Raw genomic sequence first — 72,089 nt, 5'->3', positions numbered from 1 at the left:
GTTTGGGAACACTTTTCTCGTTATTGAAGCCCGATGGGCTTCTAATTGTCTTCGTCGCGTACTTTCGAAAGTTGTGCGGGACGGCGTTCTCACACGATAACTGCGGTGCGCGAAAAGAGAAGGTAACAAGAATAAGGAGTCGAAGAACAGTATACCGGAGAAAAGAAGCGCAGATGAGGGTGAGGCGATTGACGGGCACCTGATTGGTGGTCACGGGTCGTAGCGGCAAGAGCTCATTGAGATCAGGTGTGTAAGGAACCTCATCGGTATATAGCGCACGGTGCGAGTCGCCAGAGAAATAAGTGCGTTGAAGCGGGATTTCACCATATCGTCGCAGTGACGCGCCTACTGTGTTGAAACTTTTTTTTTTTTCAATGTTGTCGCCGATTCTGTACAGAATAAAGGCTCGCCTAATCACATTGCACACAAAAGGTTTGCCGCGAATGACGGGTCGGCATGAAGATGACAGTGTGGTGGGCATAAGAAAGCTATCGCTGACTTTGACAATTATGTACGATGTGGCATTTCTTTTTCTTTTTGTGACAATTATGTTCTTCTCCGAACCACCGTTCTTCCCGGGACGAACAGAATGACCTAGGTGGCAACCCAGAAAGCCGCACGCTGTCTCAGCGGTGGACCTCCTTCTTGAAGATTCGTCTCCGCTGCGCGGACGAGTCCGCGCTCCAACAAACGAAGAAAGGAGATTTCACTTACGATGAGATACGTGAGTAGTGAACAAGCTAGAATTCCTAGGAACGACATCCTAGGAGACCATGGAAGTGCGTGCTGAATAAGCCATTTTTACTAGAGGTGGGCGAATATCAATTTTCTTTTTGGAATACGAACAATAGGTATGGATTATTGAATGGAGTCTCGAACAGCCATACGGAGATGGATATATTTTCAGCAAGAATATTTATTTCGCTAACATAAGCCCCACACACGTACTGACTCGTGCAAAAAGGCAATTTTCTCTGAAAATGAATATCGTGGGAAAGAATAACGGTTTTAAACAGAGCATAATCAACTATCGATTAGTAAACTGCACAAATAGGCTTTTAATATCTTTAGAGCCTGGTCGTAAACAAACTTTCCCAGAATGAATGGCTGCTTACGATTATCTTTCAAAAAAATAATAATAATAAAAGAACGCTAAATAAATGGTTACGGAAAACAAAGTTCTTTAAAAAAGAATCCTATAGGACTTGTGCGCCTTAAGCAGATGTAAAAGGACCTGTTGCAAGGAAAGCATCTCCAGTTGTAACGTAAAAGATAAAAGTGCTACATGACTATAGTGCCAGACACTAAATGAGAGGCCACAAGAAACGCGTACAGGTTGTCATGTAGGCTTCCACTACTAACTTGCATTTCCAATTTTGGTTCTGGATTGCTTCGAAAGCTTTTGTCGTTGTGTCACTTCTGCTAATTTGCGATACTTGCTTAGCAGACGGATAACAGCAAGGAGACTTTACTCGTCGGTGGTTGCGAAGTATCTGGTTAGCCAAGTCAAGTTTATTGCAACAGTCATGTTGGAGTTACATGGTAATGGTATTACAGCAGGACGTCCCAGAGTTTTGAAAAAAAACTGCCAGGGGGACCTCCTATGATTGCATAAATAAGGTTATTATACAAAACCAGCAAAGTACGGTCATGTGAACAATAAGAACAATAATAAGGGAAGTTTATTATGTATAACAGGAAATTGGATACATAAGTCAATGGTAATGCTAATTATTGAAAAAACAACATAAAGAATACTCGAAAGGGTGAAGAAGGAGAATAACAACGATTATTAACACGAATAACCAACCGGGCATGAGATACCAAACTCGTTTAATCATCAATAACATTAATTAAATAAGCAAGAACAAATGGTATACAGCAAGACGGCATGCGTTTTGATAGTTAATTAAGAAATTAAGATGAGTCGGTTAATTATTTAATGAAATGTTTCTTGGTGCACGCGGAAAATCTATGAACGGTGTGTGATGATCTTATTTTGAAAGGTAATGAAGTCCATATTGCTATACCAGAGAAGAAAGATGTCTACTTGCAGTAATTCGCCCTTACGTCAGGTAAAATAGGATTATTGCGCAGGCAAAATCGGGTACTGTTGTCGTTAGTAATGTGTTCAGGATCAATACATTCAATGAACCTGTCGCGTGTGATGAGCCTATATGCAATTATGGCTATAATTTCTGACGGAATAACGAGATAATATTAAGTTTAGGAATCAGTGTCCCGCAGGACAAATCAAATGGGCAGAAAGTCATTAGTCTCATAGCTTGGTTTTGAAGTCACTGCAGACCTTCACAATATGCGTAGAATACGTATCGGCCCATGACGATACACAATACGAAAGATGGCTATGAATATAAGCGAAATAGAAAGATCGTACGATGTCAGGTGGAAAATAAGTTCTTGTCTTGACAATAATGTGGATGCCAAATGCAATCTTTTCCACAAGTGATCGGGCGTGTCCATGAAATTTTAGTTCAGTATCTAAGATGGACACCGAGGAACCGCGCTTCGCTCGAAACCTGTATGACGTAGTCACCAATGTGAACAGAAAGTGGAACGTCGATTGAATTTCGTTGGGAATGGAACACCACAAATGTGGTTTTAGTTGCATTAATGTACAGATGATTATTTTGGCACCATAAAGTAATTTTGTTTAGGGCCGGTGTTGAGGTTAGATTGGAGTGTGGCAATTAATTTACTGGATGTAATGATGGTCGGGTCATCAGCGTAAAGTATGCACTTGGTCATAGCAATAACAGTGGGTAGGTCATTAGTGAACATCAATACTAAAAGTGGGCCTAGAATTGATTCCTGTGGGACTCCTATGTGAATTAGCTTAGAAGATAAGAGTTGGCCATTAACCTGTACGATATGAGGCCGGTTACTCAAGTAGTCTCTAATAAAGTTTAGTGACGAATGCCTTCGTCAGATCGGGAAATACAGAACCCACAATTAGACCTTTGACAATAGCTTTCTTGATTTCTTCAGTTAAAGTTAACATTAACGTTAAAGTGCCAGTTCGGTTGAATACCCTTGGCGAAATCCGAATTCCTGATGACACAGAAGGTTAAATTTCTTTAAATAGCGCATTAGTCGAGTGTAGAAAAGCTTTTCAATGACTTTACCGAAAAAAATGAAGGATACAAATTGGCCTGTAATTAATTCCCCACCGAAGTCCGATCGCCTTTCTTGAAAACAGGAACTATTCAACCAGCTTTAAGACAGCTCGCAAATACCCCTGCACAAAACAGTTTGTTATTGATTAGTGCCAAAACTGACGATATTTCATGCGAAATTAGTTTTACTTTACAGGTATCATTGTGGTCTAAGGCATTGTTTGTAGTCTTCAATGATGTGACGACCTGGTGGACATCATCTGCAGTCGTCGAATGCACGAATTAACTGCACAAAATTGACGGAGTCAAATCGTCGCTTTGGCAATGTATTATTACTCTGTATATCTTTAAAGCCTAAGGTGTAAAAAATGGGATTATGGTCTTTAATGCAATTAGCTGTCCCTCCTGCAATGTGACCAGATGAAATGTTGGAAATAATAGGATCTATTAGTGTACTGGAGCCCAGTAAATCATTCGTAGTTGGAGCTGAAATATGCGAAGAAAAGCCAAAGCTGTATAAACAGTACATATACTCTAAACATGATGCTCTGTCAGGATTGATGATGCTAATATTAATATCACCAGATATAACAACGTTCTTATTTTCTATTACCTGTCATCGCCATAATCTTATTATACCGAATCTACTTCACTTTAGAGCGACTATTTTTAAGGCCCCTTTACAGCCACGAGCCACCGACTTCATAGAGCTCATAACTACACTGCGAACTCATTGGCATGGCGCTCTTTGGCCATACTTGGCCCTTGCGCCATTAAATATCAAACGTTCATTCATTATTTTTTTATTGCCAAGTAATTAAGAATGTTGCTTAACTGACTGCAGAATTCTGGATACGAAGATGAAGGTGACCGATAAATGGAAGCTACGATGATGTTACGACTGTTATTGGTATAACACTACGATTAAATTCAAGCCAACCAGATTCACAGGGTATATTTTTAAATCTAATATCAAGGCTACGCGCGTATGTTGAGGACGAGTTTACAATTACGGCACTGCCATCTACACGGCACAATTCGCGATTACAATATTCAGAATGATAACCTGGTAATCCATACAAGTTGTCTTCGCTGCCAAATAACCACGTTTCAGACAAACATATGATAGAGAATAAACGATCGAGTTTCCCAAGACTGCGTATGTTTAGTTGCAGAAGCGATAAGGCTGATGACTTCTCGTGTGACAAATCTATCGTTTGTTGGCACGTGTAGATCGCCAACGGTGATTTAAGGTCGACTTAAAATGAGAAACGGCAGCTTATCTAGCGGAAGATACAAATGTCTTCTGCACATGCAATTCGAAACGCGCCGCTGTCATCGGTCATCCGGGCTTTGATTGCGCAATCATCGGTCCAGAGGCTCTTCCACTGGCGTGCTCAAGTGCCTGCGCAAATAGACGTTTTCGCTCTGGCGTGAGGTGATTACTCGCATACACAAGTTTGGGGGCCTGTGCTCTGGGCAAACCGTATTTCCTCGGTAGAGAGCCGCGCCTTTCTTGCCTTTTTAGTGAATTCGGCCTTCTTGTTTCACGAACAGAATCGCGCAATAATGCGGCTTCCATTTTTCGGGGGCACCTGTTGTGCAGTGTCTATATCTACATTTGCGATTGGGCCACCAATCTTCTCACCAATAGTTTGGACGACTGCCAGGCAGACTTCGCCCTTTGACTCGGGGATGCCTTTCAGGTCAAAATTATTGAGTTGCGAATATTGTTCGAGATCACACATTTGTTTTCTAAGTTTCTTATTTTCATCTCTCAAGACCTTGTTTTCTTTGGTCAGTGCCTCATTTTCATTTTTCACACATTCACTGATGTCATTGAACATCACTAAGCTAGCTTTCAGTTCTGCAACCTCCTCACGAACAGCCTGCAATTCCTTTGCTAGTTCAGGTCGGCATGCTCGAGTTTAGCACTGAAAAAAGTAAACACAATATAGAGGTAGCATTGGATGCGGGCAAAGACGCAATAAAGAATCGAGTGCACAAAAAAACAAAAAAAGCAACGAACATGGACGGAGCAACACAGGGATCCGTACTTGCACACAGCCGCAACCACTGCTGCCCAAATGACGAGCAACGGCAAGCGATGGCCTTTTGGTAGAGCTTGTTGTCCAATAGATGGCGAACGCTGTAGCTGAAGTTCCGTGACGTAGCTCGAAGGCGTGCACGTGCCGTGGATACAGCAACAGCCTAACAAGGTTTGCCCAGTGGACCGTGCAGATTAGGTTCGCCAACTGGACGGAGCAACACAAGGCTCAGGACGTGCCCACTGTCGCAGCCACTGCGGCCCAAAAGTTTCGGATATTCACAAATACCGAATAGGTTCCTTTTCGAATACCGATACGAATAGTTAGTGCGTGATATCCTGTTCATATTCGAAACTTAGAATATTCGCCCACGCTTAATTATGGCATATTCAAAAGTAGGGTATTTTATTATTGTGTTAGGGCGGTTGGGGGGGGGGGAGAGAGGAAAGGGGCTGTATGTTGTTCGTGAGTTATCCAGCTTCTTTCATATTGGCAGTTGCGAGCAATGTTTTGTTTTTATTTTTATTTTTTAAGGTTTTTTTCTCGACGACCACACGACGACTACCGCGCGAGATTACGTGCTATCAGTATAAACTGACACGCAAACAAGAAATAAGTAATCGGAACGCCTTTTACGCGCAGTTACACGGGCTTGCGATGAGCGATATCTCCATGGCTAGTTTCTAGGGGCGTGCGAATAGTGATTTTTGAGATCGAATCGAATACGAATCGAATAGTGCCAGAAGCGAATCGAATATCGAATACTTTTAGAATAATGAATAGCCGTTATCACAATTAACATAAAACGATGTCCACATGCCAGTACCTTTAAAGTGTGCAAGTCTCATAGATTACGTAGTACGTTATGAAGCGTCGCTTATTGAAAGGACAAATGAAGCATTAGGAGCAAACAAGTTGCAGTTTCTTCGCATGCACAGGATTCTTCAGAGAGGGCGAATGATCACTGTACAAACTATAAAGTACTGCTACTTAAGCGACATGTAGACTGCTACACTACGCAAGTTGTCATGTTTTATGTCTATGCTATGCCCGCGGGGGTAAAAAGTTACCGTAGTTTATCTCCAATTTTGCGTTTATTTGGGCGCACTTGATGCTTTAAAATATTTCAAATGTATTCGAAAAATATTTGCAATTACGAATACTTACTACTATTACTATTCGATTTGTTATTCGAAAATTTCGAATATCCGTACCACTCTACTAGTTTCTAAGCAGTGCGTAGGCCCAAATACACGTTCCTTAGTGTGTTACAAATGCAGGCTAGCGTATTAACAAAGTAATGCGTTTCTGTGGATTCCAACTTGTCGCGTGTCAATGTGTGTTGACAGTATAGATGTGCAGCCCCAGGAAAATGATCACGTTGGTCGCATTTTTTTTTTTTTACCAAAGTTAGACTGCACAATGCGGATGGATAAAAAGAATGAAATTTGAAATCGACTTACCGAACGTTGAAAGACGCATGCCGCGACAGCGTTTGAGATGTTTTCCAGCTTAGATGGATTTTGAAAACTGCAAAACAATCTCTGAGCTGTTTCCGGCGACTCTAAACCCGGCGACCATTCGCCATGTCTGTTTATACGGCTGTCGGTATACAAGCGGTTGTGGCAAAAAGTCAGTTTATAAGCCGGGATCATGCTTTTTGGAAATACTTTAATGTTTCGAAGTTAGAGCAATGAGCCAATTTTTATTGCCTTTTCTGTTTTGTAGTTGAGGAAAAAGGCTGTCAAAAAAAGGACATCCTTTTATTATTTTTTTGCTCTATTATTGTATTGAACCGTTATATACCTACATTTTTCTTTATAGTGACTTGTATGATCGATAAATTGTAAGCGAGCAGCGTATTTTAATATCACGGTTATAGGTTTACGACATGAATCTCTCATTTTTCTATCACAAGAATATCAGCAAATCTGTCATGTATTCTGGCCCTTAAAATCTCGCTCGGGGAGCGTTGCTATTTGTTTGTATTTCCTTTTTCGGCGCTCTAAAGTCTGCAGGGCAAAAATAAAATAAATATAAAGCGCAGTGGTGAGTGCTTTTCAGCGTAGATAAGTTACGATGTGCGCGCACATTCCACCGTTGTCTTTCTTTTATTATTGTGTAATTGTGGAATTTTACTTGCTTAGCCTTAAGAACACCATTTAAACAACTATCTACTGTGATCATCACTTTACGGTGCGAGAACACTCTAAAAAAACGTCATGGCTTATGTATTCTTTCGTTTTCGCGGCTTTTCGCAGTTGATTCCTTCTGGGTTCCAAACTTGGAAGGAGGTGTGCTGTTTGGCGTCTTCGTCACACTGACGTGAGTATATCTAACTTAACAAAGCAGTAACATGCGCGTCGACCTGCGCGCTGCCATTTGTAAAATGCACGAAAGTGGTCAAAATTCGTCGTGCTACTGAACCTGCATCTTGTTCCATCGAACGTTAAGCGCCAACAAACGGGTTATGTTGCCCCTCACAAGTCGTTTGCACAACTGCCGAAGATGCGAGGTGTACACAGGCAGTATTCGTGCGCGGCGGAATGTAGTTCAGGGCGCAACTGCCTTATTAATGGCGGTATCAGAGAGTTTTGTTTTTGCTTGGTACATGATATGCTACAGCGATACGTGGAGTGTTGGGGCCTTTGCGCATGCAGGTCGTATACCGCGAAATCAGCAGCCGCTGAGCCAACGACGCGGCGCGTATGAACAAATCTTGAGCGGGCGTTTGGCCTTCCTATTGGCTAAGGAGTCTTGCAGCTTCCACGGTGCTGCAAACGGCTTATGAGGTGGAGTATAAGTGGGTTCTGGGGCACCTGACTAGGAACGTTTGCTTCAAGTACACTAAAGGGAAAAACGAACTGATTTGTACATATAAATTATCGATCTACAACCCAAACATACACAAATAAGCGCGCACACACACGCATGCACACATGCGCACATACACACGCACATACGCATACAAAAAAAAAGCAACACACTCTCACTGTAGGAGGTGATTCGAGAAGCCATAAAATCCGCAGAAAAGAAAAACAGCTGGCTTCGCCGCCTTAGGTTCTCGCACCAGCTCTCTATGACGTCATAGATTTTAACAGAGTTCGCTCGTGCCTAATCGACTGTTTATTGCTAAAGATGTAATAGACTGTAACCTAAAAGACCCAAGGACTGGAGATTGCAAGTTTTCAGAATATTTCATGCGCCACATAACGGCCTAAATGCGAGAAGGTACTTTGAAATCCATAAGGTCGCACCGATGTATGGGCGCTGAACTTTCGGTGCGAAATTAAGAAAGCAATGAAGTACGGCCATCATTTTCTGCTCTAATAGTTTTGAAAGAATACATCATCATTACATACTGACTCGGCGTTTCCCTATATAGTGCCCGTTCAACTGCAGCGACACGGAGGGTGACACGTATACAGCACGTTTTGCGAAGGTCAGCAGTTAAACCCAATGGTTGCCGTCTCTCCGTCTCGCTAGTCGCGGCTACCCGGAATCCGCCGTGTGCGCTTTCCGCATGCGAGACATCGAGAAGTCCTTCGAAGGCACCACTTTCTTCGAGCTGAAGGTGCCCGACAAGTATTCGGTGAGCAAGCCCATAACTCCGCCCGTTGCCACGTACCCGGGAACAGCCGACGCGGGCGGCTGCCCGTCCGACTCTCGGAAGCTGTCCGACGACACCGTTCGATTCGTGGCCGAGCACCCGCTCCTTACCGACACGCCGAGGCAGCGCCACGGGCGACCGTTCTTTGAGCGCGCCGGACTCGAGTTCCGCTCCTTGGCCGCCTTCGTACTGGTTGCCTCATGGGGCTCCTGGGTCATCTGCTATGTGGCCACGGGTAAGGCCACGGGTAACTTCTTGCTTTTTCACAGTGCCATCAACGTATGGTGTGAATCGAAATTGTCTAGCGTGTTCGAGCAGCCGGCTGTGGACTGCGCGAGCAGCAGCAGCTATACTTAGGTGTAGCTGCTGGATTCCAGTGATTGTTTTCAACGTGCCCACCGCGGTAGTCCAGTGGCTACATGGCGGTTGCACTTCTGAGCACTCAAGGTCGCGGATTTGATCCCGGCAGTTAAACAACCCCAAGTATAGCCATAGCTAATGCTATGTCCCCTGCTACGGCGGACCTCATAATTAAATCGTGGTTCTGGCAGTAGGGCGGCCTCAAATAAGGCTTCGCCATGCCGCGCGATAAAGTGATCTCCCCCCACGTGTTGCTGAAAAAAAAATTAAATTATGGGGTTTAACGTGCCAAAACCACTTTCTTATTATGAGGCACGCCGTAGTGGAGGACTCCGGAAATTTCGACCACCTGGGGATCTTTAACGTGCACCTAAATCTAAGTACACGGGTGTTTTCGCATTTCGCCTCCATCGAAATGCGGCCGCCATGGCCGGGATTCGATCCCGCGACCTCGTGCACAGCAGCCTAACACCATAGCCACTGAGCAACCACGGCGGGTACGTGTTGCTGAGGTGCGTATATGCGTCCAATCGAGAGTTGCGCAACGCGACTGTCGGAACCAGCTCGTAGTGGAGGGAAGTGCGGTAACATATTCATTCTACGTCACACTTCTATGTCACGCAAGGGTTGTACACGAAGAGCAGAGCTTCGCGGCGCGTGATCACATAAATTAAACGAATAATTTGACGCCAGCTGTTTCCGGCTATATGGCCATGTTGAAATCTAAAAACTCCTAACTAAACTTTCATGGAAATTCCCTTCAACTTCCCGATATAAACATATATGCTGTAAAGTTTTTACTAAATAAGGTAATTGGCTTAATGAGGGAATAAATTGATTTCTTTGTTTTACCAAATAATGTCCGCGTCTGCAATTCATTCATCTGTAGTAACGTTGTAGCTGGCCTTGGGCGCGATATGCCTGGGTCAGCTCGCTGAGCGAGTGCATGCGCTCCCGGGAAGAGCTCGACTCCGATTCCGCAGCCGCCCGGTTGATGAGACCTCGGGCGTGGTTATTGGCGGCTTCGTTGCCGGGGTTCCCAGAGTGCGCAAGCACTCAGATCAGTTCCACATGGCGGGGCGGGTTTGTGGAGGGCGAGCTGAGAACGCGGTTTCATGGACTCGTCCTCGTGCAAAATTTAGGAGCGCGGTTTTTGAGTCGGTGAGGACGTAACGGGCATCAGTGTGTGCGAGGGCAAGCGCGATCGCCGCTTCTTCCGAGGATTCCGGGGTGAATTATCTTCGGGAGACTCGTTCGTGCAATTTTCACTTTGTTTTTCTTACTGTTAATGGGGGTCGCTTTGTGTACGCTTTGCAAGCGCACACATGTTGCCAAGGGGGAACTAACAAATAAGAAACAAGAGAGTGATGAGTGCGCCGTGTATAGAATAACATTACTAGTATTCCCGGTTTACAGCTGACGGCTTACTGCTGAAGATTGCCGGAGAAAATGCACCCGAGGGCCAGACCCCTGCCCCTGCCCAACTTGTGGACACCTTTAACGTGACCACGAGAAGGCAGCCAATACGGAAAGTGCTGGTTTCCTTGAAGGTACGTGATCACACTTAGCCCCGAAAATACATCGTCTCACCCAGCTAGCTAGCGTACTTCAAAAATGAAAACGCTGAAATCTGTTTTTATTGCTCGTCAGCTATAGGCCTCACTGTCGTTATGGCCATCGCACACGGAGAAATCAAGAAAGCAACAGTGTGGTTTAAATTATGCGACCACTGCAACATCAGCAACATAATTGCCCATCTAACACCCTACCACGAAGTGATGTTTCTGTTAGTTTATAAACCGAATATTTTTAACGTAGCTCATTGAGAAGGCTTTCACCAAAGTATGTAGTTACATGTCGCCGATGTTATGATTTAAATAGCCTTTCTTTTCTAGCTTCAGAGCATAAATTTACGTAGAGCGTTCGATCACATAAAACTTCTTCTTGCGTGCGCGTGGGCACCCTTAGTGCATTAACCAAAAGTGTTTTGCTTAATGCAGAGTAGCGGGGCTATTTTCATTCGAAGAAAAGTGAAACTGGTGTATGCTGCAGGGGAGTCGTACATTACTCCACGGAAGGTGAACATGGTGATTACCGAAGCGTTGGCGCTGCCCCGATAAATGACCAATGCTTTACGAGCACAGCAAGCTTGTTTCATTATTTTCTTGCTACTGCGCTTTCAGATACAGGTCAGTGGCCTCGCACTGCCATTTAATTTCTAGACGCCTTCTTAGCTTAGTTGTTAGAACGATCACACACTTCACGCAGGTCTATGTTCATTCGACGATATGAATTGTTTTGTCAATTACGAAGTGAGCTTCTGAAGGAGGTCACCTGAATTTTGCAGCAAAGCTGTTAGCGCGACGAGGAGCGCTCAAAAACGTTACACACCTGTTTTCATAATTTTCGGTAAAAATTTGATCATTCACGAAGTTTATATTTTGAAGAAAGGTGGAAAATGGTACGGGTGATATGCATGCAACTTTTGAAGGGTGTGTGTTCGGGGCTAAATAAAAATTACTAAACCTTTGTTTTCGGCTCCTTTAGAGGCGTTATATGAAACGTTTACGAAGTTTCCTCGCTTCTCTCCACGGGGGATCATAAACGGCAGAGATCTTATATTTAGAGAAAATAGGGGCACTCTCTATGGATTACGCTGAGCGAAAGTTTGAAATGTTAAGGTTAATTGTGTATTTTGAAAGTAATTACTGAACACTCGTCTTCTACCAATTTTAATGTGTCATGTGTGAAGCGTGTAGCTCTTTTCCTCAATCTTCTCGGTGAACCACGCGAGGCACGTCGTTTATATTACGTCGAAGTAGGAAGTGCACTATGAGTGACAAACGATAAATATTTAATCTCTGCTTGGTACTTACCACGTGTGTAGAAAACTACTAATTCAAGCGTTCCAGAGTGTCATACTGCCGTTAACCGCAGTGCTTTCCAGAGTCATCAAAAATTGCACGAGACACCCAAATCAAATTCAGCGCAAATAGATAAAATGTTAAGATGTGCTGCGAAACTTTCACATTTGTGGCTTTTTTTACAAGTGTTTTAAATAATTACTGCATCGTCGTGTTTCTTTTTCTTCTCATCTTGTCATGCACGGTATGATGTTCGTAGTTAGTTTCACCAGTGCTCTTTATGAACAAAATGATGGCACCTTTTTTTAGATTTGGTAAAAATAAGAGACACGTTATGAACAACGTGTAGGCAAAGTTGAAAGCGTGTGCATTAATCGGGGCTCTTTGCAATAATTTATGCATGCATGTGTTCCGAAGCATTATGAGCATCTTTTACGAGCGGTGGAATATTTAGCACGCGTTGCCCGGCCTAACTAGACCAACATCAAATTTAGTCAAAATGGGGAAGCCCTATGGAAATCTGTCTGCGAAGTTAATTTAGTGCCGATTAAATACAGCCTTTACGAAAAGTTCCCTTAGATAGCGAATGCCCAAAGCCCTATATGCCCATTTTACGCTGTGTTTCCTAGTATCCTGAGGAAAGCTTACTTACACCAAGTTATTATTTGATGACAATGAGGGCCACGTTGTGGGTTACGCGTACGCAATGCTATTACATAAATTTAGTTACTAGGCAGTGCGTAAAAGTTAGTACAAAAGTGTTTGTACTATTTGTAAGCTTTGCAATAAATTACGTGTTCAAGCGTTCCGCCTTTTCTTTTTTCTTTTTCGAAGTTTTGATCGAACAGTCCGGTAGAGATATGCTTTCCTCTTGCCCGTTTGTACGTGCAAGATGTATCGGCTGTATGTACAACTTTTGTTGTTGTTGTTGTTGCTGTCGTCGTCATTGTTGTCATTGTTATTGTAGTTGTTGTCGTCGTCTTGTATTATAAACAGTCTACGAGTATGGTAGTCTACGGTACGAGCGGTGGCGTAGAGGTAGAACACCCGCCTCGCGTGCAAGAGGTCCGTGGTTCGAATCCCGGTGCCGCGCAATTTTCCACCGGATTAAAAAAAAAACCGCGTGTTGATAAAATTGCATAAACAGGCTTGGAGTGTGGCCTGATCTCGGTGACCAGAACCGGTAACACACTCCCTCACCAGAGCAAAATTGGCCACCCTGGTGCAGTACTTGGCCACAACCTCCTATATGAACGCAACAATCAAACCCCGGCCCTCAGTCCCCAGCAGCTGCGAAGCAACTGACCACGGCGGCGGTCAGACCTGCGACGCTGCAGAGGGTGCTAAGAATCCCTGGCTCCGGACAGGCCGCCATTGGAATATGAACCTGGCAACGTTTAACGCTAGAACGTTATCTAGTGAGGCGAGTCTAGCAGTGCTATTGGAGGAATTAGAGGGCAGTAAATGGGATATAATAGGGCTCAGTGAAGTTAGGAGGCCAAAAGAAGCATATACAGTGCTAAAAAGCGGGCACGTCCTGTGCTACCGGGGCTTAGTGGAGAGACGAGAACTAGGAGTCGGACTCCTGATTAATAAGAACATAGCTGGTAACATACAGGAACTCTATAGCATTAACGAGAGGGTGGCAGGTCTTGTTGTGAAACTTAATAAGAGGTACAAAATGAAGGTTATACAGGTCTACGCCCCTACATCTAGTCATGATGACCAGGAAGTCGAAAGCTTCTATGAAGACGTGGAATCGGCGATGGGTAAAGTCAAAACAAAATACACTGTACTGATGGGTGACCTCAATGCCAAGGTAGGCAAGAAGCAGGCTGGAGTCAAGGCAGTGGGGAAATATGGCATAGGCACTAGGAATAGCAGGGGAGAGTTATCAGTAGAGTCTGCGGAACAGAATAATATGCGGATAATGAATACCTTTTTCCGCAAGCGGGTTAGTCGAAAGTGGACGTGGAGGAGCCCGAATGGTGAGACTAGAAATGAAATCGACTTCATACTCTGCGCGAACCCTGGCATCATTCAAGATGTAGACGTGCTCGGCAAGGTACGCTGCAGTGACCACAGGATGGTAAGAACTCGAATTAGCCTAGACTTGAGGAGGGAACGAAAGAAACTGATACACAAGAAGCCAATCAATGAGTTAGCGGTAAGAGGGAAACTAGAGGAATTCCGGATCAAACTACAGAACAGGTATTCGGCTTTAACTCAGGAAGAGGACCTTAGCGTTGAAGCAATGAACGACAATCTCATGGGCATCATTAAGGAGGGCGCAATAGAAGTCGGTGGTAACGCCGTTAGACAGGAAACCAGTAAGCTATCGCAGGAGACGAAAGATCTGATCAAGAAACGCCAATGTATGAAAGCCTCTAATCCTACAGCTAGAATAGAACTGGCAGAACTTTCTAAGTTAATCAACAAGCGTAAGACAGCGGACATCAGGAACTATAATATGGATAGAATTGAACAGGCTCTGAGGAACGGAGGAAGCCTAAAAACAGTGAAGAAGAAACTAGGAATAGGCAAGAATCAGATGTGTGCGTTAAGAGACAAAGCCGGCAATATCGTTACTAATATGGATGAGATAGTTCAAGTGGCTGAGGAGTTCTATAGAGATTTATACAGTACCAGTGGCACCCACGACGATAGTGGAAGAGAGAATAGCCTAGAGGAATTCGAAATCCCACAGGTAACGCCAGAAGAAGTAAAGAAAGCCTTAGGAGCTATGCAAAGGGGGAAGGCAGCTGGGGAGGATCAGGTAACAGCAGATTTGTTGAAGGACGGTGGGCAGATTGTTCTAGAAAAACTGGCCACCCTGTATACACAATGCCTCATGACCTCGAGCGTACCGGAATCTTGGAAGAACGCTAACATAATCCTAATCCATAAGAAAGGGGACGCCAAAGACTTGAAAAATTATAGACCGATCAGCTTACTGTCCGTTGCCTACAAAGTATTTACTAAGGTAATTGCAAATAGAATCAGGAACACCTTAGACTTCCGTGAACCAAAGGACCAGGCAGGATTCCGTAAAGGCTACTCAACAATAGACCATATTCACACTATCAATCAGGTGATAGAAAAATGTGCGGAATATAACCAACCTTTATATATAGCTTTCATTGATTACGAGAAAGCGTTTGATTCAGTCGAAACCTCAGCAGTCATGGAGGCATTGCGGAATCAGGGTGTAGACGAGCCGTATGTAAAAATACTGAAAGATATCTATAGCGGCTCCACAGCCACCGTAGTCCTCCATAAAGAAAGCAACAAAATCCCAATAAAGAAAGGCGTCAGGCAGGGAGATACGATCTCTCCGATGCTATTCACAGCGTGTTTACAGGAGGTATTCAGAGACCTGGATTAGGAAGAATTGGGGACAAGAGTTAATGGAGAATACCTTAGTAACTTGCGATTCGCTGATGATATTGCCTTGCTTAGTAACTCAGGGGGCCAACTGCAATGCATGCTCACTGACCTGGAGAGGCAAAGCTGAAGGGTGGGTCTAAAAATTAATCTGCAGAAAACTAAAGTAATGTTTAACAGTCTCGGAAGGGAACAGCAGTTTACAATAGGTAGTGAGGCACTGGAAGTGGTAAGGGAATACATCTACTTAGGACAGGTAGTGACTGCGGATCCGGATCATGAGACTGAAATAATCAGACGAATAAGAATTGGCTGGGGTGCATTTGGCAGGCATTCTCAGATCATGAACAGCAGGTTGCCATTATCCCTCAAGAGAAAAGTTTATAACAGCTGTGTCTTACCAGTACTCACGTACGGGGCAGAAACCTGGAGGCTTACGAAAAGGGTTCTACTTAAATTGAGGACGACGCAACGAGCTATGGAAGGAAGAATGATAGGTGTAACGTTAAGGGATAAGAAAAGAGCAGATTGGGTGAGGGAACAAACGCGAGTTAATGATATCTTAGTTGAAATCAAGAAAAAGAAATGGGCATGGGCAGGACACGTAATGAGGAGGGAAGATAACCGATGGTCATTAAGAGTTTCGGAATGGATTCCAAGGGAAGGAAAGCGTAGCAGAGGGCGGGAGAAAGTTAGGTGGGCGGATGAGATTAAGAAGTTTACAGGGACAACATGGCCACAATTAGTACATGACCGGGGTAGTTGGAGAAGTATGGGAGAGGCCTTTGCCCTGCAGTGGGCATAGCCAGGATGATGATGATGATGATGATGATGATGATGACGACGACGAGTAGGGAGAACGTGGCTTTTTCGCCAAGGAGTTCCTAGCTGGGACGGACACACTTTGCTGCTAATAACGCACACTTTGCGGCTAATAATAATGGGTCACATAGTGCATTAGCATTAATAATTATTTCCGATTCTACGCCTTTATTTTTCGGCATTAGCCTTCCGTGATTAGTCAAAACTTTTCGAGCGGCGCCCACTTAACCGATCTGTCACGCGACCTCACAAAACTGCGAAAATTCACTACGTCAAAGTGACGTGTACGCACTAATGATGTATTAATATGCCTTATTAGAGGGGTAGCCTGAGGCTGCTCCATTCCGAAAATAATAAAACATGTCTGCCTACCAATCACTCGAACACTCGCTTCTCTGAGCTGCCAGGAACGTAGATTCATTTGCGTATAATAAAGATTTTTTGCGTGTAAGCTAGCGTCACTAGCTAGCTACGTCACTAGCTAGCTAGTGACGTAGTGATAACTGTAGAAAATGTATCATCATACAAATATCTTGGTATCTACATTACACACAATCTTACATGGAACATTCATATAAATTACATTTACGGTAACGCTAATCGCATGCTTGGGTTTTTACGGCGTAATTTTTCATCGGCCACTGCAGCTATTTCTGTACAAATCAAGTTATTTCTGTACAAATCCTTAGTGAGGCCTAAACTTGAATATGCATGCTCCATTTTCGACCCTTCTACTCTACAGCTAAAGAACACCATCGAATCCATTCAAAACCGAGCTGCTCGTTTTATTCTTTCAAATTATTCTCGTCATGCAAGTGTCTCATCAACGAAACTAACCCTTGACTTGCCTAACCTAGAGTTACGTCGTAAATACTTTCGCCTATGCCTTTTTCACAAGATTTATTACTCTAACGAAACACTTAAGGATGAACTAATCTCCCCGCCATCATACATATCGTCACGCACGGATCATCGTTTTAAGGTTGAAGTTCCAACTTGTCGCACCAACGCTTATTTTGATTCTTTTTTACCAAGAACGACGAATGACTGGAACCGCCTCCCTGCCTCCATCACTGCCATTTCTGATGCCACAAACTTCAAGAACATTGTTAACGAATTTGTTTGCAATAATCACCACTCGCCTCTGTAATGCCCCCGGGCCTTGAGAGTATGACAATAAATAAATAAATAAATAAGGTTATCGAGTGCATCCGGCACGTGTACGACATCGCTCTTCCAGCTCTTAATTCTTCACTGAGCATTTGTCTTAGCGGCATTTTAAACTTCCGTCGCATGCGCTCCTCAATTTCAACCACCCACCGCAAGCTAAGCAAGGGGAAGCGGATTAATCGCACTAGCCGGCGCCACCTTCCTCATCGGATTATCTACTTTCACTGCGCTAGCTTGGCTCCAACAACACTTTCTCCGCTTCAACGACCTCCTCGCCTCTTGTTAGCCAATTTGAAAGAAAAAAACGAAAATGATCAAGATAAACAGTGCTATTCATTTTGAATGCAAAGTGGTCTCCTACAAACGAGGAGAGCATTCGATCGGTCGGTTCAACAAACGCTGCGGTTCACCGCCCGATGCTTGCGTTGGTGGTTACCTAAGTTTTGAGTCAGGAGATTGGAGTAAAAAACAGATTGTAATAGTTTTATGTTGTAGGACCCATGTATAGCTACCGTACAGGCTCCCTTTAAGGAGCCATGCAGTTACTTTAGGCCCATAGAGAAAGAAATTCTAGGCCCATGAAACCGAGTGTGCCCTGCTGCGACGTCAGACGAAAACGTCCCGTGGCGATGTGTGCGGCGTAACTTGAATGACGGCATGTCGGCGGCAGATACTTGCCAGGCAAAACGGGCCGTATCACTATTTGCCTCAACTGGCCGCGACGTTCAGATTCAGTCTTCGTCGCGTTGTCGCCGCGGTGCTTTTCCTTCTGCTTAGTATGGACAGCTGGGCTAGTTGGTTGTGATTGGCATTATGAAACATCGTTCCAGCGCACAATTCTCTTCCTTCTCTTCTCGTCCATGTTCAATTGTGCGCTGGAACGATGTTTCATAATGTCATTTCCTTCTGATATGATAGCGGGGCAGCCTTTTCTGCTCTCCCGGCACGCTCGGTTTTGACAGCGTCTCGCATAAACTTTGTAAGTTGATTATGAATATGTAGAATTAGGTGCGATATTCAAGACCTTTAGAATAGAGCGTTCCAATAAAGTGTGACTGCCTCCAAATTTGTCATATAAACAACTGCTCTCTAAGTTCTAATAATAAGCAACTAACTTTTTTTAATTAGCCTCGTGATACGTTATTAACAAGAAAGTATGTTCACTTCGCCTAGGAACTTCTCTGCAAGAACGCCACGTTCGCTACTATCATAGCCTTTTAATAAAAATAATATGTGTAGTCTAAAAAAAGACCCTGTATATCGTTCTTCTGGCACCCATGGATAGGTCGTGCAATCGGCTACACAAATGTTAAGGTTATTCGACTCTACGAGAACATGTAGCTTGGAAACGGGCTGTGCAACTGCTTAGGGTTATGCGGCGAATACGAACGAGTGTTACGTGTCCGCGCAATGACGACTTTACTGCACTCACGGCAACTGAACCACTTGCAGCACAAGAGCGTGTACCTGCTCAAGGACGTAGCAGTTCTCCAGTACCCCCTGGAATCTTGCAGAGACAGTCACCAGAACTGCGCGTCTTGCGTGCGGGACCCCTTCTGCGGTTGGCACGGCGGCCAGTGCATCCCTCTGGCGAACGGGTGCGTATGCGCGCAACTACAAAGCGAGCCTGACTAGGCTGCTGTGCCGCGATGCGATTGTTTCTGTATCCAGCTCGCTACTTCGCTACGCACCCCCATTTCCTCGTTCTTGTCCTTGCTCTAAAGAAAGAGCTTCTTTTACGAGGGGCTGTTCCTTCATAGCCGTAATATATGTCGGACAGTGCTAATCGCAACACTTGTGGCCTGGAAGAAGCTTCAAAACAAGCTCCTGCGTGGCTGCGTATCGTACGTAGGTGAGGGCCTTACCTTTGGGACACCCTTAATGTACTTAGATGACCGGCCTTATACTGAAGAGAAGGTCGTGGGAGCGCGGCTTCTTGCATCTCCGGTGTGTAAAGGCACAAAATCGCTTCTGGGATTTTCGAGGTGTAGCAGCCTATATATATATCCACTTTTGATGAACTGAACGACTAACTAATGCTTCATTGCGTGGGTGTTTGTGCATACGGCGAATTTCACCTCTGTCATACCATCTTTCAGTCCTCTTTTCCCAATGCCGAGTAGCCGATTGGGCTCAGCGGAGTTTGCCTTTCACTTCCTCTCACTGCCCGATTCGACAAAGGCAGAGAGAGACACTTAAAAGCCCAGCTGCGACAAAAGTATGATGTGGCGAAATATGTTATGAGAAATAAGCACGCATTGTTGCAGCAATCTTGGCTATGTTGAAGGGCTAGCAGTTTTCTAAATTTCTTATTTGCTGCTTTTAAATATAACTGAAGCAGACGACGCGCGCAACTGGAGATTAGCGGATATGACGTAATTAAGTACCACCGCGTCACCTCCAAAATTTCTCGGCGTCTTGAGGGCAGCCGTGGGCGCTGCCTGATCTCATGCCTATGCATATAGTCATGCCCAAGAGCGCCTGCTGGTTATCAACATTCTCCGTCACACACTTCACTTGCGACATTTTTTTTAGTTCTGTATAAAAAGAAATTCGGCAGATACACTTAAGAAAGGTTACGTGTGGGAATGCAAAAGCATTATAGACCCTTTGGTTAAATATCTTCCACTCGATGGTAATTAATATGTGACCAAGATGCGAGCATAACGCATTGCAAATGAATAATGCTACTGGCGCGGAAGCGCCACCGAAGTCGTTGAACTAGCACTGGGGAGCGCCCTTTAATAGCACTAATTATAAGATGTAATTTTTTCTGTTCATAAGAAACTCTTTTTTTTTTTCAGGGCGGCGGCTGCTTTGCGAAGTTGTGGAGGGCTGACGTCGGCGTAGTTATACGATAGTCGGCGCTTGTTACTGTCGTTATTCTTACACTGCAATGCAGTAATAAAGAGAATCACTTATAAGCAGACAGAAAAAACGACAAAACAGAAACTATACGCTGCATTCCAAGGGTCATAATACGAGGAAAGAAACACTCCTTCTTGTTTCTTTATTCTTTCTGCCTACTTCTAAAGTGATTTTTCTTTCATCTCTAAGCCCTGGAAATGTCTGAGATGCCCAAGTTCCAACTAGCCCAGCTTTCTGCACTTCAGAAAGAAAACATCATACTTATAGTGCAGTCTTGCCATGAAGTTTCTCTTGTCATTTCCAAATGACGTGAGAGGCTTGTTTTTCCATATTTGCCCACGCAGTACTCAAAGCTGAGCGAGGTCATTAGAAGAACGCGACCACGCTGAATTCGCCATGGCATTCTAAGCGTACCTCGCAAACACTAGCGAATGAAGGCGCATTTGTCTACGGTTGACTTTTAATGCGACATTCTGACCAAGGTTGTTAATTCCTATCTATGGTTACAAATATAATTACTGGCAAATTATTTTTATGTGTACTGTACAAAAAATATGGCATTCCTGTTCTTTCGACTGACGCGAAACGAAAAAGAACAAAGGCTGACGAAGTGAACGAAGCGAACCAGTTAGGAGTAGCGACCAAGTTTTCAGTGCTCGAGCTCGAAGTGTTCGCCAAATCAAAGTGCTATATCTAAAAACTCTGCAACATCAATATTAACACCGTCTTCTGATTTCCACCATCTTGGCTTCCCATGGAATAATAATTGGTGTCCTTCAAGACAATTGGAAGTTTCTTTTACAAAATTGAGATTTCGTATACCTCCTCTAAATTTTTACTTACACAGGTCTGGTCTCGCTATGTCCCCTCTATGTTCTTTTTGCAGTACACCTGAAACTATCGAACATTATTTTCCCTCCTGCCGCCGCTTTATAAGACAAAGAAAACTAAGATCAAAGTGCTATATCTAAAAACTCTGCAACATCAATATTAACACCGTCTTCTGATTTCCACCATCTTGGCTTCCCATGGAATAATAATTGGTGTCCTTCAAGACAATTGCAGTTTCTTTTACAAAATTGAGATGTCGTATACCTCCTCTAAATTTTTACTTACACAGGTCTGGTCTCGCTATGTCCCCTCTATGTTCTTTTTGCAGTACACCTGAAACTATCGAACATTATTTTCCCTCCTGCCGCCGCTTTATAAGACAAAGAAAACTATTAGTACACTCATTCACCAAACTTGGGCTATCGCTAACCTCACCAATCATTCTTTCTTTTGGTGCGACCTCACTGGGATCCAATCACAGGGATGCTTTTGTTGCAATTTACTATTTCATTAGAGATACAAAACGAGTATCTTGCTGACTTTCTAAAATTATCAATATTTTCTATGATTTCATTTATTTACGTTAACTTATTTTATCAAAATTCTTAACAATCTTTTCATCACACGTCTAAATTACAGTTCTAGTCTCACGCTCCACAATTTAAATCTAGTTTGGCTTTACTTCTAAGTATACGAAAAACCGCCTGCTTCTTGGTTAATCCCCCATAGTGGGTATGCGCCAATGTCTGGGACACAAGACAAGACAAGACAAGTGCGGATTTTTCGTGTCGATTTTGTGCCATACCCGAAGCGGTAGCTTAGTCTCTATGGCGTTCTGCTAATTTCGAGGTTGCGGGTTCGATCCCGTCCGCACCAGCCGCGCCTTGACTGGGGCGAAATACAAAAAAGCGCTCGTTTGGTTAGATTTAGAGGCGCGTTCAAGAACCCAACGTCGTCACAATTATTCCGGAGTCTCCGACTACGGTGTGTCTCATAATGAGATTGTGGTTCTGCCATGCAAAACCCCGGACTTTTCTTTTTTAATCTTGGGTCAAACTTCTCCTTTAATTCTTTACAAAACATTTATTCAATGATGTCAGTGCATGTGACGCTTATAGACGCAGAATTACAATTTTTAAATCTGCCGGAGGCTTCATGACGACAGCTCTGGGAGAACGAAAAATAAGGTTTTGCTCTCTTTCTCTTCTACAGTGCTAACAGATACTACTTGAAACTTTAAGTGTTCATGGAAAAAAATGTTAACCAACACTGTTTTGTGAAGTATTGTAACTTGGTCAAAGTGGCCGGCAACGCCTGTTTACTTAAGCTCGCCGCAACGCTATAACCGATGAGCTGCTGCCAGATTGCGCAAAATTTCGTCAGTTTGTATACGTAATCATAGATGAGTCGCAAGTGAAACATTTGGAATTTATGTAACTGGGCGGCTATGCATCGCCATATGTTTGATGCGGCCAAACTGACTCTATTGCATGTAAATGTTGATGGTGGTGGTAATGATGATGACCTTAGAATCTGTGGCGCGTACCTTTTGGGGCTATTAATCAAGAATCGCTCAGTGTTAGCAATGTACATTTAAAACATGGTTAAGGAGCCCATAAAATATGAGGTGTGTAACTTTTAGAGAGAAAGATAGCAAAAGAATTTGGAGCAGACAGATTGGCACGAGCAGAATGAGTGAGACAGAGACGTTTCTTGGTGAACCAGGCTACGAAATCAATTTCTTTTTTTTTTTGCGTGTGTTCGTGCGTTTAACGTACAATAAGTTGATCAATGTGTCCCAATTCTCCAGAGTTGGTAAATTCCACTCTCTATAAGTAATAATAATAATAATAATAATCACCATCATCCCACCTTACTTAGACTATGGCGGCCATCATAGTTTGTCTCTGAGCTGGACAGTAGGTGCGAATGATTTATCGACTCAAATTTCGCCTCACATAAGGCAGAAGGACGAAAAGCGAAGAAGCGACGGTAACATTTGGCGGGCGTGACAATTTAGGAAGGTCAGTAAATTTAGCCCTCAATAATGCAATTTTTTTTTTCTGACAGGTCTGTTGGAGAAATATCACAGCTGTATAGCGAAGGAATGCACAACATTCATGATATGCTTTCCTCTTATCTTCAACACAAAGCTCTGCAGCACTTTGACAGTCGTCAAGTGCTGCGCACCAGCGATTGAAATCACGCCGAGTGGGATTTCTTTTCTTCTTTTTTTGTGCATTGACTGTTGATTTCGCACTGTTTTCACTCTAACCAGCATGGACTCGATATCAGTGCTCAGACATGACGCCATTAATGGGAGATCTAAGATGCGTTTACCCACCACGGTCGCGTAGTGGCTATGGCGGTGCGCTGCCAGGCTCGAGGTCGCACATTAGATCCCGGCCGTGGCAGCCGCATTTCGATGGGGGAGAAATGAAAAATTGCTCGTGTACTTGGGTTTAGGTGCACGTTAATGAGCCTCAGGGAGCAAATATAATTCGGAGTCCCTCAATGCTTCACGATCAGATTGTGGATTCAGCACTTAAAACTCCAGAGTTAATTTTTTCTAAAGACAAGCTGTGGCGTGGAACATGTCGTAAGAACATTGACAGCAACGCGGGCGAATGATGTAGCAGTTCAATAGGGACACTAAGTGATAACGAGACTACAAAACTTTTTTTATTCGTAAAATACGTGTACAACAGATTTCACTGCCCGTACTAAAATAATGAGCAGTATATATAGTAATCTGCATAACGCCCAGTCGCTGCCATTGATAGTATGGAAGCGAAGAAGGCAGTTAACAGGAACATCTAGAAAGAACACGAAAACACGCCAATAAAAACACGCCGGCAAAGGTCATTAAATATACGATTTTTCTTGGTACCTCAAAACATTAATCGGTACATAACAATAACAACCTCTCCTATCTCGCAAAAGGGCATTTTCTTTGAACAGTGTCGCAGGAAATGGCTGGTGTATTCTGAAACACCGAGTATTCTGTGTCTCTTCAAAACTTTGATGTAGTCGTACTCAAATGAAAAGAAAGCTGCGACAACAGCCTTTGTAGATTTATGTTTAAGCGTAGTGAAACGTTACCGTGAATACTTTAAGTGTGCTAAAAAAAGAAAAAAAGAAAGGACGTTACCACAAAAATAAAGGCACCGGACGTGCATAGTCCCTCCTATCGTGTTCCCGCCGTTATCCGCGCTGATTTAAAGTATGCATACATTCCAACTAGCCCAAATTGATACCTTACTACATTGGCTACAAACACTACCTCCATGCGGCATTGTTGCTCAGAAAAACAAGGCGGCGAGTAGGCAGACACTCCCGGACACCACGAGGACGCGGCGGCCACATTTCGATGGGGGTACAATCCAAAAACACCCATGCATACTTAGATTTAGGTGCACGTTAAAGAACCCCAGCTGGTCCAAATTATTCCGGAGTCCCTGACTATGGCGTGCCTCATATTCAGATCGTGCTCTTGCTACGTAAAACCACAAATATTAATTAAGTTTAATTTTAACATCCAGATACGGAGATTTGAGTCTGGTGATGTTTGCATTGGTGTAGCATAAAAACTACATACTATCGTCTGAGAAACAGGTGACTCTGGTTTACGTTTCAGGCTCTGAGCTACCGACTTTGATGTCGTTACGTGGCTTCTACTGACGCCCCTTCATCTTATTGACTTGCTACAGGCAAAATATAGCACTGAAAAATTTCCTGTGGATCTCCAAACTTACCCAGACACCCGATATTTGTGTCTTTCGAAATTATATCTCGAGATTTCCTCAGCGACGTTGTGTTCTTGTGACTTAGCTATAGAGGAATCACAGAAACAGTTCAGATATCTATGTCGTTGTGCCATTAGCATAAGCGCTAAACAATAATATATCGATAGATGTTACAGACCAAAATTTGAATGAAACGCGAAGCCGCGAATTATTTGGAACTGTAAACGAAAAATTTGCGGAACCTCATTAAAATTCGTTCACGTATTTCTTGTCGGCCAGATACATTTCTATCAAAGCTTCACCTTTGATCTTTGTGCTTGCAAATTCACAGCCATGACAATAACTAGCACGGAAATCTTGCGATAACTAACAAGACTGCGGAGTAAGGCTGAATATCTCTCACAATACCAGCTATTGCATCTCATTATGCAATCAATGTGCATGTTGGCCCGTTGGTGCGCTGAATCCCACAATAAGAGATACACTTGACGATGTATCCATGAGCAGTCAAGCTCGTAACAAGAGGCGTCATAACTGCCTGCTATGCCTGCAACTCGTCCCAAGGAATGAAATTGTATATATACTACGAACATGCAGCTAAAGGCAGTCTCCCAGCGATGCCAGCCTGGGTGTTTCTGGGTGTTTCTTCTGCGCTTCGCCACACTCGAAGTTGTCGGGAGAAGGAAACATTTTCACCGTTGGCGAGCGCCTCCTGTTCCGAGTCTGCAGAGTCGACCAGGCGGTGCGGAAAGTGGCAGTGGTTCGCCTCGAGCCCGAAGAGCACGCCAGGCGGCGCCACAGGACGCGCACGTGGGCGTCACATCCGAAGGCCGCGGCACCGCCATTGAAGGCCAGAAAGACGTACGGGTTGACGGCGCTGTTCGAGGCTGAGACGACGCCAAACACGGCGACCACATGGGGCCCGAGCGAGACGTTTTCCGCGAAGGCCAGCAACATTTCCTGCACCATGTACGGAAGGTTCGTCACGATAAATGCCACAAATATAATTATCGCCATCTTGAGAGTTCGCAGGCGCGCCTTAGGCAGAGTGGTCCTTGCGCTTTCGGCACGCTCACAGGACGACGAAACAGCGTCCCCTGGCTGCCGGGATGTGGCGGTGCTGCTCATCTTCCACATCCTATACAGGATGCACGAGTACAGTGTCACTAGGGCCACCAGTGGCAATATGAACACAAGCGTGAAGACGAACGCCATGTAGGCCTGGCGCGATACCACGGAGTCCTGGTAGATGTAGAACACTGAGGCACAGTAGCACTCGTCCCGGATCACGACGAGCCGGAACATGAACATGTTGGGTAGGGACGGAACGAGCGACAGAAGCCAGCAGGCTGCAACCAGCGAGCGAGGCCTGGGCGCCGGCGCCAGCGGCTTGCAGATGGCGCAGTGGCGGTCCACCGCGATGCCGACCAGCATGTAGGTGGAGGAGACCAGCGCAAACGTCTGCAGCACCTTGAACAGGCGGCACGCGGCGTCTCCAGCGACCCAGACGCGGCCCACGACCTCCCACACCAACTGCGAGCTCATGGTCACCAGAGTGACGAGCAGGTCGGCGAAGGCTAGGTTCAGGAAAAGCACCTGTGCCTTGAACATGCGGTGTCGGCGAGACGTCAGGAGCCTGTGACACACGATCGAGTTGCCCAGGAGCGACAGCGCGAGCATGACGCTGAGCAGCGCGATCCGCAGCGTCTTGGCGTAAAGTGGGCCGAACAGATCTTCGGCGGTGACCGGCGCTTCCGACGCCGTCTCGTTGTCGGAGCCGGAGAGAGCGTCGAGTTCGGACAACACCGTGGTAACGTCGGCGCTGTTGCCCAGCATGGGTGTCGGTCTCGCCCCATCACCATCGAGGTGGGCCACAATAATGACGAGGGGCTGCGTTGCCGAAGAGCAGATCTTGAGTTCCTTGGCGGTTATATAAATCCTCGCTGGTAGCTTCACTTTCTTGCCGCTTGGTCCTCTTGCGACACTATCAGCAACTGAGACCTTCCTTTTTAGTCGTGGCCTGCAAGTCGTACGTGAATGCGATGAAAACCAGAGAGGGAGCAATAGGAATCCACGGCAGCTTCATACGATGCTCTTGACGGAAAGCCGGCTTTCATGTCTCAGTCGCTTGATTTTCCTGAGGCCTCTGCTGGTAACCGATTTTAGGGCGTATTGAAGCTTACGCTAGCAACCCTGCAAAGAGAAAAATAAGCATTACTCAGTACAGTGAGCTCAGGCAGAGAAAAAAATTGAAGCTCTTAGAAACAATATCATAAGCAACGCCAGAAAAACTTTCTCTTTCTTTCTTTCTTTCTCTTTCTTTCTTTCTTTCTTTCTTGTTTCTTTTCACGGCACCTTCATGTCTACAGTCTAGATAAGCTTCTTAAGAGGAACCTTTAGCTAGGGGGCTTCCGTCCAAATACCTCGTAACGAAGAAGTTGTTTTTCTCGGCAACCAGAGCACAGAATTTAATGAAGCTTGTTAGATTTAAAAGAAGGTAAAAAAAATCTGGTGACTGCAGCAAGCAGTTTCTTTGTTTAGATTGTCATTCTCTTCATAAAATTTGTTGAAATATTGCAACATACAAATATACTCAAGTAGTAAGTTTTAAACTCTGTAACTCTATTCTACCAATTCTGTCAACAACACCTATTAAAACATCCAAGGCACACAAAATTGATATATTTACACCGCTCTAAAACAAAGGCACTAATTTGTGAGCAGGACTTATGTAAAACCATTGCAAACATAGTGACAGTTTCATATTTATTTATTTATTTTATTTATTAGTACCTCAAAGGCCCCATTGAAGGGGTATTACATGAGGGGGTGGAATTTCCGCAGTACATTCCTTCTATGGATGATCTGAATGACGATGAGTCGATCTGATCAACGATGGCGTTTGGCAGGTCATTCCAGTCCCTTGCTGTATGGACGAAAAATGATGACAGATGCGCAGAAGTGCGGGCAGGGGGAGGGTAGACGGCCTTCCCGTGGTTTGTGCGATCGGAAATGCGATGGGCGGGGCTGATAATGGAGTTCAGAGATGGATGATAAAAGAATTTATGAAACAGACACAGTCTGGAAATTTTTCGGCGGTTCGCTAAAGTTGTGAGATGAGCATTACGTTTTAGTTCAGTTACACTTACATGATAGGAATAGGCGGAGAAAATGAAACGAGCTGAGCGATCATGTACAGATCCAAGAGTAATGGAAAGGTTATTTTGATGAGGGTCCTAGATCGCGCATGCATATTCTAATTTGAGGCGGATAAGTGTCAAGTAAGCAAGGGATTTCACTGATGAGGGTGCTAGTCGCAGGGTTCGTCGAAAGTAACTAAGGACGCGATTTGCCTCGTTAGTAACCTGTGATATAAGAAAAGACCAATTTAGATCAGGTGTTAAATGGATGCCTAAATACTTGTAAGTTGATACTGAAGCGATTTCTGCATTCCCGATTAGATATATTGAAGATGGTGGTGAGTGACGTCGGTGGAATGATAGCAGAGATGTTTTTTTTCACATTTAAGGACATTAGCCATGAATTACACCAGGTTAATACGGGCTGAATGTCAGATTGAAGAAACAATATGTCATCGGTGTTAGTAATAGGTCGGTAGATAACGCAATCATCAGCGAGTATGCGAATGTGAGAACATATGTTAGCAGGCAAATCATTAATATATATGAGAAAAAGAAGGGGGCCCAAGACGGTGCCCTGAAGTACCCCAGATATAACAGAGGAATAAGAAGATGAGAATTTATTAGCAAAGACAAACTGCTGCCGATTAGTGAGAAAGCTGCATATCCAATTAAAAACATGTTCGTTAAGATTGAGACGAGAAAGTTTTAGGAATAGTCGCTTGTGAGGAACTTTGTCAAAAGCTTTTTCAAAATCGAGTAAGAGGGCGTCAGTAGGAATGTTGAAGTCAATGCTAGAGCTAAGGTCGTTAATGAAGAGGGCTAACTGTGCTTCGCAAGACAAACCTTTTAAAAAGCCATGCTGGTTAGGGTGGAAGAAGTTGACGGACACTAGAAATTTTATAATTTGAGAGAAAATTATATGTTCCATTAGTTTAGAAGTGATACATGTGATAGATATTGGTCGATAATTATGGCGAGAAGGTGAAGGCCCTTTTTTTGGGGACTGGGATGACTTTGCCTATTTTCCAGCCATGGGGTATAATGGCTGATGAAAGGGATTGCTAAAAAATATGAAAAAATATGGTGCTATTTGCATGTTTTGTATCTTTTAACACTTTAGTATTGATTCTGTCAACACCAGCTGAGGCGGTTAATTTCAAAGATTCGATTATTTTGACAATACTATCAGGTTCGAAGCTGAAGCCCGGCATAGGTGGAAAGTTAAAGGAAGGGAAATCAGGTAATTCGTTATCCGGTTCGTGGGTGAAAACTGAGCTGAATGATAAATTCAAAACTTCCGCAACGTCATGATATTCAATTGGATTATTATAATCGTCACACAGTGTTATATTTCTGATGGGGCTAGGATTGATGCATTTCCAGAATTGACGTGGGTTTGTACGAATCATGTCCGGTAGAGTAGAAGAAAAAAATGAGTGTTTAGTTTCGTATACTTGTAGGTTATAGGATCTTTCTGCTTCGTAATAATTTTGCCACGTGGTGGGGTTATTGGTTTTTTTGGCGGTTTGGAAAAGTATTTTGTTTTTGTTATTCAGGCGTTTTAACACGGTATTGAACCAAGGTGATTTATAGCGCTCAGTTACGGTGATGGTAGTTATAAATTTTTCAATTAGAGCATGCATTTTGTTTTTGAACAGTAGCCAATTAGTTTCGGGAGTGCGATCATGAAAATCGGTTACAAACCAGGTTCGGAACGCATTAAGTTCACTGTTGATGCTTTCATAGTCTCCTTTGTCATAAAGTGTGATTGTTTTAGTTATTTTTTTGGGGGTGCGGTTAGTGGTTGAAAAACGTGGCGTGTATTACTGAGTGGTCACTGATTCCCGGCAGATTCAAGAGTGATAACAAGTTTTCTGCACGTGATGTTAGTATTAGGTCTAATATGTTCGATGATTGAGCATTCTGCCTTGTTGGGCTGGTGACCAGTTGGGTCAGACCAAAAGTGTGACAAGTATTCAAGAAATCGCACACACAGGAATTAGTCGTGTCAGATGGGTTCTGCCAATTAATTTCGGGAAAGTTGAAGTCACCTAGGACAAAGAGACAAGCGTGTGGAAGTTCCGAAGTTATCATATAAGCTGTAGATTGATATATCAATTTTTTTTTCTATTTTCGGTGCTCTATCTTATGCAGTTTGCAGAACTGCGATATCTGTTTTTGGTACAGAGTTACGGATTTGTCAAGTTCCTGCTTAAAATATTACGAATCTTACAAGTTCTCAGAAATTTTGTAAAACATTCATAGACCATAAATCGAAATTCTTCTACCGTCACAGGAATTAAATTTTCTTTCTCAAATGGAACCAATTTCATTCAAATCGGTCCCGGGGTTGCCTTATAAAATCATTTATTGGCTTTACGTGTTTGAATGGAGAAAGGGGAGTTGGCCCGGAGCCAAACCTTTCTTTTAAGCTGCGGTATCAAAAATAGAGCTAAGCTAAAGGCTCGGCAAAAAAAAAAAAAAAAATAAAAAGGAAGAGAAACATATATGAGCGTTTTCTGTGTCACATATTGTTATCGGTTGCTCTGCTTCACTTTGTGAAACGCCTACGCGGAAGAAAATTCGCGTGAAGTGTGCTTCAGTGACGGCTGGTATTATACCTCGCAACGTGTGCATTTTAGTGTTCGCAAAATTTCCATGGGGCACAACTCGGAGGGCAGAAGGTGGGCGGGGGGGGGGGGGGGGGGGGTGGACGAGCATTGGCAAGCAACGTGACTTTGTTCATCTGACATGAATCCCACGCAAAACTGCGTCGTAACACGAGAAACGTATTTGCGAGAAACTGCTATTCGCTTTGACTCATGTTGCATTCATTTTGATTTCGCCCGAGTGTGTTACACAATGCCCCGGGTTTCGCCGGTTGACGCCCGTATGCTGAATAGGTGAGGCTGCTGCCATTGCAACAATTTTATCGAAATGCTTTTCAGTGCACAAGGTATGCGCATGGTAGTTTGTGGCACATATGTAAAGTATCTTCGCTCGGGCAGCTCTTGCAGACACACAGGAAGAGGCCATACCACTTTCACGGTCCGACACAGCCAGCAGACTTCGAGTGCTTGAACAGGAAATCACGCTCTCTCTATGGTGCACACCAAGCAGCCAGACCAACTGGAGCAATCGTCAATACCACCTGCCCTCTTTGATGCATCTCTGTATGCCAACTGGACTCCGCCGAAGAGAGGCCACTCTGCTTTATCACTTATGACTAGGGGTGGTATTCACGAAATCTTACTCATTTCGCATTGGAATGGCCGACAACGCTCTCTGCAATGCCTGTCTTTGCGAGCAGACGCTAGAACACATTCTGTGCGACTATCCTGAATATAATATTCATAGACAGTCGGTGGCATCCGTTCGAGCGCACCTTGACAATAGACCATTGTCAGTTGAAACGACTTTCACATATTGCCGACAGAAGACATTGCAGCTGAAGGCGACGAAAGGACTACTTCGGTTTTTGAAAGAGACGGGCTTGGACAAGTGGCTGTGACAGTGATCTCACGCACCACGCAAGAATGGCGGACTGTAACTGGCGATGTGTGTGCTGTGCTATGTGCTCTCTCTCTCTCTTTCCTCCCCATCTTTCACGCCCCATCCCGCTCCCATGTGTAGGATAGCAAACCGGTTGAGCTAAACTGGTTCACCTCCCTTCCTTTCCTTCTCCACTTTTTTCCTTCCTTCCTTCGCTCTGAAATTGTTATAATTATTCAAATAAGCTTGTCATGTGTTAAGTCACAAGCTGTGAAGCAGTTGAAACAAGTTAACAAAAAAGAGGAATGCGTATATGTGAAGAGGTTCGTAGACTTTTCATGTCATTCTATTTGACCATCGAAGTCCACTGGGTGCAGGAGGGTCACGGTCACAACAACAATGATAATGTTGCCGACAAGATCACTCACTCTCATTCGCCACCTGACAACACCTCTTCTTCCCTACCCTCCGACGCCGCTCTATATTCGTGGCCCAAAATCTCTTCTCCGACCGGACAAACGGGCTCTAATCACCTCGTGTGCCTGCCTTGCGCGTAATCTGACTCGAATGGAGGAAACCTCTCTCCTGAGATTTCGAGCTAAAGTCGCCCTTACCCCTTCTGTAACCCAGCCCTGGGGCCCAGCATTCGAAGACCCAGTGAAGCACGCTATCTTTGAAAAGAGGAGCTTGCGATCAGTGCATTCCACAGGTACTAACTTACGGGGCAGAAACTTGGAGGTTATAAAACACATAAACTTCAAGGAGAAGTTAGGAGCGTGCAACGAGCAATGGAAACAAGAAATGACAGGCGAGACCGCAAGACAGCGGCGTTAATTAGAAAGCAAACGGGGGTAGCCGATACACTAGTTTACATTAAGAAGAATAAATGGAGTAGGGCGGGACATGTAATGTGTAGGGCAGATAAATGGTAATCTATTTGTGTTTCATGAAGAATGGTACGTGCCAAGAGACGGGGAGTGTAGTTGGCGACATCAGAGAACTAGCAGGAGTTATAGAATTTGGAAGTTTGCATGCCTGAGATGATATCAGCTGGCACAAGACGAGGGTAATTGGAGATCACTGGGAGAGGCTTTCATCCTCTAGTAGGCCTAACAACAAGCGGACGCGGCTGCGGCTGCTACTGCTGAAGAAGAAGCAGTAGCATCACCAAAGGTACTTTGCTCCAGCATCTGCAGCAGTTGCTCGCCATCATGGAGGTGCCGGGATAGGGAGAACCAGCCCACAAACTACGGATGGTTAATCTTAATCTCCAGCAATAAGTTCCACGAGCAACTTCCTCACGAAGAAAGCCTGCACCCAGTTAACATACGGGGTGATCATTTTTAAATTTTCGGGATTTTTTAATATATCGCCTGTTGCGGATAGCGTGATTCTAGTCCTTGAGTAGGATTATTCCCCGCAACATCTATTCCAAATGAGTTGGATTATTCAAATCGCAACATCTATTCAATTAATTAAAAATTACAAATTAACTTCTACATGAATTACCTTGCTGCGCACATTACAATTTTTTAATTGTAGTCGGTGAGATTGTAAGGCGTAAAAAATTATGGGGTTTTACGTGCCAAAACCACTTTCTAATCAGTAGTGGAGGACTCCGGAAATTTTGACCACCTGGGGTTCTTTAACGTGCGCCTAAATCTAAGTACACGGGTGTTTTCGCATTTCGCCTCCTACGAAATGCTGCCGCCGTGACCGGGATTCGATCCCGCGACCTCGTGCTCAGCAACCTAACACCATAGCCACTGAGCAACCACGGCGGGTGTTTTTTGTAAGGCGTATCCACTCGGAATTAATTTCCAGGATGACAACAGTTCGGAGATACGCGCCATCAAGCTCGCCGTAAAAGGTGCACCTTTGTTCCACTTACTTTTTTTTTACACAGCGTTCTTTTACGCATTTTAAGCACGAAAGTAACCTTATTGCCCATGTATTTTGTCCCACAAATTGGGAAATAGTATGTCAATAATAAAAGCCTGTCATCGTTAGCGCTCATGAGAGATTAAGCTTACTCTACCCGCTCAATATATTACATCTACATCTACTCTACACTGGACCATGAATGCTGCACCAAATATCCCGTTGTGAGCGAGCGAGAGAAGTTCGAAGATACGAAGGGCTCAATTTTTCGTTAGTCACAACCACGCGAAGTAACAGACAGCTAGCAAAGACAGAGAAACCAAGGGGAAGCCAGTGGTTACATTTAATTGCAAATGTTGAAACAGTAAGGTAAAGGGGATACGAAAGTGGACGAAAAGATAACTTGCCGCAGGCGGGACTCAAGCCTACAGATTCCGCATTACACATACGGTTTTTTCCCAATTCAGTTACCGCGACGGCTACGCCGCCCCTCTCCCCACCGTCAACTTTATTGCCTGTCTGTGTACGAACTCGATCTGGCTTGATTATCAGTTATTTCGTACGGTTATGTTGTACAGGGTCCTGAATATGTAGCTGCGCCCATTCAAAAAAAAGATTTTGCATTTACCGCTGCACTGCTCTTGCTCAAATTTTGCAAAACGATCGAATTTTGTGGTCGGTTTCGTTTAGTATGACACTTGGGACGATTAGTCGCCTTTTTTTAAAGACAAAAATGAGAAACTGTTTTCGCCTATGGCAAAACTGGCGTCTGAAAAGCCGGCCCTGGCCGAGAGTTGTGTCGCCGCCTGCAGGCAGCAGCAAGAAGGAGCTGCTTCGCAGACGAAAAGGCACATTGAAATCGGCCGCTTGCGTGGCAGCAGCTCCTTCCTGCTGCTGTCGGCAGGCGGTGACACAAGTCTGTGCCAGGGCTGGCTTTAGCAGAAGCCATTTTTCCCATAGGAGATAACAGTTTCTCATTTTTGTCTTAAAAAACGGGCGACTAATCGTGCCAAGTGTTATACTAAACGAAGTCGACATTAAAATGCGCTCGTTATGCAAAATTTCAGCAAGAACAGTGCAGCGGTGAGTACAAAATCTTTTTTTGAACACGCGCAACCAAATATTCAGGACCCCGTACACATCTTGTATACCCAGGAATATGTCATCGGTACGTCATTATGTAATACATATTTCTGTTAGTATATCTTTTCCGATCTACTAAGAATCACTGGCAAAACAAAATGTCCCGGAAGTATTTAACATCACCGTGCTAAAGCCAAGAGAAAGCACAGCACCGTCAGCACGCGCGATTTAGGAAGAGTACTAGAAGCTACGGAGCTTCGATCAATTAATAGGGCTTCCGAAGCGCTGAGATGCCCGTTCGCGGAGTAAATTGAGTTAGCTGCTGTTCGCGAACAGCCCAGAAGTGTTGTTGTCGAACACGTGCCCGTTTCTTCCGGTCGTATTGGGCACACGCACTCTGTAATTTCATTTATGGCGAGTCATTAGCAGCTGGTGACTCGTCCTCACGTGACGCCTACATGGAGAGCCAGGATTTTCATCCTTCAGACTTCTTCGCGCTTTAGAAAGCAGCAGGAGCGTAATTTTATAATAGAGCAGATCAATCAAGACCGACGTCACATTCAATGGAACGGCTTCTTTTTTTTTCGTCTGCAAACAAGTGCCACTTCTGGCAGGCGTACAACGCACCTCACGCGCACTCGGAAAGCAGGTTGTACTCCGTCACAACACAGTCATACACTGTGATAGAGGCTATGGAGCTGGCAATGCGTTCACTTGGGGTTGCTTATTAGGGTTCCATATTTGAAAACGGCACAAGGACACGGTGCCTGTGTCGTCTGCTCACTTGTCCGTGTTTCTAGCGCTGTTTCTGACTAAAAACTTCACTTCGGCTGAGAAGGAGGCGAATTTGCAAAGATGTTCACGTGCAGGCACTTTGGCAGGGCAACTTCATTTTTAAAACGAACGTTAAAGAGAGGTCATATTGATTAATGCAGCCGTGTACGCATTACGGCCAGTGAACATAACCACCCTTCCGCGTTACATGCCGAAACTAGGGCACTCGGGTGCACCCCCCGGCGGTACACCCCGAACACTACCGGGCGCCGAGTTCGGGTGCGCCTGTACCCACATTTTTTTCCCTTATTGCGGTGAGTGCCGGCGGTGGGTTTCGAAATGCCCACCTACCGCAGCCGTGGAGAACGCCCTGTACTAAAGAAAGGTTGAAAGTGCGTTAACATTGTCACAGCCTTCTTGGAATGGTCCATTTCGATTTCCTATGCCCAAAAGAGGTAATTTTAGTGGGGTAAATAGGGGCGAAACTTCATATTTAAATTATACGCTAAGGCCGCAAAGACGTCAGCGTGGCGTCACATTTTTCATTGTAGTTTGAGCTACCCCTGCACAGGAAAAGTTCCGGCACGTTCCCGGGCTCAGCTGTTACTCAGGGGTTGCAGCGTAGTTATCAAGTCTTACTAGCTAGCACAGAATTTGTGACGTTTCTTGAAAGAAACTGCAGCAGAAATTCGAAATGGTTTCGCCACTATAGTCTGTCACTTTTTAGTCACCCCTTGCTTCTACCAATTTTCCACTCACGGCAAAACTGACCTGTTTAGTCTTTCTAGTCTTTCAGATGCCTGATCTAAAAATGTGACCTCGCATAATGTTTTGCGTTCTTAAATATTTCATTTTCACTTAATATTTCGTACCTAACTATTGGTAGTTCAATGTTGTGAACTTTCACTCTTCACGTGCCTACAATGTAAAAGGTATACGTTGCACTTATTTCGTTCGATACGGCCGTTTTTACCGTTGGCCAAACAGAAAATACTCAAACTGGTTTATCTCAAACTCGTCCACAGATTTACTAAATATAACAAACAAACAAACAAACAAATAAATAAATAAATAAATAAAAATAAATAGAAGACTGAGTAAAAGCGCTTATATTTGCCCTCTGATTGGTCAATGCCCATGTCAATTTCAATACGCGCACATTCACGCAGAAAGTTAATCTTACGTTTTTACGCCTGGTAAGGTTGAAAAGTTCGATGCCTTTTAGCCGAGGTCAGCCTTCGCTTTCGCAAAACTGCGCCCTACTGAGCTGGGAGAAGGAAAAGTGCGCCTGAGCACGGAAGACAGCGTAGTTTGCCTAAGCGATCTCCTCCTGTCGGAATGCGGCCGGCACAGGCAAGACACGAGGCATAATTATTTTCTTTTTCAGTTCCTCAACATTTATTTCGGCTGCTAAGCACTGTCCCTTAGCAGCCGAAATAAATGTTGAACTGAAAAACAAAATAATTATGCAGATCAAACGCACACCTTGGAATCTATGTGAAGCGATCCCTTCGTGGAGCGGTTAATCAAATGCTATAAATGTGCCCATTCTTATTCCTGCGTCAATGGCGTGAAGAAAACTGGCGCGCGCACGTGTTCTCTCGCGCACCCATGATGCGACGCACGCGGTGATCATCTCGTACAAGCCAGTTGGCAACAATGGGAATACACGTGTGATAGTGGCCTCGTGCTTAGAGCGTCAGGTCGCTTTTATGGGTGACCGAGGTTCGATCCCGCCATCGGGGAAGTAATTCAATCTTTAATGCGAAAGCATTATATGGCTCACGAAGCGCGAAATCCGGCGGCGTGGCCGGAGATTCTGGAAAAGTCACGTGGTCACAGATAACCAACGGGAGGCGCGCACCGCGTACACCGCTGGGTTCCTTGAAGCACCACCAGATGGCGCACACCTCCGCGGATCCGCGGCTGCGGCGGCAGTGCCGGCCGTGCAGGGTAAGTAAAAAAAAATCACGGAGGAAGGAAACTAAGGAGAGGCCCTGACGTCACTCTTTGTGAAGCAAAAGTGAAGCCGGAATTTGGCGTTGCTCATGGCGATGCTCCGCCTTTTGGGCCACCCTCCTCGCTTGTTTACATCTTTCGCGAAACCACGCCGCGCTGCGCGTGGTGTCGCGCGCGGAGCGCGCGCGCTCGCGCAACATCTGGCAGAGCACGGTGCAGGTAACACAGCGCAACAAGACACGGTGACTAACGCAAACCCGCCCACTCAGCGCCTTTGCCACGGCCCGAAACCTACCAGAGCAACAAGTGTGAGCGCTCAAAACCATAACAACGCCGCCATTGTGGCCCAAAAGGCGTGGCCATACAAGAGAAAAAATAAAAAAGCAGCAAAAAAATGAGAACCTACTACGTCATTTCCGCCACACTTTTCTCCTAGCGCGCGGAGGGGGTAGGGCCTCTCCTTAGTTTCCTTCCTCCGTGAAAAAAATGATCCAGAAAGCTTGTCTTCGCGCATAGCATTCACCACAAGCGTTTCCAGGTAAATATTACGGTTGCATGAGCTGCAGTTGCCGGGAACCGGCAACTGTGTGGCTGGTCTATATATATATCGCCGCGCGTCGCGGCGCTGCCAGTCGTGCGCTGATTTCGGTGAGTTCTGTCGTGCGCTCTAATGAACGTACCTTCGACTTCGACATCTCAGTCAGTAGCTGCGCCAGGTTCCTTTGGACATCCACGCGAATGCGCGCACGAGACCGAGGCCTAACCGGAGAGACGTCTCAATGCTTTCAAATGCATCTACGTAGGGATACCTAAGTGTCCTTGAAATGTTTAAAGTGTGGTGTAAACTGGCAGGATCCAGCAGCCACGGTCAGAAAAGTCCGTGAGGGTTCGGAAAGAAAACTTCGCCTTGAAGAGAGCGAGAGAGAGAGAGAGAGAGAGACAGAGAGATTTCTGAGACTGCGCGGCCGGTGTAGTCGATTTCAGATAAGGTATAATCAGTGCCATGAAAGGAACATTGCCGGGGTACTTTATCATAGCAGCCATATTCAAGGGTTCTTTTTTCCTTCTGTGGAACGTTGGGGTTGGGATGTAAAAAGAAAAGGAACGAAGAAGGCAGAAGCGAGAGAGAGAAGAAGAAGCGAGAGAGAGAGAGAGAGACAGAGAGAGAGAAGTCTGCAGTTCTTTTTAATTAAAATAAGTTATTTCTCACCTCACGTGACGAAGTGGGAGCAAAGTGGCGAGCTGCACGGAGAGAACACAACTCATCACGCAGCAGGTCCAACTTTGTTAGGGTGCTTTCGAAGAATCTGTCACTTCAATGTGTACAAGGAAACAGATGCGAGGTGCTTACGCCATTGTCTCAAATCCCCTAAGTTTGCATTGACTAGTCCACTACGTCCCCCTCACTCTCTTTCTCTTTCTTCGCAAAAATAAAGAAAGAAAAAGAAAATGTAATAGACAGGAGCTGAAAGAAAAGAAAAAAATGAGAAAGCTAGCAAGAATGATTCATCTTCGCAAGACACAAAGAGAACCCCTGAGGTACGATAAACGGTGAGCATTGCGTGACGGCCGAAAGTGTAAATGAGTTATATTGGCTTCACGAGTGCCGTAAGTCTGCTTGTGACGTGGCGTACGCAAAGGCTGCATTTGCTATCTTTTCAAATTTTATGAGGCATATCTCAGAATGATGTAAAAATTTCCGCAAGAATAAGGCTGTTTGGTGCAAAGAGTGAGCCTTACGATGTTTTTCTCTTGTTTTTGTTTTTTCACGCCTCTTATACTATGCAGCTCCAACGACGCAATGAACAAACGCTATGAATGTGGTGGACTTAGCGGAGTTCTAGAAGAAATGAAGGAAGTTGATAAAAACGAGAAAAAGAAAAGAAAAAGAAAAGAAAAACGTACTAAGAAAAGAAAAACTGTGCGGACATTATCTCCTGGATACGTGAATACTCTCCGGAGAGAAATAAACCTGGTGGTAAATGACGAGGAAACCTCCGCGAGGCCGCCAAGGATGCGGCAACACTGCTGCAGTTCCCTAGCTCTTGTAGGAGGAAAACAGATCTCGAAAATATTGTTACGCATGTCTGGGCAGCAAAAGCAGCATCCGTGCAGATATGGAATACCAGCAGCCGAGAACCTATTGGATTTATCTCAAGCACGCATCGTCTACTTTGACCGTACCGCGGACAATTTATGTACATTCAGCGTCATATATGTATGTGAGACAATTTGTTTATATGGAACTGTGTTCGTGTTTTGTGTTGCTTTAGGTAGCAGTCTACAGCACACAGTGCCAACTGACTACAACTTTAAAAATTAAATTAGGGGTTTTAAGTGCCAAGACCACTATCTGATTATGAGGCACGCTGTAGTGAGGGACTCCGGAAATTTAGACTACCTGGGGTTCTTTAACGTGCGCCTAAATCTAAGTAGACGGGTGTTTTCGCATTTCGCCCCCATCGAAATGCGGCCGCAGTGGCGGGGATTTGATTCTGCAACCTCGCGCTTAGCAGCCCAACACCATAGCCACTAAGCAACCACGGCGGGTTGACAACAACATTTTGGTGAATATTTGTCGTGTGGATCGTGCGCAGTTACTAATATTGTACGGTCAGAGTGTTGCTGTCGTGATCATGTCCTAGTGTTCGCATTGTCATTTACTGGAAAAAAAATTTTCTAAACAGTCCATCCGGATAATACATTACCCACTTAGCTTCGAAAATAATGCATGGATGATGACGGAGGCATCGCCTAGCCATCCCTTCCGCATTTGTTTACACCGAATGATAGGTTACGTGCTCAATGGCCGAATGATAGTAAAGCAAATTGAGATAATAATGATATGAACACCTCCCCTGAAAAGAGGGTGGACAGATAAAAGAGGGGTCGGTCCTTTTATAACCTTTCTGATGTGTAATAGTCCGCCGATTGCCTTCTTTTGATTGTAACTTCCTGATCAGCCTGTTAGTGACGATCATTACTTAAGAGACGGGCGGGCAGAGGTAGAATGGGCAACACAACTCTATTCTACTTCCTTATTAGTAGCGCAGTCTGGCAGTGTCTCTTCTACCGGAAGCGTCCAAATCTATCGGGAACAGATCCTAGACCCTCTCCTGGTTTAACTTCAACTCTAACGTGCTAGGACGAACGTTTCACCGATTTATCCCTTGATGACAACATCGAAAATAGCGAGAAAATTACGTGGATATTACGTTCAAAACGATATCGACGGCGATGACGACGAGAGTAACAAAAACGAGGACGACGACGAATCAGCAACGACCTGTCGTCATCAGTAAAAGAAAATCAAACCAACTTCCTGCTGATTATCAGACGCACAGCATGCCATGCGTCGATGTTAAACGAACGCATGCTTGTCTGGCGTCGCTGTGGCCGTCTGTCGCCCCTGAGCAGACTGTGGGCGCGCGTATAACAGATACGACAGCGACCAATATCGCGAAACCGGCCGCCTTGCGTTGCGCCTCGGGGCGTTTCTTCCATTGTCCTGAAACGAGGAAGAGAAACAGTGAGTCGAGACGCGTTCCTCAGAGACAAGGCGTTCCAGAGGGTTCATATCACTGTCTCATCTCAGTGGCGATTTCGGGCACGTCGCTGCGGTGGTCCAGGCTCTCGTGGTCCCTCAATATTAGCGAGAAAAGTCGGGCACAGCGAGCATTCTCGCTCGTCCATATATCCAGCGTGCCCGTTATATCCGTTAGTCCGGGAGCCGGAACAATACATCTATGTGTTCATCGTAACAATGTCCGTCGCACTTTGGACACAGTGAACGGTGTGGCAGCAAGCGCAAAGGTATAAATAATCTGGATCGCATGGTGGCGGAAGTAGTAAGTTAATGTTATAGCCATGTTGCTTTTCCTCGCTCTCTCCGTACCTTCGATTCGACCGGCGTATATGACCAGCGTATGATATGTTTGCTACGCTTTACACAACACTAAACAAAAAGAAAAACTCCATTACGCTCTTTGAGGCTTATGTTGTACCCAAACAATGATCGGCCATCTGTCTTGCATGCGTTTCCTTTCTTTAACACTCCGCGCTCTCTACTCGCTCTCTACTTTCTTGTCGGGAACGCTGTCACGTTGGTAGGCGCATGTCTTTCGTGAGAGAGAGAGAGAGAACAACTTTAGTGAAAATGCCTGCAGAGTCGGTTAGGCTCCCTCCACGCAGGGAGGACAAGCTTTTACCGCCACGCGGCCACTACGTCAATCTCGTGCATTGTGCTCCTCGAGGGCTTGGTTCCTCGCTACTTCCGCGGATCCTAGAGGGCCTCCGCCCCCTTCCTCGGGGTGCTGCCCCCTTTCTCCTCGGTTTCGCGAGGTCGCTGCCTCTCTAGAGCTGCCGAGACCTGCTGGACGGCCTTGAGTTGTGTATCTTGGTCATATATCTTCGTTGCAGCCTCTAGCTGCGGCGGGATCGTTGTTTTCTCGCTGGCTTCTTGTGGATATATACGACAGTCCCAAAGGATGTGAGCCGCGGTGGCTCTCTCCTTAGCGCACAGTCTACACACGTCACTCGCGTACACGCTCGGACACACGTGTTTAGCTAGCACCGGGGTGAGCAGGGACCCCGTCTGTAATTGCCGGTATAACACTGCCTCCTTCCGGGTAAGCCCCGGGTGTCTTTCGTGAATTAAAAATAACGGCCACACATAACAGTAAAGAAAAGAAAGGCACGGAAGATAAATTATTATTCTTTGGAGACAGGATAAGCCCCAAAGGGTGTAACATTTCTTTGACTGAACCGCTGGCTCAGTGCCGATTTCTTATTCCTTTTTGGTGGAATTATAACGATTCGCTTTCACGCGGCCACTGTGGACCTCACAGGAAAGTATCTTCCACTTATCCTGTTCTTAGCTTTCGACGAGCCGCTGCTATTGTTTCCAAGCCGACAGCATGGACTCCAAGGAAGCTTTAGGAAGCGCCAAGATATCTAACGAACCCCGATGGCACCGCAATACCCGTGTGTTGCCGGGAAGCTAAGAAACTTTATTTTCTGTCCTTCTTATAACTTTTGAAAGTGAGCCTTATTGTCACTAATTTACAAAAACACGCATACTTGAATCACCCTAACGACAGGAATTACTGCGACAAAGTGCCACACTGCCTTTAAAACGTCGGTTTTTTTTTTTATCAGCCATTCGAGTGTGTTTTCCACCTTTCCATATAGACTCCCTGCTGCAAGTGGGGCCAGCGTATGCCCAGCATAAAAACATTAGCGCAGGCTAATATTTTTAATATTTTGCTGTTAAGAAATAAAAATTAATAAGAAGCTTACTTGGCAGTTGATGATCTTATAAAACCTGTGTCCACCTACGTTGCAGGTTGACTTATTTGCTTTCTGTTATTGTTATTGTTTGTTCTATTTGAGGAAGCGGTAAGCAAAGTTACCGGCATTTGTCGGGACAGAGAGAATAGATTTGTGAGATTCTACCACAGCGTTCGCACGCACAACAATACTGCGTACAATTTTCCGCAGTTTTCTTTTACGAAATCACAGCGCACAAAATCAAACTTGACGGTGTGGAGCCATGACACGAAAGAAAAGAAGTACTTCATGCCTGTTTACTAATCTCACTGACCGTTGTTTTCAGCAAGGTTGCCACGGGACTTATCGCTTGCACATAGCCCTTATTTGTATTCGCAAAGGCGTTGCTCAGACCACGCCTAAGCTGTATAAAGGACTGCAGAGAAAGAGATTCTAACATCGTTTCGGGTAGACCTCATTTTCATGGTGCTACGAAGCTACAAAGTTCGTCATTGTCATTGTTCTCCCGCAATTTAGAAAATAACATCTCAGAGTAAAAGTTTTTTCAAGAGCCCTCAAACCCCTAAGGACGCGCTTGCGCTTCATAGTGGAAAACAAAAAAGAAACTAAGCTCAATATCGCCTTACTTCGATGCTACTGCAAAAACCACATTACTCTTCCGAGCTCATCTAGACCTGCCTGACTTCCATTTGTACGAGGAGGCGTGTGCGAATGACAAGTTTCTCAATTGCCAGTCCCCCTATCTGAAGCCCTAATGGTTGATTCATTTGTGTATGTTAGGATTTTCAGCAACGCAAATGCGAGATTTCGACGGCGCGGTGAAGACGAAACGTAATCCTCCCATTTCCTTAGCGGCGATTTAGATTCGTGCGTCCCGCATAACGTGCCACTCCGCCCGCAGTCACGCGAAAATTGCATTGTGGAGGATAACTTCACCCTTCTGCTCCCGGGTTTTGAAGCAACGTACATGCGAAGATGGAAAGAAAGGAAACAAGGCGACGAGAAGGGAAAGGATATGCAGAAGGAAAAGGAAGGCCCTGTAAAAACATTCGTATGTACCATTGCTTGTGCGCGACAAGCCAAATTCTCGCTGATCTTTACCGATCTGTCAGGCCTACACTTTCCGCTTCGTGTAAGAGAATGGCCCCGAGGTTCGCATCGATGTCAACGACATTTCACAGCAAGCGTAAGATACAAGTAAAAAAAAAAGACAAGAAAGAAAATCATATTGGAGCAAGGGAAAGAGGAGCGTAGAGGATTTGATTGTGGCTTTAAGTTTCCACAAGATTGCACTAAAAGAAAGAAAGAAAGAAGCCATTCCTCTACGGGAAGGTGGATGACCAGCGAAGCTGTTTAACACACGGCGCCCGCGTGCATATATATATATATATATATATATATATATATATATATATATATATATAATATATATATATATATATCCTCTACATTACGAGAGGGATGCGCCATTACCATGTTTGCTTGCTTAGGCGGGTATGAGCCATTACTGATGCTTATGCTGATGATGATAATAGTTTTTTGTAAGCGCAGAACAAAAAATGCACAGAAGCCTAGCCATAAACAGTTTCGCTGTAGAAGAAAGCTCTCTAGGTACTTGCGTACTTTCGCACGGGAGAGAATGAGGTGCCTTTGTCACCGAGCAAAGTGCAGAAGAGTTGGGCAAGTTTTATCGCAAAGTACTTTCTATGCATGTGCCTCATGTTCACCACTTTCTTTAATGCGATACTGTTATGTAAACCTGGGACAGGCTGGCAGCGATTGCTATACCCAGCGTTGCTATACTAAAGGCGCACTAAAGGTGATCTCCGTGAGCGTTGGATCAAGAAAAAGAAAGCCGGCACTGATCCCGCTAACAGGGTCAGCAACGTTGGGGTGGAGATAGCTTCCCATCTTCAGAATTGAACATAACCAGTCGATACTGTCCAAGGAACCGGCGTTTGTCACTTTTCTTCGTCTCCAAAGAAACGCGAGCAGACTAATCACATTTTCTCACACCGCTTGCGCGCTTGCTCTAAAAGCAGGCCTTGTGTGAGCGCGTTCGTGCGCAACTGATCCGCTTCACCTTTCAACCTCTCAACGATAGAGAAATGTGGCAGAAGCGTTTGTGTAAGCTGGCTCCTGTTAATTCTTTAGAAAGCTTCCTTTCTCTCGTTTTGTACATGCTTCATTCTGCCCTTTCTCCCTTTTATTATTTTTTTTTTTGCTCTGAATTTCATTGTTTCCTTCTTTTCCCTCGTTTTCTTTCATCCTTCTTTAATTTATTTGCAGTCTGCTATCGCTAATTTTCTTTTTTTTTCAATTTGATCCCGCTTCCTTTTCTGTGCTTTCAAACAAATGCGCCAACGTTTTACGGCAAATCGAGGCTTTAGTATGTTCCACTCCAACCCCAGAGGTAAAGGGAAGGGGGGGGGGGGGGGGGCGGTGCTGAGTAGCTATGACGCTCTACTGTTGAGCACGAGGTCGCGGCTTCGATTCCTGGATTCAGTCGCCGCATGCCGATGCAGCGGGAATGCACAAACGCCATTGCTGTTATATTTAAGGGCACGCCAAGGAACCCAGAGGCAGGCGGTCGAATTTAATCTGGGTCCTCCTACCACGGCATCTCTTGTAATCTATAGGTTTTTTCTGGAACCTTAAATCAATCAATCAATCAATCAATCAATCAATCAATCAATCAATCAATCAATCAATCAATCAATCAATCAATCAATCAATCAATCAATCAATCAATCAATCAATCAATCAATCAATCAATTCTTCCTACGTGGAGGCCAAAGCGAAACATTCCTGTATACATGTTTAGCGCTTGCGAATACTGATAAATTCCTGTCTTCTCTCTCCCTGTTTCACTCCTACATCCCTTCCCACTAACTTCCCTGCATTCCTTTTCCTCCCGCTCTCTCTTTTCCTATTGTGTTCTCGAAGGGAGCGGGTCACCACCCATGCAATGCGTCGCTATAAGGTTATGCGCGGCACAAACAAATCTAGCCTGGCGTCTCATCGACCCGCGTCGTTGCGGCAGGAGGGCGAACAAAACGCACGTCGTTGCTTCACACCGCGGCATGATTTGTATGCAGGTCGTTCGCTCCCATTTCGCCCTAGCGCGTATGCGCGGACTGAAGCATAACACATAGACGCCACGTATATGCTCGCAATAGTATGCAAAGAATCGCGTCAGACAGAACTCTCGATCATGAACTGCTGATTTGAATCGTGTTGGGAATACTGGCAAAAGAATACTTTTTGCGGCATACCAGCAGCAAAGAAATGTCGTGAAAGATAAAACAAAAAGATGAGGCATATATCCGGTGGCACGGCAAATCTATGAGAAAGTGAAAGCCTCCTACGGTTATGACGGAAGTGACTGTTCGAGAAAATTAGTTAGTTGAGGAGGTTATGCGTTCGCTCACCTAGTTTTGATGCCTGCCGTTGCCTGTCGCAGGAATTCTATGATGCTTTGCGAGAAGTTTATGATGGAAAATAGAGTGAAAAAAATGCAGTTTAGCCCGTAATGCCCAGCACAGGCGTGATCAATTTCTGTGCAGTTTAGAGTAGCGTGTGTGTGCGCGCGTGGGCATAGTGTACGTGCGGGTGTGGGCGTGCGCGTCTGTGTGCGTCTTTGTGCGTGTGTCTGTGCGCGCGCGTGTGTGCATGTGTGTCTGTGCGTGTGCGCGCGCGTGTGTGTCACAACAGCTAAGTGGTGGCACACCGTGTTTCATTGAAGGATTTAAGAAATTGATATTAGACATGATGAAAGCTTGCAATTAAACAAAGCGCGAGGCGGAATAAAGTATTGATTCGGGGATGTTGTCAGTAAAAATAAAGTTTAAGTGATGGATGTGCATGAATTAAAAAGCAAGTAGAGGAGAAATAAAAACAAAAACAAAAGCAGCGGTTGATCTTACCAAGTGAGCCGTAAAATCAAGAACATTCTGTACACTGGACAGGGCAGTTCTAATTCTGAACTCAAGACTGAATATATCGAAATATAGCATAGCAGACATTATCTGATCTAAGGTCAACAATATAAAAAAGAATTACCGGAAATTACTTTCCTAAGCAGCGACAGCAAAAGGAAAAAAGTGTCGTCGATCGTTCAGTCTTCGTTACAAAAGAAGCCTAGAAAGCAGTGAACCAGACCTCGCATCCGTGGATAATTGTTTATAACGTGACGTCACTAGCGTTACCGTGACGTAGAGTTGAATGCTTCACATTCTGCAAAATTATCTGCACAAGGGTTGCGAAAATGTACCGATACTCTTGTAAACCAGCGTGACTGGTTCGCGGCAGCGTTTGTGTTAATCTCTGCGTTGCGATCGTTTGGTTGATTCCCTCTAAATATTACCTCCGTCGCCTTGTTATTCATCATCATCATCATCATCAGCCTAGTTACGCCCACTGCAGGGCAAAGGCCTCTCCCATACTTCTCCAACTACCCCGGTCATGTACTAATTGTGGCCATGTTGTCCCTGCAAACGTCTTAATGTCATCCGCCCACCTAACTTTCTGCCGCCCCCTGCTACGCTTCCCTTCCCTTGGAATCCAGTCCGTAACTCTTAGTGACCATCGGTTATCTTCCCTCCTCATTACATGTCCGGCCCATGCCCATTTCTTTTTCTTGATTTCAACGAAGATGTCGTTTACCCGCGTTTGTTGCCTCACCCAATCTGCTCTTTTCTTATCCCTTAACGTTACACCCATCATTCTTCTTTCCATAGCTCGTTGCGTCGTCCTCAGTTTCAGCAGAACCCTTTTCGTAAGCCTCCAGGTTTCTGCCCCATATGTGAGTACTGGTAACACACAGCTGTTGTACACTTTCCCTTTGAGGGATAGTGGCAACCTGCTGTTCATGATTTGAGAATGCCTGCCAAACGCACCCCAACCCATTCTTATTCTTCTGGTTATTTCAGTCTCATGATCCGGATCCGTGGTCACTACCTGCCCTAAGTAGATGTATTCCCTTACCACTTCCAGTGCTTCGCTACCTATCGTAAACTGCTGCTCTCTTCCGAGACTGTTAAACAATACTTTAGTTTTCTGCAGATTAATTTTCAGACCCACCCTTCTGCTTTGCCTCTCCAGGTCAGTGAGCATGCATTGCAATTGGTCTCCTGAGTTACTAAGCAAGGCAATATCATCAGCGAATCGCAAGTTGCTAAGGTATTCTCCATCAACTTTTATCCCCAATTCTTCCCACTCCAGGCCTCTGAATACCTCCTGTAAACATGCTGTGAACAGCATTGGAGATATCGTATCTCCCTGTCTGACGCCTTTCTTTATAGGGATTTTGTTGCTTTCTTTGTGGAGGACTACGGTGGCTGTGGAGCCGCTATAGATATCTTCCAGTATTTTTACATATGGCTCATCTACACCCTGATTCCGTAATGCCTCCATGACTGCTGAGGTTTCGACTGAATCAAACGCTTTCTCGTAATCAATGAAAGCTATATATAAGGGTTGGTTATATTCTGCACATTTCTCTATCACTTGATTGATAGTGTGAATATGGTCTATTGTTGAGTAGCCTTTACGGAATCCTGCCTGGTCCTTTGGTTGACAGAAGTCTAAGGTGTTCCTGATTCTATTTGCGATTACCTTAGTAAATACTTTGTAGGCAACGGACAGTAAGCTGATCGGTCTATAATTTTTCAAGTCTTTGGCGTCCCCTTTCTTATGGATTAGGATTATGTTAGCGTTCTTCCAAGATTCCGGTACGCTCGAGGTTATGAGGCATTGCGTATACAGGGTGGCCAGTTTTTCTAGAACAATCTGCCCACCGTCCTTCAACAAATCTGCTGTTACCTGATCCTCCCCAGCTGCCTTCCCCCTTTGCATAGCTCCTAAGGCTTTCTTTACTTCTTCTGGCGTTACCTGTGGGATTTCGAATTCCTCTAGGCTATTCTCTCTTCCACTATCGTCGTGGGTGCCACTGGTACTGTATAAATCTCTATAGAACTCCTCAGCCACTTGAACTATCTCATCCATATTAGTAACGATATTGCCGGCTTTGTCTCTTAACGCACACATCTGATTCTTGCCTATTCCTAGTTTCTTCTTCACTGTTTTTAGGCTTCCTCCGTTCCTCAGAGCCTGTTCAATTCTATCCATATTATAGTTCCTGATGTCCGCTGTCTTACGCTTGTTGATTAACTTAGAAAGTTCTGCCAGTTCTATTCTAGCTGTAGGATTAGAGGCTTTCATACATTGGCGTTTCTTGATCAGATCTTTCGTCTCCTGCGATAGCTTACTGGTTTCCTGTCTAACGGCGTTACCACCGACTTCTATTGCGCCCTCCTTAATGATGCCCATGAGATTGTCGTTCATTGCTTCAACGCTAAGGTCCTCTTCCTGAGTTAAAGCCGAATACCTGTTCTGTAGTTTGATCCGGAATTCCTCTAGTTTCCCTCTTACCGCTAACTCATTGATTGGCTTCTTGTGTATCAGTTTCTTTCGTTCCCTCCTCAAGTCTAGGCTAATTCGAGTTCTTACCATCCTGTGGTCACTGCAGCGTACCTTGCCGAGCACGTCTACATCTTGAATGATGCCAGGGTTCGCGCAGAGTATGAAGTCGATTTCATTTCTAGTCTCACCATTCGGGCTCCTCCACGTCCACTTTCGACTAACCCGCTTGCGGAAAAAGGTATTCATTATCCGCATATTATTCTGTTCTGCAAACTCTACTAATAATTCTCCTCTGCTATTCCTAGAGCCTATGCCATATTCCCCCACTGACTTGTCTCCAGCCTGCTTCTTGCCTACCCTGGCATTGAAGTCGCCCATCAGTATAGTGTATTTTGTTTTGACTTTACCCATCGCCGATTCTACGTCTTCATAAAAGCTTTCGACTTCCTGGTCATCATGACTAGATGTAGGAGCGTAGACCTGTACAACCTTCATTTTGTACCTCTTATTAAGTTTCACAACAAGACATGCCACCCTCTCGTTAATGCTATAGAATTCCTGTATGTTACCAGCTATTTCCTTATTAATCAGGAATCCGACTCCTAGTTCTCGTCTCTCCGCTAAGCCCCGGTAACACAGTACATGCCCGCTTTTTAGCACTGTATGTGCTTCTTTTGTCCTCCTAACCTCACTGAGCCCTATTATATCCCATTTACTACCCTCTAATTCCTCCAATAACACTGCTAGACTCGCCTCACTAGATAGCGTTCTAACGTTAAACGTTGCCAGGTTCAGATTCCAATGGCGGCCTGTCCGGAGCCAGGTATTCTTAGCACCCTCTGCAGCGTCACAGATCTGACCGCCGCCGTGGTCAGTTGCTTCGCGGCTGCTGGGGACTGAGGGCCGGGGTTCGATTGTTGTATTCATATAGGAGGTTGTGGCCAAGTACTGCACCAGGGTGGCCAATCCTGCTCTGGTGAGAGAGTGCGTTACCGGTTCTGGTCACCGGGATCAGGCCGCACTCCAGGCCTGTTTGTGCAATTTTCTCAACACATGGTTTTTTTTTTGTATTTTCCGGTGGAGAATTGCGCGGCACCGGGATTTGGATCACGGTCCTCTTGCACTGGAGACGGATACTCTACCGTCCCCGTAGGAGTTAAATTAAAAATTAATTTATGGGGTTTTACGTGACAAAACCACTTTCTGATTAGGCACGCCGTAGTGGAGGACTCCGAAAATTTCGACCACCTGGGGTTCTTTAACGTGCACCTAATTCTAAGTACACGGGTGTTTTCGCATTTCGCCCCCATCGAAATGCGGCCGCCGTGGTCGGGGTCCGATCCCGCGACCTCGTGCTCAGCAGTCTAACACCGTAACCACTGAGCAACCACGGCGGGTCCCGCAGGAGTTGTACGCCTCATTTAACCTACAGTAGTGCCCTATTTCATCAGTCAGGGTGGACCAATCTGAGCTCGGTTATACCGCATGGATGGCACTCGGCTAGAGAACCTGGTATTTATGACCTGCACATGTGAGGCCATACATATTTGAAGATGTATATCTTTTTTTTTCTTTTTTTTTTTAGGAGGGTTCCCGTACAGTGATAAAATAAAGGAAAAGACATTAAAAGAAAGAAAAAGGGGCGAAAAAAAAAAAGGACCATAACAGGTGATTTGAACTCGTGACCCTTCGATGTTGCCCGGAAAGATAGCTCAGTCGGTTGGTTCGTCAGGCCCCAGGCTACTTTCAAGCGCCACAGCTCCTGCTCCGAGCGTCACACTTACGTGGAAAGAGACTCAGTTATTGTTGCCTTATTTGTCGTCGCGGCCGCCATCGCTGTATTAAGCGACATTTGAGGCTTTTGGTTGAGTGGTCCTTTAGCGTGGTAACAGTATAGGAAGTGAGCAGCGTCTAGTTCTTACGCAAGCTCTATTTTGTTTTCTTCGTCCGTGCATTTGACTTGGCACAGCTTCGATCATGTGAAGGTGGAGAAGCAGGCGACGAGATGAAGGAAAGTAAAATCCCAATTGCCTAAGTCAAAATAGAAATGCGAGGCCACTAGCAACAGCAACGAGACTTGCTTCAGCTCATTACCAAAACGCTGATGCACCGCGTGGACCTTTTATTACGCGTGCCTTGCTCAAACCATGATCCTTTCATATTTTAACAAAACCAATAACTAACATGGTAAAAAGCAATGGCTAACACAGTAAGAAACCTTGGAGGGAACACGCAGTAGCACGCTGATATTAATTATCGCTCTTCTTGGAGGCGAAGAATCGCAATACCGAGAAAACCAGCACGTGCTTTACTTTCTCATACACGCGCTATATTTTATATGTGTTTCCTTCCTTTATCTCCCCCTCGTCTTTGATGTAGTTGTGAGGACACGAGCAAAAAACGAAACGAAGCGACGAAATCGGTGACGTCAGTTATGCTCCATCGTATCCACACTCCTCTGGGCGTCACCGCATGCAAATGAAAGTGAAACTAATTGGATCCGTAAAGGTCAGGGCCTGCGTCTTGCAGGATTTGCAGCTTGGGAGTACAATTAGCGCGGTGAGCTGAACTGGAACCAATCGGGAAGGAAATACCGCGCGCAAAAGGAGATGATTTCGCACAAACGAGTTTCAATAATACGTATTTTTGTGATCTTCTTCCTCCGCTTTCCTTTCGATATTTATGGCTCGCCTTACTCGTTCCCTATATTGTAGGGTGGTGGTAGTCGTAAACTTTATTGAAAAGGGAGCCTGATCCCTCAGCCACCTCCCCCTTTCCCCTTCCCCTATATTGTAGGGTAGCCAACCAAATCTTTTTTTTCAAGGTTAACACTCCAATACCCTCTTTCACATCTCATTTATGTCTCTTTCTTGCTTATACATTTGCTACCAAAATATTTTTATCTTGCGTGCTCTTTCTTCTTCTTTCTTTCTTTCTTTCTTTCTTTTTGAATGACCGTGCGAACATTTATTGGATTGCTACTGGCACTACGTTATTTTATTGTATATTGTGGTTCCGAATTTATTTTGCTTCTATTTGTCAGATTTTTGTTGCTGCTGCTACTCAGTATATTAATTCATCTTCACGTTCGTAACACAACCCCTGTTGTGCCTGCTTATTCGTGTATACGTACCCCCCCCCCCCCCCCCCCCCAATTCCCCCATTGCCCTTTCAGGCAATAAATGCTGAAAGACGCTGAGGGTGAAATAAATAAATAAATAAATAAATAAATAAATAAATAAATAAATAAATAAATAAATAAATAAATAAATATTGTGCTGTTAAGGAAGAGTCCTTTTACATAATTCGTTAACGCTGCGCGCGCGGTACTATAAGGTCAGTACTGAGCGCAAGCGTTACCAGCGTGACGTAGCGCTCTTGACAGGTAAGCAGCAAGCGCAGAGTTTTCAAGAAAAGAAACTAGAGCAAGTGAGATGACGATTGTGGTTGTGTGACATAGATGTTCCCCAGCGGGTGCAAACTCTTCTAGGGTGTTCGCTTAGAAGTTAAGCAACTGGACTCGTATTTGGTATTTCCTCTTGGAAAATTTTACGAGAGTGGTAAATTGCGCCTGCTCACTGCAACGCTGGGCTAATAACAACACACGTGCACATTACACCTTGCAATTACGCAAAAATCAGGGTTTCGTCACAGTCCAGGCTGGTGTCGAAGAGAAAAATTCAACCGGTGCAAGCGAATGTGAACACAGCCACACATGTATCATACGCATTCGAATTGCTCATCTTCTCTAACACTTTTAATCAGGAACTGCTGCTAAATTCACCCGGCGTCCTCTGCAATTTACATTTAGAACAGGAGATAAACGCGTAATTATTGAAATGCATACCGAAACACACATCTCGACCGACTTGGAGCAATTACGGTTGCATCCTCTAGACACGCCTGCCAACGTGCGCACTTGACAATGTTTTAGGGGTCCTGTTTTGTGACAAGTGTTTTCAATTTAATTCCATCTTTTTTTCCCTTTATAATTGGTGATAGGCATCATAGGTACACCATAGGTATCGCCGCTTGTCACCAGAAACGAATAAATGCAGAGAAAAACGTGTCCCCAGGAAACAAGGCCACATGTAAGAGGAAACCGTAACCAACGAGGTATCCACACAAGAAGAAGATAGAAGAGGAGCACGTTTGGCAGTAGCGCGCTTACACTAATTCTGCGCTTTCATTCGCGTAGCCTCCTCCTACCATTCGCGCAGTAAATCCTAATATAATCACGAAACAACTATAGCTTCTCAAGACGTGCTACTGAAGTACGACTTCTTCCCGCTTACCAACAGGCGACGCTGCCGTCGTGGTGACTCGGCGACGCTGTCCTTCTCCGTCGTGACCGATCGGTGGCGACGTCGACCCTGCCGACGTTGGCCAACAACTTTTTCCTTTCCTCCTTTTCGGGCAGCGTGCCTCCGGCGACTGAAGGCGTCGGCGCCGCGTCCGCGGCCGTCAGTAGCCAGCGGCCGGGTAAAAAAGGCGCGCGTGACCCGCGGTCGGTCGCACGCGCCGGCCTCGCGCCTCGGTCGCGCATGCGCACGGCGCCCCCCTCCCGTCTTCCCGGCGCACCGTCCCACGCCTCCTCCTGCTCATCCCCTTCGGACCTGTTCGCTCTCCCAATTCTTTCCTTTCAGAGTGTAGGCTTCCTTGTTTTCGTTGTGCGATGTCCTCTCTCTCTCCCTATACTGCCTCTTCGCTTGACGTGGCCGACCTGGGTCTTCCTTTTTTCTTTTTTTATCTTTCTCGCGCATTTACGACGTGTACCTTTGTCCGAGGATGCGCGCACGCATTTACATTCAGACTTGCCCTTGGATCCGGCGATATAAAATGCTTGGACGACAGGAATCACAAAACAAAAGCTTTTTTATTGTTATCGTTATTATTCCTACGTTCCCACGGGGGTCTTGCCATCATCAGGGAATGCAGGTAAAAGAAATTTCCGCTTCTTAAGTACACAGATGGTATATATGCGGTGCCCCCGAAAACGTACTAAACCACTATCAAGTGGCAGATCATCGAAAATGGCAAGGCTACACCTCAAGAATGGTAAAAGGTGTGTCGTGGATCGCTCCCAGGTTACAAAGTTGCGACCCTAACATTTTAGACACAGCGCATAGACTTGACAACTATTTTACAATGTTCCATAGAGCATGCATATATTGCGGCAACGCTCTGGAAGAAGATCTACAGAATTAACAACTATGAAGGTATATATATATATATATATATATATATATATATATATATATATATATATATATATATATATATATATATATATATATATATATCACTTCCGACGACAGCTCAGTTCTGCATCGCCAGGTGAATTATTGGAGCAGGTAGACAGCTCTTGCGCACCGAATTGCAATATTTAGATCGATTGTTCAGACAACTAATTATACTAGCACGTGTACTTGCTTATCTTCATTGGGTTGCCACGTTTGACCGCCTAAGAAATGTTATCGCTCAGCGCAGGACGCCCCTACATGTAACGGAAGTTTCTCGAATGTTATCGATGGTTCTATCCGCTGTCTGTTGTCACTGGACCTTGTGTGATCTCATTGCTTGTAGCGCGACGCCAATTGTGGAGAACTTTCTCGAAAACACGCGGACATCAGCGACTATTCTGGAACCTTCGATGACTCATGTATAAAAGCCGACGCGCATGTCCCGCAGATCATATTTCGGCAATCGCCGACTTTGTTCGCCGCTATCATTGTGCTTTGTATGTACCTTGCGTTTGTGGGCACAGGTTCGCCCAATAAAAAACTTAGTTGCATTCATTCACCCTATTGCTACTGTGTTGTTTGCCGTCACTACTACGTAGCAATACTATAGTTAAAAAGAATTTTCTCTTTTAACGGTTATGGAGCATATAACTTTTGTTGGATACGTTAACTGCGTGGTTCCCAGCATTATCTGCATTTGTTTAACTCCACTGTGTTATCGTAAACGAGCGTAACGGGACTGTAAATGCGCGTCACGTTTGCACCATTTGCGCTATACCTGTCGCGAATACGTAAGTGTGTCAGCGCAGTGACGGTCTGAGCTTTAGAAGCTCTGACAGCACGGTACTTCGCGCTCTTCTTGGCGGTCTATAGCTTGCAGAATAAACGGCTTGATTTGCCGCTCTGCCTCTGACCTCGCTAGCTGCGGATACAATATAGCACTTAAATATAGACGCGGAGTGACTTGACAAAGTATCTGTAGGATCTGTTTACAAACAAGAGAATTTATTTGCTTACTGCAAGCAAGCTCCGTGGTACTTACATAGCGGGTCGCGTTTCTTGACTTAAGAGCGCAGTGAACATTTCAGGGACTTCGACTAAGATGCGATTTCCTTCAATGCTTATTTTCAGCCCATTTTTTTTTTTATTTCAGGGCGCTCCACTCTTTTGCCAAGGTTAAATTTTTTTCAAAAAAAATTATCGAACGATCGAATGGTCCTGAATACATCATTTGCCAGTACGCGTTCTGAAAGACGGCGTACGTTCAACTTTGTACGCTTTAATAAACGATAAATAACGTCTATTATACCTCGGTAATTACTTCTAGCATGCATTATTCAGGTGGGCAAAAAATTCCCAGAAGAAAACCTCTGACCACTGCTTGCATAAGAAGCAATTATATGTAGGAAACGCGCTTTATACGATATAACTGCTCAAGCTGCCCGAGTTTGGGAAAAATATAAATGGCTGAAAACATGACCAAACTTCAGGTTCAGGCCTTGCGTACGTTTATAGCATATCACTACGTTTACGTGTAAAAAGGACACAGAGCAAACGATAATCACAATAAATGTCTGAAGTTCCGCAGACGGGGCGCTGTGTAATCGACAGACTCGGATAATTACGACAACGTATCAAGGTAGTTATGCACATACAATAAGGTAGACACTATTGTGTCTACCTTATTGTATCTGCATAACTGGTAGACTGTAAACGCCGCCTAAATTTTTGAGACATAAGCGGTACAGCAACGTTACTGCGCAAGGCGAGAAGCTAGGTGGTACACTTGTAACAGTAACGAAGGGTCAAGTGGAAATAAGGGACACCTAAAGAACTAAAAAAAAGAAAACAGGCGTCTTTAAGCGGGCAAGCAGGCGAAGTTCTCTTGCAGCGTCCGTCCTAAAGGAATCAGAAGCGTCTGGGTGCCTTCGTGGGCAGACCGGGTAGCCCTGTCGCAAGGTCGTTGCCGATGATGCCACAATTACCGCATTAATGCCAGGCCTTTTTTCCATAGCAGGGTAGTTTATTTTCCTGATGTCAAATACCAACCACTCGTGAGCTATGAGACGGAAAGCAGGCTGTGTAACAGTATAAGCTGTAAATAGCTGCTCTGAGTCTCGAAACACGACCCATTTCTGAGCTGGTTCATTACTGAGAAAGTTGAAAGCGCGGTATGAAGGCGTGCAAGTTGAGCCGTCGTAGATGCCGTTATTGCAAATCCTCGAAGGTATTAGTGTAGCCGTAGACGGAGGTCGAACCGTGCATGCGTGAAGCCTCTGGATATCTGTTGCAGTAATCAGATCTCTGACGTTGCAGATCGTCAGACCTCTGATGACGGAGAACCATAGGTCTTCAAATCGTATCTTGACCCATGTTTTCTTTTTAAATCTTTGTTTTTGTTGAACAGCTCGGCTAACCTTAAATGGGACAAATGGTATATTGCGCTGTCCCATTAAAAGGTCTCTGTGCTTTAGAAAACCTATGAGCCGACATTACATGTAGAGGTTTTATGTCATGACTTAATCGCGCACTCACTCACATTATTTTGTGGGTCATTAGCAAGTTCTATAAGCCGGTTTACTCGACGAGACAGCACCGAAGCACACAAAACCCGGCGAAGAAAGTTTCGCTTCAAGAAAGACGTAATCGTTGGCTAGTTCTGTATTGTTGCACGTGTGGGTCCTGACACAAAGTTAAATATAAAACTTTAATCAAAGGAAAAAAAAAAATGCCGGCACGGTATTTCAACCTTTGGGCACATTTGAGTTCGTATGTTTATGAGATGAAAACAGTAAAACAATTTTCAACTCCTGAATCTGATTTACTTTGCGCATGACACTTTTTTTTCCTTCTGAGCGTCTCCTCTGTGAGCGTGCATTTGCGCGTTGTGAGCAGAAGTGAGCGCTTGTGTTGCGTCCTTCTTGTCGTTATCAATATGAGAAAAGACACTAAGTTCGTTCTCACGCAAAAATTAGTTGTGATGTGTAGATTCTAACACTACATGTTAGAACGTAATTAGAAGCAGCTCAATATTTAGTCACTGTGTTTAGGCTTGGCTGTGGGCTTAGCCATTACAGCCGCTTGGAAGCAATATAGGTGTTCCCTTTGATATTGCTAGAAAAGGCACGTCTGTTATTTCACCGAGAACAGTAACTTAACGAGACCCTCGATTTTTCTGTTACGATCTATTGAAGGGAATAAACAAATATTGCAGGGCAAGCACTGGAATACCGTATATAATCGTGTAAGGGCCACATCCGTGTAAAGGCCGCAGTCTCAACTTTGAAACGCAAAACTAGCAAGAATATATAAAAAAATTAAATCCTGGGGCTCTACGTGCTCAAACCACGATCTGATTACGAGGGATGCCGTAGTGGCGAACTCCAGATTAATTTTGATCACCTGAGGTTCTTTAACGAGCACCCACTGCGTGGTGCAGGGGTGCTTTTGCATTTCGCACCCCACCGAAAAGTGGCGGCCACGGCCCGGCTTTGATCCCTTTCCTTCGTGTTTAGCATCGCAACGCCGTAGCCACTAAGCCACCACGGCGGGTTGCGAGCATAGCACACGTCAGTAATACTTAACACTACTACACTTAACAGTGTAATTTCTTCCGCCTACTTTACGGCGATGAGCTAGTCGGTATAAAGGCGGAGGGAAAGATAAAGAGAAGGCAGGAATGTTAACCAGAAAAGTGCCCGTTAACATCCCTGCCACAAGAGAGATGGCGCTTGGAAGTGCTGGGATACGGACAGACTCGGCCACCGACATTGAACTAATAATTGTTGACAGAAGGTTTCACAGGCTACTTATGCAGCTTCTTTCCGAAGAAGGCCTGCGTGCATTCATTTATTTTATGCCACATAGAAGCCTATATATGCGATAAAAAAAAAGAACTCTTAAGAATGACTTCCCAACAGCTTAACTCTAATTATAGAAAAGATTGCAACGCCATCCTGTGCAGAGCTGCGAGGTATCGATGTAACTCTCACTAGTACGATACATCAAAAACAGGTGCATCTAAATGCGCTATCGGAGGTACCCAAGCAAGAACTGTCTGAAGGGCCTCCTAACAGAAAACAAATAGAGGTTAGTACAGTATCACTGTATATTTATCTTTTCTAATTCAACCAAATTTTTGAAGTGAAGCTTTTGGAAGAACCGTCAGCTACCGCTGCCATCTGATGCGCACTGCAGGCAGCCTACGTCCTCGTGTTGACGGTACTAGATTCACGTGCCACCGCATCGCTCCTGTAGCGAGCGTGCGACGAGTCCGACCAGACAGATGGTCATTTATCGATGTTTGGGCCATTCCTAAAAGCGAAACGAAAAGAGACTTGAATACTCTTTCTTTTTAGGAGCAATAAAAGAGTTCCGAGTTATTTCACATTATTGACACGCGCATAAGCAGTATATCTTCGTGCAGATCCCTAAATTTGAGGTGGAGTCCATAAGCAACACTTATTTTATACTACAAGCGATAATACGATTACCTATTTTATAAGAGGGATGGGCTGTTGGCACGTGCCCCCATGCTTTCTTACCTAAAATATATTACTTAAAATATCATCCGTGCTTAAGTTCGTGTTCCTCCCCCCCCCCCCCCTCCACCCATTTTTTGTTGTTTTAGCACTACCAATTTTCCAGCCTTCTTTTTTTTACATGTTTCCATCTTCGTATATTTCGTGGTTACAAGCGAAAAAGTTTGAAGCACTTGTTGTTCGTTGAGCCTTTCGGATTTCTATCAACATAATAAGCGACACACGTGCCCTTTACGAAGTTTCCTAGCGCCGGAAATTTATCTAAATGGCGCCGTGCCAAATATGGAGTGCCAAGTGATAGAAGAGTGGTTGAGTGTACATCGTTTGGAATGACTTATCGCGAAAAGATGGTGGACACAGGACGCGGGACGCCGATGCCGGACTTTCTGCAACACGAGGTCCTTGACACCATCGCGTTAATAGAACGAAGCTTAGAGTTATGTCTACTTCATCGAACAGTTTGCTGCAGAACGATTTCCTCTATTCACGTTATCGCTTGGCCTAATCAATGCATTACTCTGACGAGAGAGAATATCGAATGGAGAACGCAGATGAGCAAGCTTGGTTGGTGCAGTGCAGTCTACTCCGTCTTGTGATAAGCCGTATATTCGTCTTCCTCGCGAATATCGGTTCGCTGACGTACATGGAACCGTTTCGGTCAGCAAACAAATGAAATGCCATAGCGGCGTGCAAGGAAGTAATTGAAGGTGATTGACAAGTACTTACCGCCCAAATTTCGCAACAATTTTCCGTCGTGTAATACGCTCACGTATACGTCGTACCACATGTATGAACGACAGGTTAGGAGCTCATCGCCATTCCGTTGTTTCATCAGCTTGCTGAAATTTCGTTTCTTATGGCGTCTATACCAAGCTCAGTAAATGAGATAGTAGAAGCTTAATGTGGGCAACTTGGTTTAACATACTTTAAGAAGAACAGCACTACAAGGACGACAACTAAAAGAAGAACATGTACAATGGACATGCGCTGATGCCTGTGGACGGACATGTTCTTCATTTCCTCCGCGTCTTTGTAGCGTTGTTTTTCTTCAAGTCAGTAAATGAGAGCCATCGTTTTGCGACGGATATTGCGAAATGCTTTAGACTTTACAGTGCTCCTGAAATTTTGTGGTTTCAGCTTTGCGATTTCATGTGGGGCAAGGAGTTTGAATGATGCGGCTTGATCATATCTTACTTTGTTGGTTTGGCGAAGCTGAACACTTTAGAGTCCCGTTGCCAGCCGCCAACGCGACTCGAGGGGCCTTGGCTTGGCTTGTTTGCTTGACGAATACATCCATGCGACGTGTACTTTTGTGTTCGGCAGAAAGCATTTGTTTTTGCAGCGTTAACGCATTCGGCGTTCGTTTAAGTGTTGTAGATCTTCTACTCCTTATATTTGCATTTTTTAACGACCACAGGCACTGGATGCCATGACTTCCATCCCCGTTTTCTACCGCAGCGCATACGGCTCCCTTCTCATCCAGTTTCGATGAGCAGACATTACCAAAAGTGTTATCATGAGACCGCTGCCGGTACCATTTTGTGTTTGATCAGCACTGATGGATCCTGTGGTTTACCTCTGCAATGAACGCCTGGTTTGGTGAATTCAGTGATTGCTTTTTAAGTATATTATTTTCAAAAGATTGCATGAAGTTTTGCATAGAGCTGACATATATATCAGGAGGTCCTAAGGCTCAAGAACCGTAGAGCACCTGATTGAGAAATGGTTTACAAATCTGTTATTACAAAGCAGAATAGCATAATGATATTAACAAGAAAGAACAGTGCGATTGCATAGATAGTAAAGCAAATCTGTACATTGGATAGAAACGATTTCAATTTACTCTTAAATAGCCTAATTGACACAATGTCATTATTTCAGCATCTAATGTTATTTAAAAGAATATGGAAGCTAACAGTTCCGTTTGTTTGCCATAGTTATCAGTTATCTTTGGCAAAAATATTGTACCTCGCAGAAAACCTAGTTCTGTTACAATTACAGAGTAAGTGAGGGGGAATGATGTCTAAAGTAAGTAAGCGGTGATAAACTTAAAAAGATAGGGACGCTAAAGGGCAGCACTTACTTTGTATGGCGAAGTACCTGTTTAAACTACTTGATTACTTTAAGAGCAAATGGAATCTATCTGTACGTATTCTGAAACCAGTTTGGCTGTATTTCGGGGTAGAAGATTGGCTATTAGGGAGACAGAAATAAAGAGAAAGGTTTCCTTTCTTGAGCTTCATGCCCAACCACAGCGCCGGAACTTGAGGACGACGTCACAAATTTTAGAGCACTTTCGCATGCTTTGAGAATGAAGGAAGGTCGATGTGTTTGCTGGGAAGTCTTCAGCAGCATGATAAATTATTGATCATCCGCTTGAGTCATTCAGCTGTGGATAGAAATTTTGGCAGCGTGGATGTCACGGTGATTAAGATGGAAAATTAGGATAAGTATGACTAACGCTCATATATGGCGTTTCTTTAATGAGCTCAAGCTCGAAAGAAAGAACATTGACTAATCACCAGGTCGTTTGTTTTGTTTCGTCTGAGTGCAGTGTTTTCCTTGTTTATTGACGAATAGCTAGGTATACTTGCGATCAGATCCTGCCCGAGTACCGTGAGATCATCAGCGTGACACTGTCAACGTTACCAGCACATTTATATACAGTCAGAACTTGATAAAGACTGTCGTTTTTTCTGCTATTTATCTTGCCTCGTTCCGGCTAAACACAGCACTGGTAAGTGACGTCCCAGTATAACTGAGGAGGAGAAGGAAAAACATTTATAAAAAAAAAAGAAAGGACAAGCAGGTGTCTTTCTGCTTGTGCGAGAGGCGGCCTTAGTCCAGGGCCCCTGCGGCTCTTGCTGTCTCCCGGGCCCGCCGCACCAGTTGTTGCTAGTTACGAGGGCCCGAACTAGTCAGCACGGCCTCCCACTGCTCGGGTGTGGGGTTGGGTATTTGCGGGGCTGCCTTGACGTTGGGGCACGCCCATGAGGTGTGATATAGGGAAGCGTACGTAGTCGTTACAAAGGGGACATTAGTATAAAAGATAAAGCATTCCCCTGACTAGGTGATTTTACCTACGCCCTTTGGAACGCGTTAAGTATAACGATCTTTCAGCAAATTCAAAGGGCGCAATCTCTGATTGAACGACCAGCGGCCACTCATATTTAGTTTGGCTTCTTCATTATTTTTCTTTTTCTACCCCGCAATGCATCTCTCTCTCCCCCGGAGGGGGTCTCAGCGTTCTGCACATGGGCATCGAAAGTAGGCTACGCTGTCAGCGTCGCGACCCCCATCAATATATCGAGCAGGTGCGGACGGCACGCGAGTCAGTTCCCACCCCAAAACCTAGTTTCCTGGTCAAACACATAAAGGAGAGCGGCGACCAAAGTGGAAGCAGACGCGTGCGAGAAGGTGGGCGGGGGTCTCCGGCGCTTGTCTGGTGCCTAGCGCACGCATCGGGGTTCCTGACAGTAGGTCAGCCGACCGATGCTCCGATGGCGAGTGCTCTTGGCGTGCGCATGTGCTTTGCCGCAGCACGTCAATGCTGGGCTTCCGTATTTTTTACCACGCTGCGCGACCATGGTGGGCTTCTCGCCTAGATTTTACGCCAGGTTCGTTCTCGGACGACTGCTGAGTGGGTTGCTTGTCGGACACGTCGAATTCACGATCGACACAAGAGTGGGATCATTCGGCGCTTGTTCTCGCCCCCTGGCCTTTGCTTGACGCACAACGCGCGTGAACTGTCATCTTATCCGCGCCATTTCTGCGCCGCGCGAGCCTTATGGTGTGTTTAACGCCTTTAGCAGTTCGATACGACTAGACGTCGTATGTTAACGGTAATGTTAACGGTAATAGTTCGTGTTTGCTCACCAGTGCACTCAACTGGTAAAAACAAAAGTGAGAGAGAGACAGAGAGAGCAAACTTTAGCTATTTCATCGGCTGTGAGCTTATTTAATGCGACAGCAGCACTCTCCCACAGTGAATACGAGCATCTTATTCGTTTGTTCGCTTAGGTTCCCCGCTCCTTCAAATATTTGCATTCGCCCACTACGGGGAGCAGGAGAAGAACCCAGCGGTTCTATAGGGCTGTGGTTTAGAAATAAGAGCGTGGCCTAATAGAAAGTCCAACTTTAAAATAAGAATTAAAAATATTGTTACCGAAGGATGAAAGAAGAGAGAGGAATACGAAGATTGTGAGACGCTGGCTAAGGACACGCCGGCCGGAATCACTTGAGGGCACAGGCTGAAATTCAGAAGCGGTAGAACGACGTCGTTATTAGTAACCGTGACCAGCATATGCGGAACAGCAACGTTCCAGTTCAAAAGCACGTCGATGATGGGGCGAAGCACATATTCACCTTCAGGAACCTGTGGTTAGGCGGTCAAATTGACGTAAGTAACTGCCTCGGGTGACAGACGCACATGGTCAAGCGAGCACAAGCGCGGTGGGCGGTAGTCGGAGCACCGGCGAGTTGAGGCAGTTCTAACTGAAGAACGCCGGTCGCACAGTCAATGAGAGCAGAATGAGCGGATAAAAAGTCCAATCCAAGGATAACGTCGTGAGGGCAGTTGTGGATCACAGCAAAGAGAACAGTAGTAGGGCGGCCGACTATGCTTAAAAGAGCAGTACACATTCCAAGAACAACCAGCACGCCACCGTCGGCCACACGAAGCACTCGGGCAGCTGCTGGGGTGAGGACCTTCTTTGAACGTCTACGTAGGCTAGCACTCATCACAGACATGTGGGCTTCAGCGTCGACGAGTGCTAACACTTCTCCTTGTGGGCGCAGACAGAGGATTTGCTGCAGTGGTAGGCAATACAGCGCCACCTCCGAGGACTGCATTTCTTAGTTTTCCGAAAGGGTGCGGCCAAAAGCTACAGGCAACGAAAGGCGCCGTGGCTGCGGCGAACGGGAGGATGGGCGACGTGTTTGCTGTGAACGAGACTGGTGTCCGCGCGGCGATGGTGAGCGATTGTACCACGTGTTCCTAGCAGAGTTGTCGGTGCTGTTAGACTCGGCGGTGGGCGAAACATTGCCGGTATTTCCATTAAAACGGCTCAGGTTGCTCGGCGTGCGAGGTGTTGAGGGACACGAGTTGCGACAGTATCGGGCGACATGACCAATGCGGCGACAGGTGAAACATATCGGCTGGCCGTCTGCAGTTCTCCGCTCAGTCGGGTTGCGATAACGCGGAGAGAAGTGTCTAGGTGGAGCGAAAATAGTAGAAGGGCGTTCGGTAGCTCTGGGATTGGCGACAGCACAGTCAGAATGTAAACCAATGTTATCCAAGTTCCTGGCGAATGATGGCTTGTACGAGGGGAACTTAAAAAGCGGTAGCATCAGGGCTACGCGAACAGAAAGCTGCGGGCGCCATCGCATCCAGTTCACGTCGAACCATTCGTACCACATCATCTGATGGCGACGCATGCTGCTGTGCGGGTTGATCGTCACACGTCGACGTTGCGGCAGTATTGGGAAGTGTGGCGAATGGTTGGAAGACGCGTCGGCTTTGGCCTGCTCGAATTGTCGGTACTCTTTAACGATAGCATCAACTGTAGAGCAACTTTTGCGCATGAACAGAGTAAAGGCGTCGTCAGCAAGCACGTGCCCGACCTTCTCAGCTTCTGTCATGTCGTGAAGTGAGTACGCTCGTGAAGTCATCGAGCGCGCTCACATGGCACGTCAAGTCGCCCGATCTCGTTTGTTAGCCTCGCAGCATATACAAAAAGAGCGTTATGACCGGTGCCAGCGCGATTTGCAGTTTGCGCCAGGTGCTTGAGTGCTCCTTTGGTCACCATGCCGTCCGGTTGCCCTCTGCCAAAAGCTTCTCTCTCGCTACACAGGGCCTTATGAAGTCTCACGTCAAGTTAACGACGTAAATTACGAGATTTCGCCGCTACAGTTTGATACATCCTCAAGTCTGACGCCTGTTGACATCGTGAACGTTTCGCGGCTGAAGCCATACTTCGCTCGCAACTATTCGCCTGTCATGCGCCGACACGGCGCTTCACCACCCGGGGTTCCTGTTACGGAAGGATGAAAGAAGATAGAGAAAGACGAAGATCGCGAGACGCTGGCGTCTGCGTGTTGTTGTTGGACAGCCATCCTAACTGCTCTGGCTCATCTTGTATATATATATATATTGTAAATACAGCCTTTCTGTACTCCCGATAACCACGTAACAATATATCTATTTTATATAATATTTGAGACGTAGCTATAATTGTCTAATAGTACTAAAAAAAAACAGTGTGATTAGATAAGTTGCTACTTTTTCTTCTTTGTGATGTACTCCCTTTCTGTGCGCCACAGTTGTGTCGTTGAGCTTCGAACAAGGGCGAAAGAATATGATGTGGACAGGACAGACGCTCACTTACAACTAAAGTTTACTTAATAGCTTGCTGGGAAGCGGACGGGAAGCGGCGTATGTTGTTATGTACGGAACCATGTACAAACATACAACCAGGTACGTCGTCGTCGTCGTCGTCGTCGTCGTCGTCATCATCATCATCATCATCATCATCATCATCATCATCATCATCAACAACAACAACAACCTATTTTAACCCCACTGCAAAGACGAAGGCCCCTCCCTCCGATCTCCAGTTACCCCTGTGCTGCGCCAACCGATTCCAACTTACGCCTGCGAATCTCTTAATTTCATCAACACATGCCGTCCTCGTCTACGTTTCCCTAACCATAACGCTCCACCGGTTACCTAACCTGCGCATTACATGACCTGCCCAGCTCTATTTCTTTCTCTTAATGTCGATTAGAATATCGGCTATGCCCGTTTGCTCTCTTATCCACACCGCTCTCTTCCTGCCTCCTTAGTGTTACGTCCACCATTCTTCGTTCTATCGCTCGTTGTGCGGTCCTTAACTTCTTTTCCAGCTTCTTTGTCAGACTCTAAGTTTCGGCCCCACATGTTAGCACCGGTAGAATGCACTGACTGTACAGCTTTTTTTCTAGTGATTAGTAAGCTTTTTGCAAGGATCTGAGTATGTATGCCGTATGCGCTCCCAACCCAATTTTATTCTTCTATAAATAAAGAAGCAATTGTCCTAGGTAAACGTATTCGCATACTTTAGGGGCTGACTGGCGATGCTGAACTCGTAATCTATGAAATATTGATCAATGAAAGCCATGCTGAGAGGTTGATTGTACTCTACAGATTTCTCGATTATCTGATTCATTACATGGATGTGATAAATTGTAGTATCCCTTCCTGAAGCCAGCCTGTTCCCTTGGTTGACTGAACTCCAGTGTTGCCCTTATTCTATTGGAGATTATCTAGGTGAATGTTTTATACTATACTGGATATACGCTAGGGGGCCTATAAATTTTCAATTCTTTAACGTCTCCCTTTTTGTGGATTGGTATATTGTTGGCATTCTTCCAGTTCTCTGGTCCCGTTGAAGTCGTGAGACATTTCGTGTGAAGGGCCGCACGCTTTTCAAGCATGATGTCTCCTCCATCTTTGATTAAATCGACTGTTATTCCATCATCACCAGCCGCCTTTCCTCGTTTAATGTCTTCTAAGGGCCTTCTAACTTGATCGCAAGTTATGGAAGGAGCCTCTGTAACCTGTTCATTACTACTTTCAAAGGAGGTGTCCTGGCTGCTCTGGGTATTGTGCAGGTCAGTATAGAATTCTTCCGTTGCTTTTACTATATCTTCGAAATTGCTGAGGATATTGCCCTGCTTACCTTTGAGTGCATACATCTTGGCTTGTCCCATGCCAAGTTTTGTCCTCACTGATTTCATGTTGCGTCCATTTATTACTGCTTCCTCACTCTTTTTTACGTTGTAATTTCGAATATCCTTTATTTTCTCCTTGTTGATCAGTTATGACAATTCCGCGAATGCTCTCTGATATCTCGAGTTGGATTGTTTCATTCTTTGTCGTTTCTTTATTAGGTCCTTTGATGCTTGGGAGAGCTTGCCTACTGGTTGCCTTGGTGCATTGCCTTCCACTTAAAGTGCTGCTTCTGAAGCCAGCTCAGTTACGGCTTCATTCATTACCTCTGTGTCATCTACATCTCGCTGTTCTAAGGCTGCATATTTATTTCTAAGTACCAGCCTGAATTGGTCCGTTTTATCCTTGCTGCGCCAAGGTTGACCTGTTTCTTCTTGACCAATTTTACTCTTTCTGTCTTCAAATTCAGGTGAATCCTAAACCTCACTAACCTATAATCACTGCACTTTACCCTACATTTCTACATCCTGCACTACGCTGGGATCGACAGAAAGTATGAAATGGATTTCATTCCTTGTTTGAACATTAGGGCTTTTCCAGGTCCGCTTTCTGTTGCTACGCTTTCTGAAGAAGGTGTTCATTATTTGTAGCTCATTTGTTTCCGGGAGATCTAGCAACATATCTCCTCTAGTATTTCTAGAACCGACGCCGTAGTTGCCAATCGCTTGTTCACCAGCCTGCGTTTTCCCTACCTTTGCATTGAAGTCGCCCATAACTACAGTAGACTGAGTTTGCACTTTCCTCATGTATAATTCCACGTCTTCATAAAGCCGATCTACTTCATCATTATCATGACTGGACTTTAGAGCGTAGGCTTGTACCACCTTTAATTTATACCTCTTACTAAGTTTTATTCCGACTACTGCTACCCTTTCATTAATGATGTAGATTTCGTCAATGTTGCCTGCTATGTCCTTATGTACTAGGAATCCTACCCCGAATTACTTCCTATCAGGGAGTCCTCTATAGCAGAGGACGTAGCCGTTAGTCAGTGCTGTATAAGCCCTACCAGTTTTTCTAACCTCGCTAAGGCCAATGATATCCCAAACCATGCCTGATAGTTCCTCATAGAGTCTCGCAATGTTAGCCTCACTCGAAAGAGTTCGGGTGGTAAAGGTTGCAAGGGTAATTCAAAGGTTGCAGGGGTAAGGCTGTGAGCCTGTCTTATGGCAGATAATTTCAGCTCAGAGGATATTACATGCCCTAAAGCTTCCTTCGCGATGGGTAACTCAATATAGAATGATTTCTAAATGGTTCTGACCTCGTAGTTCCGGAATCGTTCACGTACGCAGGGGGTCGTGAATTCGGCTAGGTAAGCTATATAGCCGGTTCGACGACTTCGGACAGCACTTAAAACGAGAAGGGGGCAAAATAATGGTGGAACTGGTCGCTTCTGTCACCCGAAAGGCGATGAGACACGGGGTCTTTCCATCTTGCGCTGCGTCGAAAGACCGAGTCTTCGAGAGTGGATAAGCTGCACTGTCATATACACATACCTTTACATACGCGGGAACTTTCGCTCCCGAGCGAATCGGAAGACTCTGCCATCGGATTTTCCGCGACACAGAGCCCATGCCGCTGCTCGCGTTTAAAAATAATGATGGTGTAAACGATGCGCTCGCTGCGGATCGCTTCAAGCACAGCCTTTTTACCGTACGACTCTCCGCACGCACCACTCGTCAAACGAGCTATAGCTTTGTCGCGCCTCAATTCTGCTTTGTGCAAATCTTGTTTGCACAAGCTTGGGCGCAGCTTTAGCATGCAGGTGCCACGCCTGGAAAGCTCGATCTTCCCTTCGAATGTGTTAGCCGTGAGAGGGCTCGCTTTTCCAAAAGAAAGAAAGAAAGAAAGAAAGAAAGAAAGAAGCACCCGCCGCAACCAGACAGGAAAAGCGGTAACCGAGAAAGGTTGTAGTGGTGCCATGTATACACGCAGTTTCGCACAACCTGAATAACATGCTCCCTAGTACGTGACCAGAGCAAAAAGGAAAGCACAAGACATGTCTTTGGTTAGGGACTTCCAAAGCTCTTTATGATTCGCAACACTGAGTTGGTTAGGATTCCGTTAAGCTGTACTACATTTAAGTTGGCCAAACAGGTCGATGTGTAAACGACCGGCTCAGGGAGCACTGATCGTCTTTGAAGGCTGTAGCGAGTGGTGTGCATCCTACCTGCGTCCATTAAAGACTGCGGGTGCACCCCGCTCTTTAAAAATGCAACGATTGCGAGCCCGTCTAATGACAATGAGTAAAGAGCAAGGCCCAATAGACCAGTACTGAAGAAGAACACAAACGACAGGACCGGCGACAGGAGCCGGTTCTGTCGTTTATGTTCTTCTTCAGTCCTGGTCTATTGCGCCTTGCTCTTTACTCATTCAAGCATGAACCAACTAGCCCAAGCAAGAGCTTTACTTCTAATGACAAACTGGTGAGGGAAATTCCTGTGGCTGGGCAGATATGTGCACGATCAGCCAAGTCGTCGGGACTGTCACGCGTTCGCTCTCGCGCTACTGCGCTGTGGGGAAGGGAGGGAGAGAAGGACCTGACAGTCGCTCCCTCTTTCGTCCGCTTACTCGTTCGTTGGTTGGTTCGTTTGTTCGAGCTATTAGCTTGCATTAAAAATCATCGTGGATGGTTTCTGCAGAATATCTTTATTTACTAATGCGAGCTTGTCATTTTCGTACTAATATATCGAAAAATAAACCGTTTGAAAACCACGATCCGCGTTGTACAAACAACTCGTTAACAGCGCTTCATGTACGCGAGATGTACATGCATATTTGTATATGGGTATAAGTAAATGTGTGTATTTATGTGCTTTGTGTGTTTTTGCACCTTTGATATAATGAAACTTGCAGTGCATTTGTAGATCTGTTACACTTGCTCTGGAAGGTTGTTTTGCTGTTGACGTTTCGAGCACGTAATAAGGGGTGTTTTTCTTTCTTTTCATTTTTTAAGGCCAGCCTATCTATATACTTTTCGAGCACGCTCTTTCCAGTGTAGACGACCATTCGTCTCAATTTGATAATTAAGAAGAAAAAAGGTGTTTTAAGAGCAGGTCTCTAAGGTGACTGGAAAACTAGACGTGAAAAGCGAAATCGTAACATACAACGCAGATCCGGCACTATTTGGAAGGATACTCTGCTTTCATGGCACTATTTTCACAAAGAAAGAGAGAGAGAGAGAGGGATAAATGAGATATGAAAGGCAGGGGGGTTAAACGAAATGTAGATACCCAATTTGCTGCCTTGCACTGGGGAAGATGTAAGGGGAGACAAAGATAAAGAAAGATACACACACGTAGAATTTTTTTCTTTTATCTTCCTCTCTATCTGATAACGAGGCTATTTAGAGATGTAATGTCTGTTGGCAACCTTCAAGCAATTAAAATTATGCTGTAGTAGGGTGTACACTGTTTTCAAGATAGCGTGAAAAAGCGTATCTAGCCGCGCGAACCGAAGAACTTACTTGATAGGCGTGTACGTTGCTTTCGGTGGCGCTAGGCAGAGCGAGCCGTGCGATCCGAACAGGTAATGTTTATCGGCCGCACATAAAAAGTCCAGTCATGTGAAAGCGACCGCCCAGGAAACCACGCGCAAGTAATAAGGGCCTGCTGAACAAAACTTGTGCAGAAATCATCGGCAATAATTTCAGTGTAAGCGAACAAACAGCTCGAACGAGAGACCGAGCGACTATCCCCCTCTCCTCCCTCAACCCACAACTCGATTGTGCAAGAGCTCATGCGCGGCATAACTGCAAAGTGGAAATTGAGATGACCTTCAAATCTGAAGCTTCCTTACACCGTTTGTTTAGTTTCAGTTATTGTGTAAATCGATATTGTTAAAAGCTACCCACTTGTACTAACGAAGAAGCCGACGATTGCCGGGACGCTGCACGTGTTCTGCCATCCTGGCCATTTCCATAAACAGTCTGCTTATTACCGTGCTTGGCCTTTTATCTATTTGAAGCCCCGTCACACATTGGTGGAGGTGCGGCGTACTCTCACCCGACGTCGGAGCTCCGAAGCGGTCGGCGCTGCGTTGCGGCCGCCATGGGAATCAGCTTCCGCGCCTCAGACCACGATTGTGTTAGCCCGCCCTCGAGGCCCTGGAATGTTCAACGGTACCAACGGCACCGATGTTGAGGAGCGGCTGACGCAGTAGGAAGGGGTGCTCGATCACAATCACTGAGACCTGACCGTTATGCTGGCCAATGTAGTCTTTTATCTTAGCTGAACGGCGAAGTTGTGGTATGACAAGCATAAGGGTAAATTTGGGAGCTGGGATACATCTAAGGAAAAGCTCCGTAACCTGTTCGGTAAGTCCTCTAGTCGAAAAATCGCTGCGAAGAAACAGCTTTCAAATCGAGCCCAAATGTCCACGGATTCATACCTGTCGTAAACAGAGTATGTGCTGGCGCTGTGCCGTAAAGCTGACAGCGACATGTCAGAATCTGACAAGGTCGCCCACGTCCTGAAGGCGATGCTGGACGACACAATTAACCTGCCCATGTGCAGAAACTGCGCTACTGTAGATGTCACAATGTTGAACGACCATTCGCCCGGCTTGCCAACACCGCAGCGACGTCTTCGTATGAGAAGCGGCCGCAATCTCACCTTTCACCGTCTTCAGCCGAATTGCTGAGGATTGCCCGCCGCGAAATCGCGCCGATGGCTCCAGCTAGCCTCTTCACCAGCTATAACGCCGCGGACTCGAACACACCAGCGGTTTCACTTGTTGAAGCCATTGTGCGAAACGAAATCGCGAATCTCCGCGTTCACGCTACTTGCGCCGTGGTTGGTCCTACGTCCACTTGTGGGTCCCCGACATCGTTCCCTCGTTATCAAATGCTCGCTCGAGGCCGCAGTTGAAGAAACACCTGCGCAGTTGAAGGTTTCGTGCTTCATTTAAGCTTGATGATTCGCTTAGAACGTCCCACCTGGGATGTTCTTAGACTCTGAGGCCAGAGATTCTACTACAGCTGATGTCACAAGTGAAATGATGCAGTGCCATCTACACGATTTGAGCAATTTCATTTTCTTTGTACATTTGCAATACTTCTTAAGGCACTTGGTGACTGAATATTGTGAGCTGCTGCTTAAACTACGTTTAAACTACTTAAACAGCTTAAATCGCTGTTGGCATAGACGTTGTCGGTTCTTTCAACGTTGTTGTCTACCAACCATAGAGTTTCTCACTATACTACCTAGAGGGAAATCTGGCGCCACCGTCTATGGGAGATTCCTAAGGGGCGCTGTGCCGTCATGGGAATGGCGGTATATGTGTCTGCGAGGCTTGTGTTGGCTGGTGTTATAAGAGGCTTAGTCTAAAACGTGGATATGGCTACATGAATAACGCGTTATTAAAGTAGAATCTTCATAAAAGTGTTCATTCACCCACACTTTATATTCCAATGAAGTTTACTCACCTACAATACATAACCAAGCGAAGAAAAGCAAGAACAGACGACAAACTCTTCCAAACCGAGCACGAATCTTCTCGTCTGTTCTCATACTAAGTTTAGTGGCCCGCTGATAACTCTTACGTTTCATATAATTGTACATGCAATAACAAGTCCTCAAAATTAAACAAAACTTGTTTAATCAAAACATAACAACAAACAAAACAGCGCAGCAGCGCCAGATTTCCCTCTATT

The 72,089-nt window shown here is 45.2% G+C and overlaps 1 protein-coding gene across 1 annotated transcript; it reads right to left on the bottom strand.

The window, feature by feature from the left end:
• Positions 1 to 23,754: 23,754 nt before the first annotated feature.
• LOC126542039 (vasopressin V1a receptor-like) lies at positions 23,755 to 53,994 on the bottom strand. The gene is made up of 2 exons (XM_050189011.3): positions 53,180 to 53,994; positions 23,755 to 27,033 (listed from the first exon to the last, which is right to left on the bottom strand). The coding sequence occupies exon 2, from the start codon at positions 26,674 to 26,676 to the stop codon at positions 25,438 to 25,440; it is 1,239 nt and encodes a 412-aa protein (XP_050044968.1). The 5' UTR covers positions 26,677 to 27,033; positions 53,180 to 53,994; the 3' UTR covers positions 23,755 to 25,437.
• Positions 53,995 to 72,089: the final 18,095 nt, after the last annotated feature.

This window comes from Dermacentor andersoni, chromosome 2 (genome assembly GCF_023375885.2).
Source record: "Dermacentor andersoni chromosome 2, qqDerAnde1_hic_scaffold, whole genome shotgun sequence".
Lineage (NCBI taxonomy): Eukaryota > Metazoa > Arthropoda > Arachnida > Ixodida > Ixodidae > Dermacentor > Dermacentor andersoni.
This window is presented reverse-complemented; position numbering and strand designations above follow the sequence as displayed.

Coding starts and splice junctions, on each gene's coding strand:
- LOC126542039 (XM_050189011.3), bottom strand. CDS start 26,676: ATGCTGGGCAACAGCGCCGACGTTACCACGGTGTTGTCCGAACTCGAC.